General features: G+C 33.6%; 3 protein-coding genes across 3 annotated transcripts in view; all 3 read right to left on the reverse strand.

The window, feature by feature from the left end:
- Nucleotides 1–1,314, reverse strand: part of LOC135950641 (uncharacterized) — a 5,955-nt gene extending 4,641 nt beyond the window's left edge. The window contains exon 1 of the mRNA XM_065500172.1: nt 814–1,314. Coding sequence (XP_065356244.1) covers nt 814–1,314 — 501 coding nt within the window. The remainder of the gene's footprint in view (nt 1–813) is intronic.
- Nucleotides 1,315–11,700: 10,386 nt separating this feature from the next.
- On the reverse strand, nt 11,701–28,310 carry LOC135950642 (uncharacterized). The gene is made up of 2 exons (XM_065500173.1): nt 27,425–28,310; nt 11,701–11,858 (listed from the first exon to the last, which is right to left on the reverse strand). The coding sequence occupies exons 1-2, from the start codon at nt 28,308–28,310 to the stop codon at nt 11,701–11,703; spliced, it is 1,044 nt and encodes a 347-aa protein (XP_065356245.1).
- A 33,629-nt stretch (nt 28,311–61,939) lies between these two features.
- On the reverse strand, nt 61,940–62,860 carry LOC135950643 (uncharacterized). Its single transcript, XM_065500174.1, has one exon. The coding sequence runs from the start codon at nt 62,858–62,860 to the stop codon at nt 61,940–61,942; it is 921 nt and encodes a 306-aa protein (XP_065356246.1).
- Nucleotides 62,861–72,089: the final 9,229 nt, after the last annotated feature.

Here is a 72,089-nt window from a genome sequence, read left to right on the forward strand (position 1 = left end):
TTTACTAAATCTGTTCTGATGATAGACTGCGACGCTCCCGTGTCCATAGTGAGGACTACGCTGCCGACCGTTGATGTACTCACTAGCAGTAAGATTGTTATTTTCCTGCTGCAGTACGATATGGAGATGGTAGGGCCATCAGGTGTGGGTGTCAGATCCTGTCCCTCAGTGCTAGCTCGCTTTAAAGGTGGTTCCTGTAATGCTTGATGATTCGCCAGTTGGTTATTTCTTGATGCTGAGACATATCTGATTCGCTTTCTTGGTGCTCTGCAGTTTCGCTGAATGTGACCCATTTTTCCACAGTTATAACATTTGACATTGTATTTAGTTTGTCTGTTACTTAAAGCCTCCAAAACTGCCTCTTTTAATTCCCTTAATTCGTTGACCATACTTCTATCATTTTCAGCGACAACCTCGATTAACCGCACATTACACATCTCGGGCTTTGAAATTATCTTTGCTGTTTCTTTTACCAGCGCGAATGAGACGGTTTCAAAGAATGATGACTTTGGTGTGGCACATACCGCATATTTTTTCTCTGGATCACGAATACCATTCACAAATGCCTCTATCTTCAAATGCTATGGTTCTCCATAGCAAAATCGGATGGTTCTCCCCTGGATAAATAAGCTGTAGCAAACGTTCAATTTCCGTCGCAAAGTCTTGTAGCGTCTCATTGGGTTTCTGAACTCTACCACGCAATTCCATTCGGTACAATTCTTTTTTATGTTCGCCACCGTACTTACGTTGTAGCGACTCCATTATGTCATCATAACAATTTCTGTTGCTCGCTGGCACGCTTTCAAGAACTACCGCTGCATTTCCTTTTAAGGCCAAAATCAACTCGATAGTATTTTCTTCGTCTTTCCACATGTTTCTAATGGCAACCGTATCAAACGATGTTTCTAAAATAAATCGCACCGGTCCATCTTGGCATTGAAGATTATTAACCTTTGTTTCTAGGTCATGCAGTTTTTGATTAACACCATTTTCTAAATCTGACACCTTTTGGTCAATGATATACATTTCCTGAATTTTCTCATCTGTAGCTCGAGAGGATTCTTGAAGTTTCGCTTCCATTTCAGCTAAGTGTTTGATAGTTTCTTTGACTTCAGCTTTAACTTCAGCACGAAGTTTCTCGTTGTTGGCAAGAGGTTTGTCATTTTTGACTCGAGTAGTTTCTAAGATGGTTCTAGAATTTTCGTTCAATTTCGCTTCCAGGTTCTCGTTGTTTATTTTATTAGTTTCTTGAAGTTTCATTTGCATTCCTTCCATCTTTTCCATCATAACCGCAAACATTGTGCTTAAATCCATGCTGCTTGTTGCTGAACGTGTAGAAACTTCCTTATACTCGAATTCGTAAGCACCGATGTCAATATCGCGCAGCTGGAACTCGTCTATCAGCCTCTTCTGCAATTCTGCCTTGTTACCTGCTGTTGGTAGCTCCAACTTACTCAATTCTTTCTTGAGTTGTTTAACTTTTAGTTCCTCAACCTGCATGCTTATTATTTTGCAATCCCACTTCTGACACCAATTGTTACGTTTTAACCTTTTCAAAACGTTGTTTTATTTCCTTTAAATAAACCGGATACTTTTGATTGCAAATAAAAGCCGTTTAGTAGTTTGAAAATTGTAACAACTCTTTATTTATTTAAAATGTACACGAATTCACTTGAAAAACACAGCACTCAGTTGATGTTTATTCGAAAAGCGTCTCTGATAAACTCACTAACGACTGCAAACTCTGCCACTATTTATAACACTGCCATCTGTACTCTAGATTGCTCTTTAACTGTCTAGAGCTTTCTAATGCATACGCCATCTGTGGTGTACTTTCTACAATGTTCTTTAACTGAATATTCGAATTCGAATATACGGTGGCAGCAAACAGCGTTGCCATACTTACGATCAGTGGTCAACTGAAAGCTTTTATTCAATGTTAATAATGCCCACAGATATGTTAGAGGCACTGCTATTTGAAAGCATTATGCTACTTTTAAATCAGCCGTTAAAATCGTTATATTTGAATTCAAGTACAATTTCGTAACACTGCCTCCGCTTAAGCCTGTTCGTCCCGAATAGGCATAGATTCACTTCTCGCATAGGCAGCTAGTCGTTCCAGATGTACGAACTTCATTTTAGATCTCGGGTTTCTACATTTCCATATTCTATAAACCATGTCGTCCAATTTCTTAACTACCCTATGTGGGCCTTTGCAGTGATTCCTCAATTTGGATGACAAACCCTTATTAGTTGTGAGCTATAACTGGTTTTCATTTGGTCATTTGTCATTTTTATTCGTCTCCGAATGAGTTCATGCATTTCTTTTTCTGCTGAAGCACCTTCATCCATCTTGGAAATAATGTTTTTATCGGGAAATAAATATAAATTACACCTGTTTTTTATTAACGCGAAAGGACGCTTTTATTTTAATAATATTAAATAAAAAAAAAATCAAAACATAAACAAAAAGACAAATAAGTAAAGAAAGTTCTTTATTTCTATTTTGAAAATTTTTTGTGCATTATCTATTAAATAAAGATCAAGAGTGTTAACTAAATTATTTACAACTACTCTTAAATGAGTCTCTTCCATGAAAACAGTGAGCGAAGGTTGAGTGTAAACGGCAGGAGTGCATACGTAACAGTTAATGCAGATGAAAAAAATATAAACAAAACAAACAGACTGCCAAGCCAAGCCTTTTTACCGTGCTCGTTCCTGTTCCCCCGCATCGACAACAACAAATAATTGTCAAACGAAAGAAAATTCAACAGCTGTTCCAGAAAATAACAATCTTTTACTTATGCCTGAAAGTATGCTAGCTATATCAGCTTCAGAAACGAAATTCACCACACTGACTACAAATAAAATTAACCCATTAAGCGGCGCTTTACCCAAGATTGGTCAACCGTTAAATAAAGATAATAAATCCCAAATACAGGTTGGAATGGACCGGTATATTACAGTATTAAAACTGGCACGAAGTCCCAAGTCTTCGAAAGCGGCACCCTTGGCTAAATTATATAAGGATAGTGAACCTGCTAGACTAAACAATGAAAATCGTTTTTCTATTCTGGAATCTGAAACAGATGAACCAGTAAATAAAAATAAAAATAATTCAAATTCACTGGTTCAGAGCCTAATCACATTAATAGGAGAGAACTCTTTTTACGTTATCCCAATCAAGAAAGACACGATTCATGAAACTAAAATACAGGTCAATAGTGAAAACGATTATAGAAAGGTTGTAACATATTTTGAAACTCAAAAGAAAAGTTTTTACACTTATCAGCTGAAAGGAAGCAAGGGTCTACAAGTTGTAATAAAGGGTATTGACTATAATGTTGAACCACTCGAAATAAAGCAAAGCTTTAAGACAAAAAATGTGATAAATATTAGAAATCGCGAAAAAAAAATCCCAACCACTCTTCCGTGTTGAACTTGAACCCGGTGACATAAACCTGAAAAAAAATGAAACACATCCCATATATAACCTGAAGTACTTATTGCATCGTAAAATTATGGTAGAAGAACCACACAAACAATTTGGCCCCGTCCAATGTATGAATTGCCAATAATATGGACACACCAAGGCATATTGGAAATTGCTACCAGTATGTGTTATTTGCGGGGAGTTGCATAAGACATCCCAATGTAACAAATCCAAAAATGATCCTAAAATAAAAAATGCAGCAATTGCGGAGGTAACCACACAGCAAACTGCAGGGGTTGTCTGTCTACTCAATTGTTAAAAAATCACAAAGCCAGAAACCAAAGATTTTCAAACGCCAATTTACATGATGCAATAAATGCTTAAGATGCAATCAATGTTATTGCAGGCTGTGCTTAACAGACCATGAACTGCCTAAGAATATGTTTTTGGAATGCAAACGGCATACGCCAACACAAAACGAACTCGAATATTTTTTAAGAAACCAACAAATTGATGTAATGCTGGTTTCTGAAACTTATTTGACGTCCAGAAGTTCATTTCGAATAAATGGATATGTAATATATGACACCAAAGATCCCAGAGGTAGAGCATGCGGAGGCTCGGCAATTTTAATAAAAATTCGAATCAAACACTACTTAATGTGTGATTGTTGTGAAGATCTTCAAGCTACTACAATCTGTCTTGAAGATTTTCATAGAAACTTAGTGATTTCATCGATATACTCACCCCCTAGATTTACAATTACAGAAAGTCAATATAATAGATTTTTTAAATCACTAGGCCCCCGTTTCCTGGCTGCTGGCGATTATAATGCTAAAGACACATTCTGGGGATCACGACTGATTACCCCTAAAGGTCGTGTTTCGTTCGATACAATTTCTAAAATGGATTTGAATGTGCTTTCGAGAGGCCAACCTACTTACTGGCCTACTGACCCACGAAAAATACCGGATGTTATAGATTTTAGCGTGATGAAAAATATCCCTAGAGAAATGATTCAAATTGAATCCTCGCTGGAACTATCTTCAGATCACTCACCCACTATTGTTACTTTATTGAGCCCCTAGAAATTGTATCCCCGACTGGTAATTTAGCGATGGCAGGCACAAGAATAAATTGGCTCAAATATAAAAAATACCTCAGTACACATTGCTTGGAAAACATACCGCTAAGAACACCAGAAAACATCGATCACTCTCTTATCCATTTCGATAAAAATCTCAAACTGGCTGCTCAACATGCTACATAAACCCCCGACAAAAAAGATATACTAGAATTAATTCTGCAGATGTCGAACGGCTCTTAAATGAAAAAAGAAAAATCGAAGCTTAAAGATTGTATAAAATCGAAGCTTAAAGATTGTATAAAAAGACTTAAAAAGCTCTTGGAATTTCGAAAAATGGAATCATTGAATAAATATTTAGAAAGCCTGGACGCAACCCCGCAATCGGATTACTCATTATGGCGAGCAACAAAAAGTCTTAAAAGACCCGTTATATGTAAGTCCCCCTTGTGAAATTCAAGTGGTGTTTGGGCAAGAAATGATACTGAAAAGGGAATCTGTTTGTTAATCATTTAAAAAAAGTATTTACACCGAACACATCAAACGAAGCAATTGAGTTGCCACCTGTTGCACCTCATTTTGGAGCAGCCGTACCCCTAAGTTTTGAGATTCGAGAGATCGAAAATGCTATTGCCGATTTAAATCCCAAGAAAGCGCCTGGTATGGACAAGATCAGCAACGGATAGCAATAAAAATAATTCTTTTTATTTTTAATGCTATATTACGACTTGAATATTATCCTCCAGAATGGAAGGTTTCACTGGTTACCATGATACCCAAGCCGGGAAAAGATCACACAAAAGTAGAATCATACAGACCCATCAGCCAAACAAACCCATAGACTTGTAAACATGGTGAGAAAAGCGTTTGAAGAAAAGAAATACTGTTCCGCACTCTTCGTCGACATCTCTCAAGCGTTTGATAAGGTATGGCATGCTGGATTAATATACAAATTGAGTCAAAATTTACCCGCAAACACACATAAGCTGTTGGAAAGCTATTTAACTGGTCGAACTTTTAAGGTTAAAGAGGGAAACTGTTTAAGTACTGCACAACCCATTGAAGCTGGAGTTCCCCAAGGCAGTATCCTGGGACCTTTTTTTATATTTGATATATTCGTCTGATATGCCATCTAACAATCGCACTCATACATCAACATTTGCTGATGATACTGCTATTCTAAGCATTCATGAAAACCCTCCACAGGCGTCTCGTTACTTACAAAACCACATATTTGAATTAGAACAAGTAAGAGTGCTATATTCGGCTGTGCCGAATCTTATATACCCTTCACCAAATTATACTTCAAAATTTTAAATATTTTTAGGTAAACAAAATTTATTTTTTTTCCAGTTGTTTTTTGAATTTTTTGGAAAAAATTTTTTTTTTTTTTTTTTTAGTTTTTAAAATTTTTATTTTTTTAAATTTTAAAAATTTTTTTTTTGTTTTTTCAATTTTTTTTTTTTAAAAAAAAAAATTCGGGTTCAAAATTTTTTTCCCGATTTTGACCCATTGTAGGTCCAACTTACTATGGTCTTATATACGTCGTTGCAAATGTCTTTGAAATATCTATCATTAGATATCCATATTGTCTATATTAATGTCTTAGTAATCCAGATATAGGTAAAAAAATAGGTAAAAAATCGAGGTTGTCTTGGTTTTTTCCTCATATCTCAGCCATTTGTGGACCGATTTTGCTGATTTTAAATAGCAAAATTCTCGAAAGCATGTCTGACAGAATTATTGAAGATTTGGATCCCGAAGATATCTGGGGTCTTCAGAAAACTGATTTCAACAGACAGACAGACAGACGGACGGACAGGCAGACAGACAGACAGACAGACAGACAGACAGACAGACAGACAGACAGACAGACAGACAGACAGACAGACAGACAGACAGACAGACAGACAGACAGACAGACAGACAGACAGACAGACAGACAGACAGACAGACAGACAGACAGACAGACAGACAGACAGACAGACAGACAGACAGACAGACAGACAGACAGACATGGCTTAATCGACTCCGCTATCTATAAGGATCCAGAATATATATACTTTATAGGGTCGGAAATGAAAAATGTAGAAATCACAAACGGAATGACAAACTTATATATACCCTTCTCACGAAGGTGAAGGGTATAAAAATGGTTAAAACAATGGAAAATTAAAGTCAACGAGCAAAAATGTACATACATAACATTTACATTGCGTAGAGTATCATGCCCCCCTATTCATATCAATAACCAAACAATAATTCAACAATCGGAAGTGAAATACCTCGGAATACATCTCGATCGTCGCCTTACATGGAAAATTCATATAGATGCAAAGTTGATTCAAATGAAATTGAAATCATTTCAAATTAATTGGATTATTGGTAGAAACTCTACGCTTAGTTTAGATTGTAAACTTCTACTTTACAACATGAGCATAAAACCGATATGGTGTTATGGCATACAGCTATGGGGCACGGCCTCAGCGTCAAATGTAGAAAAGACGCCAAAACAAGTTTCTAAGAATGATTACAGTTGCCCCCTGGTATATCAAAAACGCGAATATACACAAAGATCTAAACGTGCCCATTGTAAAAACTGAAGTCTCGAAAAATGTAAAAAAATATTTAAAAAAACTTGAAGTTCACCCAAACCCGCTGGATCGCAACATATTAGATAACCGTGGCCACACTCGATTAAGAAGGAGGGACACAGCAGACCTAATCTAGAAGGAAGAATGCCAATTTAACTAAAACAACCATGAATACAAAATTTTTTCGTCCGGCACTGGCTGGACTAATTAAATAATAATTATTAGATATAAGATTTGAACCACTTATTGTTAGTTCATTAAATAATGAAGATACAATAAATAAATGAAAAAAAAAATCTTGGAACCCGGCCTGATGATCTTTTCTCTGAGGGACAGACCAAGCACTCCAGCAGGAAGCATTCCGTCGTTGCAGTGTTCAACGAGGGCCTCCATTGTTACATGGCCACTTTTCACATCTCATTGTTCCAACACCAACAAACCATTTTCTATACAATCTTCCACTTCCTCACGATCCCATAGCAAATCCTCTGACTGCAAAACTAGCTTTCTTACTTGAGACTTAATTTTCTTAATTTTAACATTTCGCCAATTCATGACTTTTTGTCCCACATCCAAAGTAATGCTGTGACTAATAATAAAATCTGCACCAATGATTACTTCGTCCGCAATATCGGCAACAACAAAGACATGATTTACGCTAATACCACCAATAGTTAGTTTCACATTAACTTTACCATGAACAGCGGTGCGTAGACTTACATTGCAAATTGGTTCCATCGATTTCTTTACTAAATCTGTTCTGATGATAGACTGCGAAGCTCCCGTGTCCATTTTCCTGCTGCAGTACTGATATTTAGATGGTAGGGCCATCAGGTGTGGGTGTCAGATCCTGTCCCTCAGTGCTAGCTCGCTTTAAAGGTGGCTCCTGTAATGCTTGATGATTCGCCAGCTGGTTATTTCTTGATGGTGAAACATATCTGATTCGCTTTCTTGGTGCTCTGCAGTTTCGCTGAATGTGACCCATTTTTCCACAGTTATAACATATAACTTTGTCTTTAGTTTATCTCTTAGTTAAAGCCTTTAAAACTGCCTCTTTTAATTCCTATAATTTATTGACCATACTTCTATCATTTTCAGCGACAACCTCGATTTTCCGCACATTACACATCTGGGGCTGTGAAATTATCTTTGCTGTTTCTTGTACCAGCGCGAATGAGATGGTTTCAAAGAATGATGACTTTGGTGTGGCACATACCTCATATTTTATATCTGGATCGCGAATACCATTCACAAATGCCTCTATATTCAAATGCTCCAAAATCGGATGGTTCTCCCCTGGATAAATAAGCTGTAGCAAACGCTCGATTTCCATCACAAAATCTTGCAATGTCTCATTAGCCTTCTGCACTCTGCCACGCAATTCCATTCGGTATAATTCTTTTTTATGTTCGCCACCGTACTTACGTTGTAGCGCCTCCATTATGTCATCATAACAATTTCTGTTGCATGCTGGCACGCTTTCAAGTACTACCGCTGCATTTCCTTTTAAGGCCAAAATCAACTCGATAGCTTTTTCTTCGTCTTTCCACATGTTTCTAATGGCAACCGTATCAAACTGGTACTTGAACACATTAAATGGTGTGGTGCCATCAAAACTAGGAGCCTTTATTCTACTCGATGTTTCTGAAATAACTCGAACCGGTCCATCTTGGCATTGAAGATTATTAACTTTTATTTGCAGATCGTGCAGTTTATTGTCGACTTCAATCTCTAAGTCGGTGAGTTTTATATTGACGTCTATGGCTTGTATTTCTAAACAGCTTTCAAAGTCGGATACCTTTTTCTCAATGCCACCCACTCTGCTGTTTATAACTTCCGATATTTGCTGAATTTTCTCATCTGTTGTTCTAGAAGATTCTTGAAGTTTCGCTTCCATTTCCGCTAAGTGTTTAATAATTTCTTTGACTTCAGTTTTAACCTCAGAACGAAGTTTCTCATTGTCGGCAAGAAGTTTCTCGTTGTTGACTCTAGAAGTTTCTTAAATTTCAGCTAACAGCTTCTCGTTATTAGCTCTAGAAGTTTCATTGGCTTATTTAAATTTCTCCATCATAGCAGCGAACATTGTGGATAAATCCATGCTGCTTGTTGTTGCACGTGCAGAAACTTAATTTTTTCTTTATACTCGAATTCATAAGCTCCAATGTCAATATCACGCCGCTTAAATTCATCTATGAGCCTTCTCTGCAATTCTGCCTTGTTACCTGTAGTTGGTAGCTCCAACTTACTCAGTTCTTTCTTGAGTTGTTCAACTTTTAGTTCTTCAAACTTCATGCTTATTATTTTGCAATCCCACTTCTGACACCAATTGTTACGTTTTAACCTTTTCAATACGTTTGCTTATTTCCTTTAAATAAACCGGATACTTTTGATTGCAAATAAAAGCCGTTTAGTAGTTTGAAAATTGTAACAACTCTTTTTTTATTTAAAATGTACAACAACAGAATTAAATAGTCACTCATTGTTTTTTATACACGTTTATAAATTCGCAGAAATACAGACACACTTTATAATGTACACGAATTCACTTGAAAAACACAGCACACTTTAAGGCACTCAGTGTTTATTCGAATAGCGTCTCTGATAAACTAACTAACGACTACAACCTCTGCCACTATTTATAACACTGCCATCTGCACTCTAGATTGCTCTTTAACTGTCAAAGTTCGTATATTCCAGAGCTTTCTAAAACATACGACATCTGTGGTGTACTTTCTACAATGTTCTTTAACTGAATATTCGAATATACGGTCGCAGCAAACAGCGTTGCCATACTTACAATCATTGGTCAACTGAAAGCTTTTATTCAATGTTAATAATGCCCACAGATATTACATCTATTACAGCACTGCTATTTGAAAGCATTATGCTACTTTTAAATCAGCCGTTAAAATCGTTATATTTGAATTCAAGTACAATTTCGTAACACTGCCTCCGCTTAAGCCTGTTCGTCCCGAATAGGCATAGATTCACTTCTCCCATAGGCAGCTAGTCGTTCCAGATGTACGACCTTCATTTTAGATCTCGGGCTTCCACATTTCCATATTCTATAAACCATGTCGTCCAATTTCTTAACTACCCTATGTGGGCCTTTGCAGTGATTCCTCAATTTGGATGACAAACCCTTATTAGTTGTGAGCTATATCTGGTTTTCATTTGGTAATATGTCATTTTTATTCGCCTCAGAATGAGTTCATGCATTTCTTTTTAATTTTCTTAATTTTAACATTTCGCCAATTCATGACTTTGTCCCATATCCAAAGTAATGCTGTGACTAATAATAAAATCTGCACCAATGATTACTTCGTCCGCAATATCGGCAACAACAAAGACATGATTTACGCTAATACCACCAATAGTTAGTTTCACATTAACTTAACCATGGACAGCGGTGCGTAGACTTACATTGCAAATTGGTTCCATCGATTTCTTTACTAAATCTGTTCTGATGATAGACTGCGAAGCTCCCGTGTCAATTTTCCTGCTGCAGTACTGATATGGAGATGGTAGGGCCATCAGGTGTGGGTGTCAGATCCTGTCCCTCAGTGCTAGCTCGCTTTAAAAGTGGCTCCTGTAATGCTTGATGATTCGCCAGCTGGTTATTTCTTGATGGTGAAACATATCTGATTCGCTTTCTTGGTGCTCTGCAGTTTCGCTGAATGTGACCCATTTTTCCACAGTTATAACATATAACTTTGTCTTTAGTTTGTCTCTTAGTTAAAGCCTTTAAAACTGCCTCTTTTAATTCCTATAATTCATTGACCATACTTCTATCATTTTCAGCGACAACATCGATTTTCCGCACATTACACATCTGGGGCTGTGAAATTATCTTTGCTGTTTCTTGTACCAGCGCGAATGAGATGGTTTCAAAGAATGATGACTTTGGTGTGGCACATACCGCATATTTTATATCTGGATCGCGAATACCATTCACAAATGCCTCTATCTTCAAATGCTCCAAAATCGGATGGTTCTCCCCAGGATAAATAAGCTGTAGCAAACGCTCGGTTTCCATCGCAAAATCTTGTAGTGTCTCATTAGCCTTCTGCACTCTGCCACGCAATTCCATTCGGTATAATTCTTTTTTATGTTTGCCATCGTACTTTCGTTGTAGCGCCTCCATTATGTCAAAATAACAATTTCTGTTGCTTGCTGGAACGCTTTCAAGTACTACCGCTGCATTTCCTTTTAAGGCCAAGATCAACTCGATAGCTTTTTCTTCGTCTTTCCACATGTTTCTAATGGCAACCGTATCAAACTGGTACTTGAACACATTAAATGGTGTGGTGCCATCAAAACTAGGAGCCTTTATTCTACTCGATGTTTCTGAAATAACTCGAACCGGTCCATCTTGGCATTGAAGAATATTAACTTTTATTTGCAGATCGTGCAGTTTATTGCCGACTCCAATCTCTAAGTCGGTGAGTTTTTTATTGACGTCTATGGCTTGTATTTCTAAACAGCTTTCAAAGTCGGACACCTTTTTCTCAATGCCACCCACTCTGCTGTTTATAACTTCCAAGATTTGCTGAATTTTCTCATATGTTGCTCTAGAAGATTCTAGATTCTTAGATTTCCGCTAAGTGTTTAATAATTTCTTTGACTTCAGCTTTAACCTCAGAACGAAGTTTCTCATTGTCGGCAAGAAGTTTCTCGTTGTTGACTCTAGAAGTTTCTTGAACTTCAGCTAACAGCTTCTCGTTATTAGCTCTAGAAGTTTCATTGGCTTATTTAAATTTCTCCATCATAGCAGCAAACATTGTGGATAAATTCATGCTGCTTGTTGTTGCACGTGCAGAAACTTCATTTCTTCTAGTTGGTAGCTCCAACTACTCAGTTCTTTCTTGAGTTGTTCAACTTTTAGTTCTTCAAACTTCATGCTTATTATTTTGCAATCCCACTTCTGACACCAATTGCTACGTTTTAACCTTTTCAATACGTTTGCTTATTTCCTTTAAATAAACCGGATACTTTTGATTGCAAATAAAAGCCGTTTAGTAGTTTGAAAATTGTAACAACTCTTTTTTTTATTTAAAATGTACAACAACAGAATTAAATAGTCACTCAATGTTTTTTATACACGTTTATAAATTCGCAGAAATACAGACACACTTTATAATGTACACGAATTCACTTGAAAAATACAGCACAGTTTAAGGCACTCAGTGTTTATTCGAATAGCGTCTCTGATAAACTAACTAACGACTGCAACCTCTGCCACTATTTAACACTGCCATCTGCACTCTAGATTGCTCTTTAACTGTCAAAGTTCGTATATTCTAGAGCTTTCTAATACATACGCCATCTGTGGTGTACTTTCTACAATGTTCTTTAACTGAATATTGGAATTCGAATATTCGGTCGCAGTAAACAGCGTTGCCATACTTACAATCATTGGTCAACTGAAAGCTTTTATTCAATGTTAATAATGCCCACAGATATTACAGCTATTACAGCACTGCTATTTGAAAGCATTATGCTACTTTTAAATCAGCCGTTAAAATCGTTATATTTGAATTCAAGTACAATTTCGTAACAATATGAAACTTATTTAAAAATAAACAAAATAAATCGTAATTTTAATATAGAAAGTGTATTATACTCGTTAGTTTAGTGAGTCTCAGAATTTAACTATTTAGTTAATTTAAACTATTTTCTGTGGTCACGTTTAAGGAACTGTACGCACGTACTGGCTAGCTAGCTAGATCGGGAGTTGTGGGCGGGGATCGTGTTCCATGGGACCAGTTACGTACAATAACAAAAAAACTATGTGTGATTTAATTGTCCTTTGATAATAAAAATAATTCCACAATTTTCTTAAAATCTATTAAAATTTAGCTTTGATGTTAAATCTTATCCTCTAAACCCACCCATCCGCGTTTCTTTCCGTGGCTCTAATTTGTGGTAGAAACCCTAACACACTGATCTCACTTCTATCCCTGAAGTTCTACATTAAAAGAGAATTACAGACCAATCATTTTAATAAAAGTTCATTATATTCATTATATTAGATATTAAACAAAACACTTAAGAATATTTATAAAAAAATACTTTACACTCAACATTACATCTCAGAAGTTTTTTTTTAAAGTGAACTTAAATAATAGTAATTAAGTAACAGTAACAGAGAAATCTTAAAGCTGCAAGTGAGCATAAACAATTAGCTCAAACCAAATACTCAAATATATGTTTAATACGGGGAAGCGCAAAAAGAGAAATTGTAGTTTGTGTGCATGTATGGGTTAAAAATATGGGTTGTTTGCAACTAAATGAGTTATTTGTATTTTTTACGCTCTTGCTGTGTGTTTTGTTTACTTTCGGGTTGTGTACGTGTAAATTCACGAAAATGTTCGTAATCTCAACAATATGAACGCCTACCAATGGTTTAATAAAATGAAGAAAAGAAATACAATTTTGACTTACAGTAGGGTCTCGATTACAACGACGCGGAAGGCCTTCTGCTGATGTAATTGGATTCGATTTACAGCGTAGTTTATTGTTGTATTATTAAGGTTTTAGTATATAAGTTTAAATTGTAATTATAATTCTAATTGTATTTATAAAAATAAAGTTAGTAAATGAAAAAAAAAATAAAGTAATTAGGTAGTTTATATTAGTTTTCTTGTAAATATTATACAATAAAAACAAGTAAGAGTGCTATATTCGGCTATGCCGAATCTTATATACCCTTTACCTTTGTTGTGGATGCATTATTATTTTTTATAATTAGTATATATGTATGTACATTGCCCACTTTCAGCGTACAGCATCCTAAATTTATCAAGAACACAAAAAACAACAACAACGCCAAACGAAACAAAACACCAAAAGAAAAAACAAAATACGCAAGCCAATGAAACCAACACACATCCAAACATACGTTTAATTGTATAAAAAACAACAACGCCAAAAGAAACAAAACACAAAAGAAAAACAAAATACGCAAAGCATGCACATCCAAGCATACGTTTTGTTGCTTTTTTGTCAAAAACCAACACACAACCAAACAAATGTTTTGTTGTATAAAAAACAACAACAACGCCAAAAGAAACAAAACACAAAAAAAAAACAAAATAAAGCATGCACATCCAAAAACATACGTTTTGTTGCTTTTTTGTCAAATACATTGTGTTTTTTGATGAAATTTTCAGAGGTTGTCTCGGATTTTTGCTCATATCTCCGTTATTTATGGACGGATTTTGCTGATTTTAAATAGCAAAATTCTCGAAAGTATGTCTGACAGAATTGTTGAAGATTTGGATCCCGGAGATATCTGGGGCCTTCAGAAAATTGATTTCAACAGACAGACAGACGGGCATGGCTTAATCGACTCCGCTATCTATAAGGATCCAGAATATATATACTTATAGGGTCGGAAATGAAAAATGTAGAAATTACAAATGGAATGACAAACTTATATATACCCTTCTCACGAAGGTGAAGTGTATAAAAATAAGTTGATTATGAAAATATTAACATTTTAGTTATAGGTTTTAAAGTTTCAATATCAATCGGTTAATTGTTGTTATAATTATTTTTGTATTTTTGATATTTAACAAATTTAGTTTAGTTAATTTGAGTGTGTAATTGAATAGATAAAGCTATATAGATATAGATACATATAAGTAGGTAGTTAGTTCAGATAATATTTTAGAAAATTTACGATCGAATATTAGAATATCGATTTGAGATCAGACATTAGTTTTGCTATTAGATTTTAGTTAATATAGATAGCTGTTAGATTGCTGGTTGCGTGTTTGCTGGTTTTAGGCAATAATAATGCTATATGTGGCTTAGATTCTGGAAATCTCTATTGTCTCTTTAGGATATTTCTCAGCCGGGAATTAAAAGGATCTGCTCTCGAGTAAATGCCTTGACCATGCCACGTGTAACCCAAATCTTGGCTTAAGGCCGTAGAGTCACTCAAGAGGGCGTGGTTAAATTTTCTATAAAATTTAACAAAATATTAGAATAAAATCTAATAATTCTATTAATTATAATAGTTACCTTCATAAATTGTTGTCTTAGATAATGGTAAAAATGTGGATTTGGAATACTTTTGTCTTATTCCAAATAATTTTAAAGCGATGTGAAATAAACTGTTTATTTTTGTTTTCACTTATATGTAAATTTCTAAAATGTTTTAAATTCAAAATACCATGTTCTTATTTCAATTAATGTATTTTTTTTAATCTTCCGATAAATATACTTTAATATTTCACTGCCAGAATTGAAAAGATCTTATAGTGGTTTTCTAACTTCACATCAGACCTCTTATTGCGTTTTCAGAAATAAGTATATCGGTCATTGGTATAAAAGAGACAAAAATATGCTTATATTTCTTATCTTTATCATTATGTATAATTTTTGTAAGAAGATATACATGATAGAAGATGCTGAATAAAGCGAAGAATAAAACATAATAAAGTAGTGTAACATGAATTTATAAATAGAGGTAACACTGTTGTATTTTTTTGTACTAATATGGAAATTAGTACAAATATTTTGATTTAGTTGTTTTAGGTAAACTATTGTTTACTAAATATTATGACTATTTAAAAAAAATTCTCGCTTTTTCGAATTTATTTGCTAGTTTACTATTATAATGCTCTATTGCCTTGGATTGAGAAAAGTTTCTCCTATATACAATTTGGCCTATAATAAAATTTACTGGGCGAGATCTAAGGTTGTAATATTTTACATTTTTGTCGTATGATTTGCGTATATTTTCTCTAGCCTTTTCCTTTAATAGCTATAATTTCTCATCGTTTCTTAAATAAGACGGAGTTTGTTGAGAATACGATTTGCCATTTGTCAACATATTTTGACCAAATAAAAGAAAATAGGGTGAAAATCCTGTACTAGTATGTATCGAGCTTCGTAAGGCGCAACTGATTGCGGACAGTTTCTCATCCCAATCTTTTTGTGAGGGTTTTACGTATGACCTTATTGCAGCTAGCACTGACCTGTTTACCCGCTCACTGGCGTTTGCCTGTGGTGAGTAAATGGCAGTAAAATTATGAAAAACCCCATAGGATTCCAAAAACTCTTTAAAAATATTGGATTTGAATTGTACCCCATTATCAGTCGTTATTGACTCTGGTACACCAAATATGTGGAAAATTAGCTTTTCGAAAAATTCAATGATGACATTTGAAGTATATTTTTTTATAGGTTCTAGGAAATGAAATTTGGATAAATGATCCAAGACAATAATTATACCTATATGCCCTGAAGAAGATCTAGGGTAAGGCCCTAACAAATCTAAATACAATTTTTGAAAAATCCGAACAGAACTAGATGGCTGTCCCATAGGTGGTCGGAGACGTTTGTTCGAAGCCTTAGTTTGCTTACAAATAACGAAAGAGGAAACATAACTGGCTGTCTGTTTTGCCATTTTGGGCCAAAAATAAAAAGTTTTAAGTCGACGTATGGTTTTTCCAACGCCGACATGAACACACAACGGGTGGGCATGAGCTCTTTTAATAAGATCATAAGATCAAAGTTTCCATGAAAATTCTTCCTGTAAATCATCACCAGTGGCATATTCACACCGTTTATAAATAAATACGTCTTCGATTTTAAAATCAGGCAGGCAATTAAGTTTTTCAATATGTGAAATATATTCATTAGATTTAAATCTTCAGATTCCATATCAATGTCTACTGAATTTTCAATTGCTGCTATAAATGTATCTTGTTAGTTGTTTCGAATTTTGATCTCGTCATTGTTTTCAGAATGTATGCGTGACAACGTATCTGGCACTATGTTTTGACTACATTTTCTATGGCAAATGGTGAAATTAAAGCCTTGCAATTTTAGGGCCCATCGTGCTAAACGTCCATGTAAGTCTGTTTGATTCATGAGCCATTTTAATGATGCATGGTCTGTTATGATTTCAAATTCGTGACCTTCTACGTAGGCACGAAACTTTTTGATAGCCATGACAGCTGCAAGACAATCTTGTTCAGAAACAGTATAATTTTTCTGTGCAGGATTAAATTTATGGCTCATGAATGCAATAGGTACTTCGTCCGAGTCTTCATTTCTCTGAGCGAGAACAGCCCCTATCCCATATTGACTCGCATCACACTGGATGGAAAACGGACGTGAGAAGTCTGGGTTATGCAGCACAGGTGCAGAGCAAAGGGAATTTTTAAGCTCTTCGAATGAAGATTTTGCTTCGTCGGACCAGTTAAACTTTCTGTTCTTTCGTAACATGTCCGTTAGGGGTGTCGTCAGTGTTGCAAAATTTCGGAAAAAACGTCGGTACCACCCACAAAAACCTAAAAATATTCTAAGCTGTCGAACGGATGTTGGTAAAGGGAACTCTCGGATGGACTGAACCTTGTCCGGGTCAGTTTTAATCATGCCATGGCCGATAATATGTCCTAAATACTTAACTTGCTTAAGAAGAAATTTACTTTTTTCTATGTTAATTGTTAAATTTGCTTTTCGGATATAAAGCGCCACTTCCTGCAATAATAATACATTATCGTCGAATGTTTCCGTTATGAGAAGCAAGTCGTCTAAATAAACAAAGACTTTAGTACGCAAGTGGACGGGGATAACTTTGTCCATAAGCCGGGACATCGTCTGTGGCGCATTGCATAAACCGAAAGGAATTGTAATGAACTGATACAAAGGGTGACCAGAGATGTTCTGCCAGTTTTTGTTACGCTGCGTAGTACGAAAAACAAAACTCGAAACTGACAATGCGTAAGCAGCACACACAGAAATGTTTTTGCTGCTGAAGTCGTGTAATCAGTTCGGTAGAGTTGGAAACTGAAACATGGCGGCTGCTGATTTGTTTGGCTGCTGGAAAAAAACAAAATCGATTGCTGCTTGCTGTTGTAATGTGTGTGCACAGTCAACTGTTTTCAGTAACCATGTGATCAAAAACTGAAACTAGTTACTTTCTTTTAAGCATGAGACTGTAAAAAGTTAACTATTCAGTAAAATGCGACTGCTTTTAGTAGTTCTTCGAAACCCTGATGAAAATTGTCATCAACATCTACTTCATCCATGTAAGAATTTGAAGAATTATTTATATGTCCTATAAATAAGTCTTTAGCTAGACCAAATGATTTAACGAAATCAACGCCTAAATATAAATTTTGTGTTAAATGTGGAATTATTAAAAATGTTATTGGTTTAGTCTCTTCTCGAAACGTTACTAATGTTGTCACACTACCTACAGCAGAGTGATTTATCCCATTAGCAGTTTTCAAATTAATTTTAAATTTTGTATAAGTGTTATTCTTGTTTTCTAAAAATGCTTTTTCATAATCGGCTGCAAAACAAGAAACTGTAGCCCCAGTATCTATCAGACCAACTACATTTTCATTAAAATTTCGCACAGTGGTAAATGGTCGTATATCAAACTGGTTCACATTAGATACTATAGCTGAGCAAAAGTTTTTGCGGTTTCTAATAATTTGTTTAAAATATTCTCTTAATCTTCAGGTATTTCTTTTAACTTTTTTGATAACTCCTAATTCATTAATTTCTTCACTAAAAATTTTAAATTTGGCTTCTTTATATTCCTTCAGTCTCACATGATATGGTTTTAAATATTTTGGAATAAACTTTAATTCTGAAGATTTTGTAACTCAAGACATACAATTTTTTACTTTTTTTTGAAAAATCAAAAACCTTTTTGACTTTTTTTTTCCAAAATGGACTCTTTTTTATTAATTTTTCTCAAAAGAAAGCTTAGGTCTTTTCCTTTAAAACCTTTTTGGTCGCTTAGTGGGATGCGAGTGGGATATCTATCAAAATAAATGTTTTGTAACTCAAGACAAATGTTTTTAAATTGATTTTTTTCATATTTGTGTGTAAGTGTTTCTAAAACCTTAAAAATAAAAACCACAACAACTGACCGATAATAGCCACTGGAGGGGTGCAATATGAGGCCGACCGCTATTAATTTTCCACCCCCAAAATTTGTCTGAGTTTTGTATCTTGCGGCTTTTTTAGTCAATCCTAGAGGTAGTTTTCAGCGCACGTGATTTTCATTGTTAAAATATCAGGTGCCCCAGAAACAAATTTTTGGAATCAAGTGGAAATATTTTATGGCCCTTCTCCGAAGTACCAGTTTATTTATTATTTTATGACATTTGACTTTAAGAAGTGGGTGGAGAGGTAGAAGTTGACAGGTAGGTTATTTATATGGTGGTTTATTTTTATTATTATTTGTAACATTTGGTTAAACTAGGTACTTTAGTATGTAAGCCCTTCTTGACCCTAATAAAAGATTTTAGACTCATTCATTAAACGTACTACCTATATGATCTTAAAAAACTATTTATTGTCATTCTGAAGACATACGGAAATCAGTTTTTTTTTAGAAACAGCGTTAAAGTTAAGACGTGTGTTATTTACATAAATACTTACAAAATTCAAAATGTCTACGACTTCTAAAAAGGCTAAGGTTGAAAATGAAATTTATTCGTCTTTTTGTTTTAATCCCTTTAACAAAATGAAGCACAGATCATTAGATATGCGAAATATTTCCGACGGCTTATTAAAAAATTCCCTACGCTGTCAAACGATTGAAAATTTGTGGATCATGCAGGAAAGAGCTCGGAAAGTTGAACGAATTACCGAATTTGAATAGTAATGAGCCTTGCGTTGAAGTTATTCCAGATGAAGACAAAAGTAATTCCGAGAATGAAGACAGAACTGTTGATGATGATGGTTATTCTAACTTTTCAAATTCAACGAATGAGTGTCGAAACCAATACCATAAGGATGCAGTAGAAGTTCTTGAACAAATAAAAGAGAAATACAAAACGTCACAGAGTGAAGCTGAAAGAATTCAACTTCTCACGCTTGCTCCAAGAACATGGAGTTCTGCAAAAACAATGACTGAGTTTGGAACGTCTCAACGAAAAGCAAGAATTGCTAAACAATTAGTTGCTGAGCATGGGATTCTCACACTCCCAAACAAAAAGAAGGGAAAAACTTTGGAGTGCGATACTAAATCTCTAATAATTCAGTTTTATCAGCGAGATGATATGAGTCGCCTGATGCCAGGGACGAAAAACTGGATGTCTGTACGAATCGATGGCAAGAAAGTTCAAATGGAGAAGAGAATGGTTCTCTGTAACCTGAATGAATTATTCGCAACATTTCAATCTGAATACGAGGATGTCAAAATTGGATTCACAAAATTTACACAACTGAGGCCAAAACATTGCGTTTTGGCAGGAAGCAGCGGAACTCACACAGTATGTGTTTGTATTTACCATGAAAATGTTAAATTGATGTTGAAGGAAATCAACTTAAATTACTTAAAAGATGATTCATCAGAAGATTTACACCATTACCGCGATTGCCTTAAATTGACTATGTGCCCTAATGCTACAACTTCTGGCCACTTAGGTGAATGTTCGAATTGCCCGGAAACCACATCCATCAAAGAAAATTTAATCAACTCTTTTGATCGAGAATGTATTGAGGAGTTAAAATTTGAATCTTGGCTTCAGACTGAAAGATGCACACTGAAAACCATAATTTTAAATGTGGATGATTTTGTGGAAGAACTGTGTAGAGGATTGCTAAATTTGAGAACCCATGACTTTTTAGTCAAAGAGCAGTGGTCATTCTTCAAGGACTTGAAAACACATTTGAAGTCTGGTGAATTCATTATTTCATTTGATTTCGCAGAGAACTATAAATATGTTCTTCAGGATTCCATACAAGCATTCCACTTCAATAACGACCAAGCAACTATATTCACAGTAGTTATTTACTACATGAAAGAAGAAAACCTGGAACACAAAAGTATGGCAATCATATCCGACGATTTAAAACATGACACCGTTGCAGTTTATGAGTACCAGAAGATAATACTAAATTATCTAAAATCAAAATTTACAGTAGAAAAGGTATACTACGTTTCGGACGGAGCTCGTCAACATTTTAAAAACAAAAGTAGCTTCGCAAATCTTACAGCTCATGAAAAAGATTATGGAATGCCAGCTGAGTGGCATTTTCATCCTACTGCTAATGGTAAAGGAGCATGTGATAGTATTGGAGCAAACCTCAAAAGAAATGCAGCGAAGTATAGCCTCCAGTGCTCTCATCAAGATCGCATCTTAGATGCGACTGCTTTATTCCATTGGGCAAAGAATTATTGTAAAGAAACTAAAATAGTTTTTAGTAGCAAAGAGGATCATGAGGAAACATTGAAAACACTAAAGAGCAGATTCGATGCTGCGGTAACAATCGATGGCACTGCTCAATACCATGCTTTCATACCGCTTGTCGATGGAAGACTCAAATTAAAAAAGTTTTCTGCATCTACTCAATGCGATTTCTTTCCAAAGCCAAAAAAGAAGCCAACAGCGAAATCAGTAGCTGAATCTAATAACGCCAAGAAAGGATTGACAAAAAAAAGCAGCTAATAAAGGTGACAAATAAGGAGGATAAAAGTATGGATATTTGAAAATTTAAAAACTTCATAAATTAAGTGTAAAAATAGTTATTATATAAATTGATCTATTGTGATTAAGATTAAATTTTACTAAATTATTCATCTTTTTATTATTATTATTATTATATATTAAATTAATTATTATTACAAATAAATAACAAAATTAAATTATTCAACATTTTCATAGAAAAAAAGTGATTTTTATTCCTGAGGTTAACATATTATGGGTATTACAGTATCGAGGCTATGAAATTTTAGTTGGGTATGTTACAGGCTAATGTGTCTAGTTTCTCTGCGTAAGTTTAATTTTTAAGGTTTACACACAAATATGAAAAAAATTAAAATAGTGCAAATTTAAAAACCTTTGTCTTGAGTTACAAAACATTTATTTTGATAGATATCCCACTCGCATCCCACTAAGCGACCAAAAAGGTTTTAAAGGAAAAGACCTAAGCTTTCTTTTGAGAAAAAAAAAATTAATAAAAAAAGAGTCCATTTTGGAAAAAAAAAGTCAAAAAGGTTTTTGATTTTTCAAAAAAAAGTAAAAAATTGTATGTCTTGAGTTACAAAACATTTTTTTTTATAGATATCCCACTCGCATCCCACTAAGCGACATAAAGGGTGTTAAAGGAAAACACATAAGCTTTCTTCTGAGCAAACAAAAAAAATTAAAAAATGGGTCCATTTTTTTAAAAAAAGTCAACAAAGTTTTTGATTTTGCAAAAAAATTCAAAAATTTTAAATCTTGAGTTACAAAATATTTTGTTTGATAGATATCCCACTCGCATCCCACTAAGCGACCATATAGGTCGCTAAGCTTTCTTAAAAAAAATAAATAAAAATGGCCCATTTTGAAAAAAAAAGTCAAAAATATTTTTGATTTAAAAAAAAAATCAAAAATATTTTATTAAATTTTTTTAATTTTTTTTTTCGAAAGATTGCATAAATAGCTATCTAAACTATTTGGGACACATTTTGCTAAGAACAATAGGTAATAAGTTATATGGATAAAAAAAACACCTGTTTGGCCAAAATGTCAAATTTTGACCTCCTATAACTCAGAGAGTTCTTGACCGATCTTGTTGAAAAATGGTGTCCGAATTACTATCCAATAAAACTAACATTGGTGCAAATTTCATCGCGATCGGAAGACATCGATTTCAAAAGTTGGTTCACTTGTTCACTTGACGTGAAATGCCCCATATATGTATCTGTTTGGCATCCAAAAGACTTTACATTTGGGTAGCTTTGTTCTTTTAGATCAAAATCAGTTCTGCGGTCACGAAACTGGTTTTTAAGTTCAAAACATAAAGTATCCCAGTCTAACCTATTTGATGTACGGTGGATGCGCCAGAACCAATCCACTGCTTTTCCACTAAAAAATAAATGGATATGTCTACATAGTATATCGAAATCACCACGTAAGCTCTGAATTGTAAGTGCGAGAACTCTATATATAAAATTATCCACTGACAAGCCATCTTCCTCTTGTCCGCTAAACTTTAAATGCCAACCTGACATTATATTTGAAATTTTGTCTATCGTAAGATCTATATTTTGATTAAATTGTGGCCTCCCAATATTTTGTCTGTTTGCTACATTTTTGGAAAATAAATGCGTGTTATATTTTCTTGAATTTTATAAAAAAAAACTAAATTAATTTTATTTATTTTCAAATTTTAAAAATAAAATAAAAAACAACTTCGATTAAATAAAATAATGTAAAACAAAGTGTCTCCACATATACTCCCCTTCCAGACAAGCAAGGATAATCTCGCAGCTAGTCGGTAGTGATCGGTAAAAAAGCTGGTTTTAAACGGTCGATTGTTATGTTCCGAGTTTTGCCATTGATGTGTACTTGAAAATTTTTATCACCACGTTTCAAAACCAAATAAGGGCCGTTGTATGGTGGAGTAAGAGATGGTTTAATTCCATCATTTCTGACAAAAACATGAGTAGATTCATTTAGTTTAGGATGAATAAAAGGTTTTTTAATTGTATGATGTGAAGTATCTACAGGACGAATAGAATTCATGTTACTGGAAAGAATTTTGACGAAATGATTTTGTGGGATGAAGTCGGAATCCATGAAAAATTCTCCTGGTAATTTTAAAGTAGTGCCGTACACTATTTCCGCAGGTGACGAACTTATATCAGGTTTAAATGTTGTTCGTAAACCCAGTAGAACTAATGGTAGTGCTGTGGTCCAATTTTCTCTATTATAACACATAAGAGAACTTTTTAGAGTTCTATGCCATCGTTCTATAATACCATTTGCCTGAGGATGGTAAGCAGTTGTTTTTAAGTGATCAATGCCAAGAAGTCTTGATAATTCACTATAGCGTTGATTTAAATTGGGAGCCTTGATCGGTGGAAATTCTATTTGGTATACCAAATCGAGATATCCATTCATTAATTAGAGCCCGTGCAATTGTTTCTGAGTTAATATCTTTTAAAGGAATAGCTTCGGGCCATCTGGTATAACGATCTATTATGGTTAAACAATAACGATATCCTTCAGATGATGGAAGAGGCCCTATAATATCAATGTTGATATGTTCGAAACGTTGCGAAGTCAAAGAATATTTGTTCAGCGGTGATGATATATGTTTGCTTATTTTAGAACGTTGGCATAAAATACAACTTTTCACAAATTTTGCAACATCCTTTCGCATATGAGGCCATACAAAGTTTTCTCGAATAGAATTTAAAGTTGCTCTTATACCTGTATGAGCTATATTGTGAATTTTGCTAATTACATTTTCTCTGCAAGATTTCGGAATAAAAGGTCGAGCAGATGTGCTTGAAAAATCACAAAAGAGGATTTTATTAGAATTTGTTAATGGAATTGGTCTAAGTTTTAAAGATGTATTTGGTGATTCAAGAAACTCCTTAAGTTGAGGGCAATCTTTTTGTTCATTTGCTATAATTTGATAATCAATACTTTGCTCATTTGTTTGTAGAGCATTTATATTTATACGCGAAAGGGTATCTGCAGTAACATTGGTTTCACCTGGAACATGCAATATTCGAGAAGTAAACTGACCAATGAAGTCCAACTGGCGAATTTGACGTGGTGAAGATGAATCATGCTTTTTCGTAAAAGCAAAGGTAATTGGTTTATGATCTATCACACTTCGAAATCGCGTCCCTCCAATGCATATCTAAAGTGTTTAATTGCTAGATATATTGCTAACAATTCTCTATCATATGCACTATATTTTGATTGGGCATCGGACAATTTTTTTGAAAAAAAGCCAAGAGGTTGAGGTTTATGGTCAATAATTTGATTAAGAACTGCACCTACTGCAATATCGCTTGCATCCGTGCATAGAACTATGTTAGCGTTTGGGTTTGGATGAGCCAATAAACTTGATTTAATAAGTGCTTCTTTGCATGTTTCAAAATGTTGAATTGTCTCCGATGTCCATTGAATTAAAGTTCTATCCTTTTTCTTATTTCCATTAATAAGTTTGTTTAGGGGAACTTGGTGTTTAATTGGATTTCGGATAAATCTGCGGTAGAAATTTATCATGTTCAAGAAACGTTTTAATTCAAAAGCATGTTTTGGAAGAGGGTAATTTTGTATAGCTTCGACTTTTTTTGGATTAGGACTAATGACATTTTCACAAACAACATGACCCAAAAATGTAATTTGTTGCTTTCCAAATTCACACTTTGAAGGATTGATAGTTAACTGATATTTCCGAAGTCGCTCAAATACAATGCGCAGATGCTCAAGATGAGACTCAGGTGTTGAGGATGCAATGCAAATATCATCTAAATAACAAAAAGTGAAATCTAGATCTTTTAAAACCTCATTCATGTATCTTTGAAAAGTTTGTGCCGCATTACATACCAAAGGTCATATGTGTAAATTCAAATAATCCGAAGGGTGTGATAATAGCCGTCTTAGGAATATCGCACTGCCTTATAGTGCATTTACACCGAAGCGAAATCTAGTACATATGAGATTTCGAGCCAAATCTAGTTATTTTGACGAGATTTCCCATACAAAATGAAATCTACTTCGTGACTAGATTTTGGGGATATCTCCTCAAATCTACTCAGTACCAAGTGATGCAACCGTGAATTTCTTCATAACGGACTAAAAAATACAGCACTGTACAAGTAAAATTTGACAGATACAAATAAAAAAAATAATATAAAAAGTGCGGAACAATTTTAGCGTTTGATAAATATTTTCAATGGATGCAAATATGAATAAAAGTTAAATTTATAAATTATAATACTAAAAATTTACTTATTTACTGCGGGTTTTGTTAGTCAGCTGTTTTTGTTATTAAATGAAATCTTGCTAAATGTCAGAAAACAGCGGTGTAAACGGTATAGATTTTGAACAAGATTTCAATTAAAATCCACTAGATTTCGCCTCGGTGTAAATGCACTATTATAGGAATTTGATTATAAGCCCTGTTAAGATCAATTTTGCTGAAAACTCGTTTATCGTGCATAATACTTGAGAGATCTTGAATGTGTGGGAGCGGGTACTTATCGGAAATAGTTTGGGCATTTAAGGACCTGTAATCTCCACATGGGCGCCATGTGCCATTAGCTTTACGTACCATGTGGAGAGGTGAAGCGTATGGGCTGTTTGAAGGTCTGCAAATTCCCAGTTTCATTAAAAAAGAAAATTCATCTTTAGCTGCCTTAAGTTTTTCATTGCATAGGCGTCGTGATCTGGCTGTGACAGGTGGACCATTTGTTTCAATAACATGCTCAACACAAGTGGACGACAACGTTGAAGCAATTTTATTTATTTGTGTGATATCTACAAATTCAGATAACAATTCTGAGTACTGGCAAGATGAATCAAAGGTTTTTATTGAAGGAAAGTTACATAATTTTATAGAGGAACAATGTGAATATTGGTTAGTTTGTGAATCAATAATTTATCTATTCTTAACATCAACTATTAAGTCATAGCGTTTCAGAAAATCCGCTCCAATTATATTATGCTTAGTTTTTGCGACAATAAAATTCCAATCCGTTTTTTTTCGAATACCAAAATCAAGTGTAAATTGAGTTGTGCCATACATTGCAATTGTCGAATTATTAGCAGCATAAAGAGTTGGGGATGATTTCTTGAATTTAAGTTTTTTGAAAGAATCAGAACTTACCAGAGAAACATCAGCTTCAGTGTCGACGAGAAATTGTTTACCACTTATGCATTAAACACATTCAAGACAGCAGGCTACCAACTTCAATCTGTCAAAAATAAAATGCACACGTTTATATGGAGACGATTATTTTAACGACAGCACAGCTACACGGCCACACGACTACTCATGACGATGTAGCCGAATTAGGCTAATTTCTATTTTTATCAACTACAAAACAGAAATAGTGTTGCTAATATAATAAAAAAATGTAAATCAAATTAGTGCTTAAAAAAATATATATTTTTTACTTAATTAAGAGAAGTTTCTGATAACCATATTGAAATAAATTAATAACAGGTACATAATTAATTATAACCATATATATATTTTTACTCAAAATAATTGTTTCAGTCTTAAATACTTTGGAATGTTGTACGGTTATTTTTTATTAAAGTGGCACCACTGAATTATTAATCAGCTGTTTACTTTGTAGCTGTCGTCTTTAAAATAATTCAGTAGCTGCCACACGACTACAACTGTAACCAGCAGAATTTGTGTTCGTGTAGTCGTGTAGCCTGTTGTCTTGAATGTGTTTAATGCATTAAACGGTCAGTAATAAAAAGGCATGAAAATCAGTCGAAATTGTTGTTGTTTTTTGGAACATCGGCGACTTTAGTATTAGTCGCCGAACTGATTAGTTTTTTGAGTTAAAGGTACAAGGTTCTTTACATTGTTTGGCATTATTGCCAAACTTGAAATGATACCAGCATAAAATATTTGTGTTAGCGTTTTGTTGAGAATTAGACTGGCGGCTCTGTTGATTTGGTAAAGATAAAGTTCTCAATGATTTTTCAATGCGCGAGATAGAATTTTCCAAATTTGACAGACGTTTATTTACTGATCCTGTGTTGCCAACTGCACATATATCAGAATTCAACGATTCCTCAGAAATTTCGGCTATCCCGTTGTTGCTATTTCTTAACGAATCAACGATTTCATCAGCAACCAGTGACAATTCTGTAAATGATATATTTGGCTGACTTCTTATCATACCTGCTAAAACCGCACGAGCTGTTGGAGGTAAACGTTGTAACCAAAAATCACGAATTATGTTCTTGTCTTGGGTTACATTGGTACGTTGTAGTTTAGTTAACAAATGACTTGGTTTGGTATCGCCCAACTGTATACGGGAAGCTAATTGCTCTAAACGTGATATTGATGAGGTAGAAAATTTATTTGAAATCACTTCTTTTAGAGTGATAAATTTATTAATCGATAGTGGATTGGTTATAATATCGAAAGCTTCATCATACAGACGCTCATCCAAATGAATAATAGTAATGCTGAATTGTTCGCTATCGTTAGTGATATTGTGCAACTTAAAAAACGCATCCAAACGAATAAACCATGACTCAATGTTGTTTAAAGAATATCCTTGAAGTTTTGGTAGTTGCACTTTCGATGAGTATGAATAAATTCCAGGAGAAGGATTTTCGAAATTGACGTATTGAGGTCCTTCCACAAATTCTTCATTGTCGTCAACATTATTCTCATTTTCTGCACGAGATGCTTGAGCTCTTGCAACACTTCGAGTTACTGGTCTATCGTTTTGCATGTTCAGCTATTGTCGGGGTCACCAGTTTTGGAAAATAAATGCGTGTTATATTTTCTTGAATTTTATAAAAAAACTAAATTAATTTTATTTATTTTCAAATTTTAAAAATAAAATAAAAAACAACTTCGATTAAATAAAATAATGTAAAACAAAGTGTCTCCACACATTCCTATTCAAATTATTGTTGAAATTGCGATTACCGAAACTTTGTCTAGCATTACTATTACTATTATGAGACACGTTATCATTATTTCGTTTTTTTGAACTCTGGTGTGTGTTAATTTGATTACCATAACTAGGTCTGAATGTAGTATTTTGATTTAAATTTAACGTGGACAATTGATTTCTAACAGCTTCATTGAAAAGGAATTGAAGTGTATTATCGCTTATATTCTGGTTAGGTGGTACATTTTGACCAATTGAATTTCGTTGAGAAATATTAAGTAAACTATCTACTGAACCTGTGTGGTGTAGCATCAGTCTGCTTTTCAGCATTTGCTAATAAGTTATACGATTTTAGTTTAGTTTGCCTACAGGCTTTGCCACATGTAGGACAACCTTGCGTTTCTTTGAGTACGTTAACTATGCATTCCTTGTGAAAAATGTGACTACAAGGAGTAGACACTATGACATCATTAATTTCATAGTCCTTTCTACAAATGAAACATTGACGCAAGTTATTGTCGTCGGCTAGCGACGGAATATTTTCGTTACTGTGAACTAGTGACATTTTATATTAATTATATTAAAATTAATTGCCCAATTCACAATTGGTGTCGTAGCGTTGTAGCATTGTATGTCGTAAATATTTTTCAAACAAATTTTTCGAAACAAAAACAAAACATTAATAAAAAAAATTACGATATACAATGATACAACGCTACGACACAAATTGTGAATTGGGCAATTATATCTGCAGAACTTCGTTTGGATATACAGTAAGGTTGTGTGATTAAGTATATAAAATTTTAAGATTTGATACGGAAAATTGAGGCTTTCGTATTTCAGTAATTAGTTAATTGAAATATAACAAGAATCAAAAAAGAAAAGTGGACGACTTAGCAAATATCTTGCAAATATTAAAAAAATAATAATTTACAAGAAACATCTAAAAATCCATTTAAGCATCTAAAGGTGAGAGAAAAAACATTAAAAATAGTTTATAATTCTAAATCAGTGATGTTCAAAAATAAAAATGAAGATGTATTGGTGAGAGAGCTACCCAGCAAACATAATGTCAAACACTTAAAATAAGAACAAAATATAGAATGTTTAGATTTAGAATTTTTGCCAGATATAAACAATTTATTAAATTAATTTAATTTAAATTTTAAGGATATAAAAGAATATACATTATACGGCCGAAATTCTCTGAATTTTTTATTTATTTCTGAGTTTGTTGTGTTGTGTTCAATTGTAATTGAAACGCGTGTGTTTGCTATGCTTCGTCCAAAAACCAACCAACAACAATGCTTAATGAATTTCTTAAAAAAATTAGACATTTGTTATGCTCTTTAAAGAGAATAAGAATATGTGTGTTGTTACTCAGCGCGAAAGCACAATGAAATGAACATCATTGTTCTAAATACTACTTAATATGTAGTCAGCGTTGCCGTTTTGGGCTTTTCCTACCAAATTTGGTAGGATTTTTTTCGTTTGGTAGGAAGGTAGTTTAAATTGATTTTTGGTAGGTTGGATCAAATAGTATTTATTTACAAGATAGATTTATCGCATTATTAGAGATCACTAAGGCAGATGCAGTTTCAATTTTCCAACTTATAACAGATTTCTTTTCGGCACATAACTAGGGTTTTTAATTTCCCGACCTTTTTTGATTCCCGGGAATCGGGAAATTTTTTTCTACATTCCCGGGTACCCGAAATATATAATGATACTGTAAATTGGGAATATTATAGCCAAATTTCATATAAAAACTTAGCGTTATAATTATTAAATATCAGAGCTTCGAATTAATTAATAAAATTTGAGCTTAATTCACTAAAATCTTAATCCGTAATTGAAAAATGTCAGCCTTTTATTCCATAAATCCATTCCTAATATTTAATTTTTTAGATTCATTCCAAAGCCTTTGTTTAAACTGAATTAAATTTAAAGTTAATTAATAACAGAATTTATTCAAACTTAGAATGATTAAATTTTTGTTAAATCAAATCATTTACAAAATTAATTGAAAAAAATTTTCTTAAGCCTTTTTGTACTAGATTTGAATTGAAGAAAAATTTAGTCAATTAATAAATTTGAGAAGCTATTTTGTTATGGATTTGAAGAAGAAATTTAAAGTAATTAGAATGATTCAATAAGAAATAAATTCTATAAATAATGAATTCACTTTTTAAATTTTCATACGAAAAACCACAAATAAATAATAATAGTAAGCGATCTATTATGCCGAGATATAAGCAAAAAACTGTAAAAAAAACTTTTCACTGTTTGTTGGCGAAAAAAATGGAGTTCTTAGTTGTTTTCAATGTATTTTCGTCAGTTTTTAATTCCCGGGATTCCCGACTAAAAATCCCGGGAATCGGGTAGTGAAAAATTGGCAAAATTCCCGGGAAATTTGTACTGGGATAAAAACCCTACACATAACGTTCCTTTAAAAAACTTGATCGGATTGGTAACAGACACGGTGCTAACGTTATGGCTGGTGACGTTACTTACTAATGAAACTGACTTGTTGTATTGTATTTTGTTTTTATATCACGTTTTTATGACGTAAATGGTATAAGAGCAGCAGAACTAAATCAAAACTTATTTTTTATTCTTGACATACATACATATGTATATGATTTTAAAAAAATGGTAGGTTTAAAACGATTTTGGTAGTTTTTTGACAAAAATTTGGTAGGAATAAGATTTGTTCAGTGGCAACGCTGTATGTAGTGTAGATGCTAAAAAAGTGTACAACAATAACATGAATTATCCACCTCTGCATTAACATTTATTCATAAACAAAAGCAAGAAACGAGCGACAACACAACCTTCTTCAATGACAACTCATAAAGGACTGAATTGTGTTTTCTATGCGTGTGAGTAGTCTGTGTAAATTTAGTAACGCCCACAATGCACTGTGCATAGGAGTTGCCGATCTCGGGTCTAAACCAACAAAAAGACAAACAATATGTGAAAGTATAACTAAAAATATATACATTTATATTTTTAAATAATAATAATATGATGATGATGTTGAGATCCCAAAACAAATTATATTAAAAGATGTGAAAAGAAAAAAAAAATATTTTGAATTCCTAATGTTTCGGGGCCCCACGTTGGGCGCCATTTTGTATTATACTCGTTATTTTAGTGAGTTTCAGAATTTAACATTTTAGTTAATTTAAACTATTTTCTTGTGGGCGGGGATCGTGTTCCATGGGACCAGTTATGTACAATAACAAAAAAACTACGTACGATTTAATTGCCCTTGGATAATAAAAATAATTCCACAATTTTCTTAAAATCTATTAAAATTTATCTTTGATGATAAAGCTTAGCCTCTAAACCCACCCATCCGTGTTTCTTTCCGTGGCTCTAATTTGTGGTAGAAACCCTAACACACTAATCTCACTTCTATCACTGAAGTTCTACATTAAAAGAGAATTACAGACCAATCATTTTAATAAAAGTTCATTATATTAGATATTAAACAAAACTCTTAAGAATATTTATAAAAAAAATACTTTACACTCAACATTACATCTCAGAAGTTTTTTTTTTAAAGTGAACTTAAATAAGAGTAATTAAGTAACAACAGAGAAATCTTAAAGCTGCAAGTGAGCATAAACAATTAGCTCAAACCAAATTTGACCCATTGTAGGTCCAACTTACTATGGTCTTATATACGTCGTTGCAAATGCCTTTGAAATATTTATCATTAGATATCCATATTGTCTATATTAATGTCTTAGTAATCCAGATATAGGTCTAAAATAGGTCAAAAATCGAGGGTGTCTTGGTTTTTTCCTCATATCTCAGCCATTTTGCTGATTTTAAATAGGAAAATTCTCGAAATTTGTATTTTGAAGTATAATTTGGTGAAGGGTATATAAGATTCGGCACAGCCGAATATAGCTCTCTTACTTGTTTCATTTTAATTTTATTGGAAATCTTTATTAGTTAGTGATGGGCTTAATTTTAATCCCTATCGTGCCTATAAAAAGGCCTATGTATTTTCAGGAGTGTCGAAAACAGTTTATTATACCCACAATCAACAAAGATATACTGATTTTGTCATTCCGTTTGTAACATATCAAAATATTTCTGACAGACACACATTAGTGTATATATTCATATCGATCGGAAACACTCCTGTCAAAAACCTAACTCAGTTGTCAAAAATATAAGTGGTGCGAATGTATTAGTAAAAACAACTATGTGAAAATAACACTCGTATGTGTAATTATTTTTAGTAATCATTTTTTTTTTTGTTTAAGTTTATTTCTTCTTTCCGCTCTATGTATATTTCTCTATGGATCTAGCTATGTCTATCTGCTGTCTGTTGAAAATCTGTTGATAAGGTTAGTTTGGTATTGAAAATAAGCAATATCGGTCCATGATTTTTCCTAGCCGCCATCCTGATAAAATTGTGCACAAATTAGTTCTATGTACTCTGAAATTATACTGTAAAGTATTGCGAAAATTGGGCAACATTTTGACCCTAATTCCCATACAAGGCCCCCTCAGAAAATGACTTGAACATTCATAATTGTCTTGAAATAAGTAATATCGTGATGAAATTGAACTTAAACAAGTTTTATATGAAGATTCGGCACATCCGAATATAACACTCTTAATCGTTTTTTTATACAGTAGAATTTGATTCTTTGTGATAACATCGGTATCGGTAGAGATATTTGGGAATACTTATATTGGTAATTGAATCTGAAATATCCAGTTTTCCATAACTCTGGCGCATAAATCAGGCTGAAAATGACCGATGCACAGTGGTTTAGAAACTTTTTTTTTTGGAAATAATTCGGTATCTTGGGAACTATTGGAGATATTGTTACGAAATTTCACATGGTTTGAGCTGAGGTGATTTCGAGTTGATTTACGTTTGTTCAGCTTCCCAGCTCTAATGGGGTCCAGTACGTAGCCCCTCAAAGTTGGTCACCTCGGGTCTCAAAATTTTTAAAAAAATCTGCAAAAATCCATTTATGATCCGAATGAGCTGAAATTTTTAATATAAATAGTTCTTGAGATATAAATAGTATTTTCCAGTTGATTTACGTTTGTTCAGCTTCCTAGCGATAATGGGGTAAGTGCGTAGCCCCTCAAAGTTGGTCAACTCGGGTCTCAAATTTTTTAAAAAATCGCCAAAAATCCATTTATGATCCGAATGAGCTGAAAATTTGAATATAAATAGTACTTGAGAAGATCTACAAAAAATACGATTACAAGTGTAGGTTATCCCTATGAGTTGAAGAGATATTCAGGTTTATTGCTTTATTTTTTTTAAATTTGCTCGATCTTTTTATGCTTTTTTAGATATGGCGGGGCTACGGAAGGTCCAAATTTATTTTTAAAATATCAGCAATCAACTATCAGCTAAATAAAATAAAAAAACTTGCTAACAGTTATCTCTTCCCTATAAAAAGTTATACGCACCCAAAGTTGGAACTTGTAATAAGGGTCTTATTTTTTAAGTTTTTTCCCAAAAAAGCCCATATATTTTTTATTTTGTAGAAAAAAAAAGTTCTTCGAGACTATATAGAATTTGTATATGATTCGGAAAGATAACTTAATGCAAAAGCGTGTAAAGAAAAGTTTGGCTCACTTAAGCGGACATACCACCCCCCAGTACTATGCAAACTTGGCCAATTTAAAAAAAAATTTGGTTTGAGTACAAAATTCTAAAAAGGAAAAATATTTGTATAACCCCATGTGTTTTTTAAATACCTTCTAAGTATTTTTACTATCACACGGTAAATAACGTCACAGTAGGCACTTTTCTAAAACAACTCAGTTTTTGGAACACTTTTCCCCGTTTTAGGAATTTCAGTATTTGAAAATAAAAAAATGTCAAAAATTCTAATGCCATTGATTTAAGGACAATTGAGTCTAAATTGGTTCCAAATTTTTTTATGATATCTTTAATTGTTAAAATTTTACATTAATTCAAATTTTATATTTTTATTCGTGGAAAATCACCATATGATAATTTTTTTTAGTTTTTAAGGTAAATGAAGTTCCAAAATTTTATAAAATTATTTAATTTTCCTCAATTCATATTGTTTTCAACAATATCAAATACTTATATAAAAAGCTTTTATTTACTCCTCAGAAGTTCCACAAACCTTGCCCCATTTGACAAGTTTGTACCATGTGAAATTTCGTAACAATATCGAGCCCTTAGCGCCAAATTATCGTAAGCGTTTTGTCGCAAATTTTACAGGAGAAGGTTTTTTCGATTATTTTGAAATTTATACATAGAATTAAAAATTTTATGATGCGATATATTATGATTTCGTTCAAGCTATTTGTTTATTTTTCAAAAATATTTATAACTTTTGACAATTAAAAAAAATTCATGGAATACTTTATTGAAAAATATGACAAAAAATATATTTTATTGAATTTTTGCATAGATACAAATTTTTCGAATTGAAATAAAATATTTATTTATGAATAGTTTTTAATGAAATTTCAGAGTTATGTAAAATTTTCTACTTAAAATGGAAAAATAAAAACGAATTTTGAAATTTATTACCAGCAATCCCGCAATTCCCGAAAAAGTGTTGAAAAATCCCAAAAATGGAAATTTCTAGTATTTTGGCTATAATATCCATACCAGGGTCGAAGTTATCGGAATCCTTTACAAAATAATTAAAACCATATTGGGCCATCTAAAATCGGTTATTATATTTTGATATCGAATATGCGATTTGAGAATTTTTGGCCTAAAGTTTAATTTTACATAAAACAAGAAGAGTGCTATATTCGGCTATGCCGAATCTTATATACCCTTCACCTTTGTTGTGGATGCATTATTATTTTTTATAATTAGTATATATGTATGTACATTGCCCACTTTCAGCGTACAGCATCCTAAATTTATCAAGAACACAAAAAACAACAACAACGCCAAACGAAACAAAACACCAAAAGAAAAAACAAAATACGCAAGGCAATGAAACACACATCCAAACATACGTTTAATTGTATAAAAAACAACAACAACGCCAAAAGAAACAAAATACGCAAAGCATGCACATCCAAACATACGATTTGTTGCTTTTTTGTCAAAAAAACCAACACACAACCAAACAGAAGTTTAGTTGTATAAAAAACAACAACGCCAAAAGAAACAAAACACAAAAAAAAACAAAATACGCAAAGCTTGCACATCCAAACATACGTTTTGTTGCTTTTTTGTCAAAGCATGCAATACATTGTGTTTTTTGATGAAATTTTCAGAGGATGTCTCGGATTTTTGCTCATATCTCCGTTCTCGAAAGTATGTCTGACAGAATTGTTGAAGATTTGGATCCCGGAGATATCTGGGGCCTTCAGAAAATTGATTTCAACAGACAGACACACAGACAGACAGACAGACGGACAGACAGACGGACATGGCTTAATCGACTCCGCTGTCTATAAGGATCCATAATATATATACTTTATAGGGTCGGAAATGAAAAATGTAGAAATTACAAACGGAATGACAAACTTATATATACCCTTCTCACGAAGCTGAAGGGTATAAAAACAAGTAAGAGTGCTATATTCGGCTATGCCGAATCTTATATACCCTTCACCTTTGTTGTGGATGCATTATTATTTTTTATAATTAGTATATATGTATGTACATTGCCCACTTTCAGCGTACAGCATCCTAAATTTATCAAGAACACAAAAAACAACAACAACGTCAAACGAAACAAAACACCGAAAGAAAAAACAAAATACGCAAGGCGATAAAACCAACACACATCCAAACATACGTTTAATTGTATAAAAAACAAAAACAACGCCAAAAGAAACAAAACACAAAAGAAAAACAAAATACGCAAAGCATGCACATCCAAACATACGTTTTGTTGCTTTTTTGTCAAAACAAAACCACATACGCAAAGCAAAAAAACCAACACACAAACAAACATACGTTTAGTTGTATAAAAAACAACAACAACGCCAAAAGAAACAAAACACAAAAAAAAACAAAATACACAAAGCATGTATTTGTCAAAGCATGCAATACATTGTGTTTTTTGATGAATTTTTCAGAGGTTGTCTCGGATTTTTGCTCATATCTCCGTTATTTATGGACGGATTTTGCTGATTTTAAATAGCAAAATTCTCGAAAGTATGTCTGACAGAATTGTTGAAGTTTTGGATCCGGGAGATATCTGGGGCCTTCAGAAAATTGATTTCAACAGACAGACGGACATGGCATAATCGATCTATAAGGATCCAGAATATATATACTTTATAGGGTCGGAAAATTATATTGTGGAAATTACAAACGGAATGACAAACTTATATATACCCTTCTCACGACGGTGAAGGGTATAATAAAGTAATTAGGTAGTTTTCTTGTAAATATTATACAATAAAAAAATAAGTTGATTATGAAAATATTGTTACGTTTTAACCTTTTCAAAACGCTGGTTTATTTCCTTTAAATAAACCGGATACTTTTGATTGCAAATAAAAGCCGTTTAGTAGTTTAAAAATTGTAACAACTCTTTATTTCTTTAAAATGTACAACAACAACAGAATTAAATAACGTTTATAAATTCTCAGAATTACAGACACAATTTATAATGTACACGAATTTACTTGAAACAAACACAACACACTTTAAGGCACTTAGATGATGTTTCTTCGAAAAGCGTCTCTGATCAACTCACTCACGACTGCAACCTCTGCCACTATTTATAACACTGCATTATCATCTAGAAAGCTCTTTAACTGTCAAAGTTCGAATATTCTAGATCATACGCCATCTGTGGTGTACTTTCTACAATGTTCTTTAACTGATTATTCGAACTCGAATACAGCGTTGCCAACTTACAATCAAATCAGATATCCCACAGATATGTTACAGTTTTACAGCACTGTTACTTGAAAGCATTATGCTACTTTTAAATCAGCCGTTAAAATCGTTATATTTGAATTCAAGTACAATTTCGTAACACTGCCCCCCGCTTAAGCCTGTTCGTCCCGAAGAGGCATAGATTCACTTCTCCCATATGCAGCTAGTCGTTTTAGATGTACGACCTTAATTCCCGATATCAGTCTTCCACATTTCCGTATTCTATAAACCATGTCGTCCAATTTCTTAACTGCCCTATGTGGTCCTTTGCAGTGATTCCTTAATTTGGATGACAAACCCTTATTACTTTGTGAGCTATATCTGATTTTCATTTGGTCATTTATCATTTTAATTCGGCTCCGAACGAGTTCATGCATTTCTTTTTCTGCTGAAGCACCTTCACCCATCTTGGAACCCGGCCTGATGATCTTTTCTCTGCGGGACAGACCTATCTCTCCAACAGGAACCATTCTGACGTTGCACTGTTCAACGAGGGCCTCCATTGTTACATGGTCACTTCTCACATCCGCTGGTTCCAACACCAACAAACCATTGTCTATACAATCTTCCACTTCCTCACGGGCCCACACCAAATCCTCTGACTGCGGTGGCAACCTTTTGTGCTCAACGAAAACTAACTTTCTTACTTGAGACTTGCTCGCATATCCGACGTCAAGGGGTATTTTAACATTTCGCCAATTCATGACTTTTTGTCCCATATCCAAAGTAATGCTGTGATTAATCATGAAGTCTGCACCAATGATTACTTCGTCCACAATATCGGCAACAACAAAGACATGATTTACGCTAATACCACCAATAGTTAGTTTCACATTAACTTTACCATGGACAGTGGCAGGCTCTCCAGTAGCGGTGCGTAGACTTACATTGCAAATTGGTTCCATCGATTTCTTTACTAAATCTGTTCTGATGATAGACTGCGACGCTCCCGTGTCCATAGTAAGGATGTGCTTCCGACCGTTGATGTACCCACTAGCAGTAAGATTGTTATTTTCCTGCTGCAGTACTGATATGGAGATGGTAGGGCCATCAGGTGTGGGTGTCAGATCCTGTCCCTCAGTGCAAGCTCGCTTTAAAGGTGGCTCCTGTAATGCTTGATGATTCGCCAGCTGGTTATTTCTTGATGCTGAAACATATCTGATTCGCTTTATTGGTGCTCTGCAGTTTCGCTGAATGTGACCCATTTTGCCACAGTTATAACATTTAACTTTGGCTTTAGTTTGTCTCTTACTTAATGCCTCTAAAACTGCCTCTATTAATTCCTTTAATTCGTTGACCATACTTCTATCATTTTCAGCGACAACCTCGATTTTCCGTACATTACACACCTGGGGTTTTGAAATTATCTTTGCTGTTTCTTGTACCAGCGCGAATGAAACGGTTTCCGCAAATGTTGACTTCCGTGTGGCATAAACCGCATGTTTTACATCAGGGTCACGAAGCACATTCACAAATGCCTCAATCTTGAAATGGTCCAATAACGGATGGTTTTCGTCTGGATATGTAAGCTGCATCAAACGTTCGATTTCTGCCGCAAAGTCTTGTAACGTCTCATTAGGTTTTTGTACTCTACCACGCAATTCCATTCTGTATAATTCTTTTTTATGTTCGCCACCGTAATAATCATAACAATTTCTGTTGCTTGCTGGCACGCTTTCAAGAACTACTGCTGCATTCCCTTTTAAGGCCAATATCAATTCTATAGCTTTTTCTTCATTGTTCCACATGTTTCTAATGGCAACTGTATCAAACTGGAACTTGAAAACATTAAACGGTGTGCTGCCATAAAAAATCGAGGTTGTCTTGGTTTTTTCCTCATATCTCAGCCATTTGTGGACCGATTTTGCTGATTTTAAATAGCAAAATTCTCGAAAGCATGTCTGACAGAATTATTGAAGATTTGGATCCCGAAGATATCTGGGGTCTTCAGAAAACTGATTTCAACAGACAGACAGACGGACAGGCAGGCAGACAGACAGACAGACAGACAGACAGACAGACAGACAGACAGACAGACAGACAGACAGACAGACAGACAGACAGACAGACAGACAGACAGACAGACAGACAGACAGACAGACAGACAGACAGACAGACAGACAGACAGACAGACAGACAGACAGACAGACAGACAGACAGACAGACAGACAGACAGACAGACAGACAGACAGACAGACAGACAGACAGACAGACAGACAGACAGACAGACAGACAGACAGACAGACAGACAGACAGACAGACAGACAGACAGACAGACAGACAGACAGACAGACAGACAGACAGACAGACAGACAGACAGACAGACAGACAGACAGACAGACACGAAGGTGAAGGGTATAAAAATGGTTAAAACAATGGAAAATTAAAGTCAACGAGCAAAAATGTACATACATAACATTTACATTGCGTAGAGTATCATGCCCCCCTATTCATATCAATAACCAAACAATAATTCAACAATCGGAAGTGAAATACCTCGGAATACATCTCGATCGTCGCCTTACATGGAAAATTCATATAGATGCAAAGTTGATTCAAATGAAATTGAAATCATTTCAAATTAATTGGATTATTGGTAGAAACTCTACGCTTAGTTTAGATTGTAAACTTCTACTTTACAACATGAGCATAAAACCGATATGGTGTTATGGCATACAGCTATGGGGCACGGCCTCAACGTCAAATGTAGAAAAGACGCCAAAACAAGTTTCTAAGAATGATTACAGTTGCCCCCTGGTATATCAAAAACGCGAATATACACAAAGATCTAAACGTGCCCATTGTAAAAACTGAAGTCTCGAAAAATGTAAAAAAATATTTAAAAAAACTTGAAGTTCACCCAAACCCGCTGGATCGCAACATATTAGATAACCGTGGCCACACTCGATTAAGAAGGAGGGACACAGCAGACCTAATCTAGAAGGAAGAATGCCAATTTAACTAAAACAACCATGAATACAAAATTTTTTCGTCCGGCACTGGCTGGACTAATTAAATAATAATTATTAGATATAAGATTTGAACCACTTATTGTTAGTTCATTAAATAATGAAGATACAATAAATAAATGAAAAAAAAAATCTTGGAACCCGGCCTGATGATCTTTTCTCTGAGGGACAGACCAAGCACTCCAGCAGGAAGCATTCCGTCGTTGCAGTGTTCAACGAGGGCCTCCATTGTTACATGGCCACTTTTCACATCTCATTGTTCCAACACCAACAAACCATTTTCTATACAATCTTCCACTTCCTCACGATCCCATAGCAAATCCTCTGACTGCAAAACTAGCTTTCTTACTTGAGACTTAATTTTCTTAATTTTAACATTTCGCCAATTCATGACTTTTTGTCCCACATCCAAAGTAATGCTGTGACTAATAATAAAATCTGCACCAATGATTACTTCGTCCGCAATATCGGCAACAACAAAGACATGATTTACGCTAATACCACCAATAGTTAGTTTCACATTAACTTTACCATGAACAGCGGTGCGTAGACTTACATTGCAAATTGGTTCCATCGATTTCTTTACTAAATCTGTTCTGATGATAGACTGCGAAGCTCCCATTTTCCTGCTGCAGTACTGATATTTAGATGGTAGGGCCATCAGGTGTGGGTGTCAGATCCTGTCCCTCAGTGCTAGCTCGCTTTAAAGGTGGCTCCTGTAATGCTTGATGATTCGCCAGCTGGTTATTTCTTGATGGTGAAACATATCTGATTCGCTTTCTTGGTGCTCTGCAGTTTCGCTGAATGTGACCCATTTTTCCACAGTTATAACATATAACTTTGTCTTTAGTTTATCTCTTAGTTAAAGCCTTTAAAACTGCCTCTTTTAATTCCTATAATTTATTGACCATACTTCTATCATTTTCAGCGACAACCTCGATTTTCCGCACATTACACATCTGGGGCTGTGAAATTATCTTTGCTGTTTCTTGTACCAGCGCGAATGAGATGGTTTCAAAGAATGATGACTTTGGTGTGGCACATACCTCATATTTTATATCTGGATCGCGAATACCATTCACAAATGCCTCTATATTCAAATGCTCCAAAATCGGATGGTTCTCCCCTGGATAAATAAGCTGTAGCAAACGCTCGATTTCCATCGCAAAATCTTGCAATGTCTCATTAGCCTTCTGCACTCTGCCACGCAATTCCATTCGGTATAATTCTTTTTTATGTTCGCCACCGTACTTACGTTGTAGCGCCTCCATTATGTCATCATAACAATTTCTGTTGCATGCTGGCACGCTTTCAAGTACTACCGCTGCATTTCCTTTTAAGGCCAAAATCAACTCGATAGCTTTTTCTTCGTCTTTCCACATGTTTCTAATGGCAACCGTATCAAACTGGTACTTGAACACATTAAATGGTGTGGTGCCATCAAAACTAGGAGCCTTTATTCTACTCGATGTTTCTGAAATAACTCGAACCGGTCCATCTTGGCATTGAAGATTATTAACTTTTATTTGCAGATCGTGCAGTTTATTGTCGACTCCAATCTCTAAGTCGGTGAGTTTTATATTGACGTCTATGGCTTGTATTTCTAAACAGCTTTCAAAGTCGGACACCTTTTTCTCAATGCCACCCACTCTGCTGTTTATAACTTCCGATATTTGCTGAATTTTCTCATCTGTTGTTCTAGAAGATTCTTGAAGTTTCGCTTCCATTTCCGCTAAGTGTTTAATAATTTCTTTGACTTCAGTTTTAACCTCAGAACGAAGTTTCTCATTGTCGGCAAGAAGTTTCTCGTTGTTGACTCTAGAAGTTTCTTAAATTTCAGCTAACAGCTTCTCGTTATTAGCTCTAGAAGTTTCATTGGCTTATTTAAATTTCTCCATCATAGCAGCGAACATTGTGGATAAATCCATGCTGCTTGTTGTTGCACGTGCAGAAACTTAATTTTTTCTTTATACTCGAATTCATAAGCTCCAATGTCAATATCACGCCGCTTAAATTCATCTATGAGCCTTCTCTGCAATTCTGCCTTGTTACCTGTAGTTGGTAGCTCCAACTTACTCAGTTCTTTCTTGAGTTGTTCAACTTTTAGTTCTTCAAACTTCATGCTTATTATTTTGCAATCCCACTTCTGACACCAATTGTTACGTTTTAACCTTTTCAATACGTTTGCTTATTTCCTTTAAATAAACCGGATACTTTTGATTGCAAATAAAAGCCGTTTAGTAGTTTGAAAATTGTAACAACTCTTTTTTTATTTAAAATGTACAACAACAGAATTAAATAGTCACTCATTGTTTTTTATACACGTTTATAAATTCGCAGAAATACAGACACACTTTATAATGTACACGAATTCACTTGAAAAACACAGCACACTTTAAGGCACTCAGTGTTTATTCGAATAGCGTCTCTGATAAACTAACTAACGACTACAACCTCTGCCACTATTTATAACACTGCCATCTGCACTCTAGATTGCTCTTTAACTGTCAAAGTTCGTATATTCCAGAGCTTTCTAAAACATACGACATCTGTGGTGTACTTTCTACAATGTTCTTTAACTGAATATTCGAATATACGGTCGCAGCAAACAGCGTTGCCATACTTACAATCATTGGTCAACTGAAAGCTTTTATTCAATGTTAATAATGCCCACAGATATTACATCTATTACAGCACTGCTATTTGAAAGCATTATGCTACTTTTAAATCAGCCGTTAAAATCGTTATATTTGAATTCAAGTACAATTTCGTAACACTGCCTCCGCTTAAGCCTGTTCGTCCCGAATAGGCATAGATTCACTTCTCCCATAGGCAGCTAGTCGTTCCAGATGTACGACCTTCATTTTAGATCTCGGGCTTCCACATTTCCATATTCTATAAACCATGTCGTCCAATTTCTTAACTACCCTATGTGGGCCTTTGCAGTGATTCCTCAATTTGGATGACAAACCCTTATTAGTTGTGAGCTATATCTGGTTTTCATTTGGTAATATGTCATTTTTATTCGCCTCAGAATGAGTTCATGCATTTCTTTTTAATTTTCTTAATTTTAACATTTCGCCAATTCATGACTTTTTGTCCCATATCCAAAGTAATGCTGTGACTAATAATAAAATCTGCACCAATGATTACTTCGTCCGCAATATCGGCAACAACAAAGACATGATTTACGCTAATACCACCAATAGTTAGTTTCACATTAACTTTACCATGGACAGCGGTGCGTAGACTTACATTGCAAATTGGTTCCATCGATTTCTTTACTAAATCTGTTCTGATGATAGACTGCGAAGCTCCCGTGTCAATTTTCCTGCTGCAGTACTGATATGGAGATGGTAGGGCCATCAGGTGTGGGTGTCAGATCCTGTCCCTCAGTGCTAGCTCGCTTTAAAGGTGGCTCCTGTAATGCTTGATGATTCGCCAGCTGGTTATTTCTTGATGGTGAAACATATCTGATTCGCTTTCTTGGTGCTCTGCAGTTTCGCTGAATGTGACCCATTTTTCCACAGTTATAACATATAACTTTGTCTTTAGTTTGTCTCTTAGTTAAAGCCTTTAAAACTGCCTCTTTTAATTCCTATAATTCATTGACCATACTTCTATCATTTTCAGCGACAACATCGATTTTCCGCACATTACACATCTGGGGCTGTGAAATTATCTTTGCTGTTTCTTGTACCAGCGCGAATGAGATGGTTTCAAAGAATGATGACTTTGGTGTGGCACATACCGCATATTTTATATCTGGATCGCGAATACCATTCACAAATGCCTCTATCTTCAAATGCTCCAAAATCGGATGGTTCTCCCCAGGATAAATAAGCTGTAGCAAACGCTCGGTTTCCATCGCAAAATCTTGTAGTGTCTCATTAGCCTTCTGCACTCTGCCACGCAATTCCATTCGGTATAATTCTTTTTTATGTTTGCCATCGTACTTTCGTTGTAGCGCCTCCATTATGTCATCATAACAATTTCTGTTGCTTGCTGGAACGCTTTCAAGTACTACCGCTGCATTTCCTTTTAAGGCCAAGATCAACTCGATAGCTTTTTCTTCGTCTTTCCACATGTTTCTAATGGCAACCGTATCAAACTGGTACTTGAACACATTAAATGGTGTGGTGCCATCAAAACTAGGAGCCTTTATTCTACTCGATGTTTCTGAAATAACTCGAACCGGTCCATCTTGGCATTGAAGAATATTAACTTTTATTTGCAGATCGTGCAGTTTATTGCCGACTCCAATCTCTAAGTCGGTGAGTTTTTTATTGACGTCTATGGCTTGTATTTCTAAACAGCTTTCAAAGTCGGACACCTTTTTCTCAATGCCACCCACTCTGCTGTTTATAACTTCCAAGATTTGCTGAATTTTCTCATATGTTGCTCTAGAAGATTCTAGATTCTTAGATTTCCGCTAAGTGTTTAATAATTTCTTTGACTTCAGCTTTAACCTCAGAACGAAGTTTCTCATTGTCGGCAAGAAGTTTCTCGTTGTTGACTCTAGAAGTTTCTTGAACTTCAGCTAACAGCTTCTCGTTATTAGCTCTAGAAGTTTCATTGGCTTATTTAAATTTCTCCATCATAGCAGCAAACATTGTGGATAAATTCATGCTGCTTGTTGTTGCACGTGCAGAAACTTCATTTCTTCTAGTTGGTAGCTCCAACTTACTCAGTTCTTTCTTGAGTTGTTCAACTTTTAGTTCTTCAAACTTCATGCTTATTATTTTGCAATCCCACTTCTGACACCAATTGCTACGTTTTAACCTTTTCAATACGTTTGCTTATTTCCTTTAAATAAACCGGATACTTTTGATTGCAAATAAAAGCCGTTTAGTAGTTTGAAAATTGTAACAACTCTTTTTTTTATTTAAAATGTACAACAACAGAATTAAATAGTCACTCAATGTTTTTTATACACGTTTATAAATTCGCAGAAATACAGACACACTTTATAATGTACACGAATTCACTTGAAAAATACAGCACAGTTTAAGGCACTCAGTGTTTATTCGAATAGCGTCTCTGATAAACTAACTAACGACTGCAACCTCTGCCACTATTTAACACTGCCATCTGCACTCTAGATTGCTCTTTAACTGTCAAAGTTCGTATATTCTAGAGCTTTCTAATACATACGCCATCTGTGGTGTACTTTCTACAATGTTCTTTAACTGAATATTGGAATTCGAATATTCGGTCGCAGTAAACAGCGTTGCCATACTTACAATCATTGGTCAACTGAAAGCTTTTATTCAATGTTAATAATGCCCACAGATATTACAGCTATTACAGCACTGCTATTTGAAAGCATTATGCTACTTTTAAATCAGCCGTTAAAATCGTTATATTTGAATTCAAGTACAATTTCGTAACAATATGAAACTTATTTAAAAATAAACAAAATAAATCGTAATTTTAATATAGAAAGTGTATTATACTCGTTATTTTAGTGAGTTTCAGAATTTAACTATTTAGTTAATTTAAACTATTTTCTGTGGTCACGTTTAAGGAACTGTACGCACGTACTGGCTAGCTAGCTAGATCGGGAGTTGTGGGCGGGGATCGTGTTCCATGGGACCAGTTACGTACAATAACAAAAAAACTATGTGTGATTTAATTGTCCTTTGATAATAAAAATAATTCCACAATTTTCTTAAAATCTATTAAAATTTAGCTTTGATGTTAAAGCTTATCCTCTAAACCCACCCATCCGCGTTTCTTTCCGTGGCTCTAATTTGTGGTAGAAACCCTAACACACTGATCTCACTTCTATCCCTGAAGTTCTACATTAAAAGAGAATTACAGACCAATCATTTTAATAAAAGTTCATTATATTCATTATATTAGATATTAAACAAAACACTTAAGAATATTTATAAAAAAATACTTTACACTCAACATTACATCTCAGAAGTTTTTTTTTAAAGTGAACTTAAATAATAGTAATTAAGTAACAGTAACAGAGAAATCTTAAAGCTGCAAGTGAGCATAAACAATTAGCTCAAACCAAATACTCAAATATATGTTTAATACGGGGAAGCGCAAAAAGAGAAATTGTAGTTTGTGTGCATGTATGGGTTAAAAATATGGGTTGTTTGCAACTAAATGAGTTATTTGTATTTTTTACGCTCTTGCTGTGTGTTTTGTTTACTTTCGGGTTGTGTACGTGTAAATTCACGAAAATGTTCGTAATCTCAACAATATGAACGCCTACCAATGGTTTAATAAAATGAAGAAAAGAAATACAATTTTGACTTACAGTAGGGTCTCGATTACAACGATGCGGAAGGCCTTCTGCTGATGTAATTGGATTCGATTTACAGCGTAGTTTATTGTTGTATTATTAAGGTTTTAGTATATAAGTTTAAATTGTAATTATAATTCTAATTGTATTTATAAAAATAAAGTTAGTAAATGAAAAAAAAATAAAGTAATTAGGTAGTTTATATTAGTTTTCTTGTAAATATTATACATTTATTATATACGGCTATGCCGAATCTTATATACCCTTCACCTTTGTTGTGGATGCATTATTATTTTTTATAATTAGTATATATGTATGTACATTGCCCACTTTCAGCGTACAGCATCCTAAATTTATCAAGAACACAAAAAACAACAACAACGCCAAACGAAACAAAACACCAAAAGAAAAAACAAAATACGCAAGCCAATGAAACCAACACACATCCAAACATACGTTTAATTGTATAAAAAACAACAACGCCAAAAGAAACAAAACACAAAAGAAAAACAAAATACGCAAAGCATGCACATCCAAGCATACGTTTTGTTGCTTTTTTGTCAAAAACCAACACACAACCAAACAAATGTTTTGTTGTATAAAAAACAACAACAACGCCAAAAGAAACAAAACACAAAAAAAAAACAAAATAAAGCATGCACATCCAAAAACATACGTTTTGTTGCTTTTTTGTCAAATACATTGTGTTTTTTGATGAAATTTTCAGAGGTTGTCTCGGATTTTTGCTCATATCTCCGTTATTTATGGACGGATTTTGCTGATTTTAAATAGCAAAATTCTCGAAAGTATGTCTGACAGAATTGTTGAAGATTTGGATCCCGGAGATATCTGGGGCCTTCAGAAAATTGATTTCAACAGACAGACAGACGGGCATGGCTTAATCGACTCCGCTATCTATAAGGATCCAGAATATATATACTTATAGGGTCGGAAATGAAAAATGTAGAAATTACAAACGGAATGACAAACTTATATATACCCTTCTCACGAAGGTGAAGTGTATAAAAATAAGTTGATTATGAAAATATTAACATTTTAGTTATAGGTTTTAAAGTTTCAATATCAATCGGTTAATTGTTGTTATAATTATTTTTGTATTTTTGATATTTAACAAATTTAGTTTAGTTAATTTGAGTGTGTAATTGAATAGATAAAGCTATATAGATATAGATACATATAAGTAGGTAGTTAGTTCAGATAATATTTTAGAAAATTTACGATCGAATATTAGAATATCGATTTGAGATCAGACATTAGTTTTGCTATTAGATTTTAGTTAATATAGATAGCTGTTAGATTTTAGTTAGTAAGTTATTTTAAAATTGAATAGTGGTTTGCATGAATATTTGAGTATTTATAAAAAGAAATTATTGAGTTCTGTGTTTGGGGAGATCGGTCTGAATCTATGAATATATGCGGTGTCCAATTAACTGAAGATAGATGGGTACAATAACACCTGGTTGCGTGTTTGCTGGTTTTAGGCAATAATAATGCTATATGTGGCTTAGATTCTGGAAATCTCTATTGTCTCTTTAGGATATTTCTCAGCCGGGAATTAAAAGGATCTGCTCTCGAGTAAATGCCTTGACCATGCCACGTGTAACCCAAATCTTGGCTTAAGGCCGTAGAGTCACTCGAGAGGGCGTGGTTAAATTTTCTATAAAATTTAACAAAATATTAGAATAAAATCTAATAATTCTATTAATTATAATAGTTACCTTCATAAATTGTTGTCTTAGATAATGGTAAAAATGTGGATTTGGAATACTTTTGTCTTATTCCAAATAATTTTAAAGCGATGTGAAATAAACTGTTTATTTTTGTTTTCACTTATATGTAAATACCATGTTCTTATTTCAATTAATGTATTTTTTTTAATCTTCCGATAAATATACTTTAATATTTCACTGCCAGAATTGAAAAGATCTTATAGTGGTTTTCTAACTTCACATCAGACCTCTTATTGCGTTTTCAGAAATAAGTATATCGGTCATTGGTATAAAAGAGACAAAAATATGCTTATATTTCTTATCTTTATCATTATGTATAATTTTTGTAAGAAGATATACATGATAGAAGATGCTGAATAAAGCGAAGAATAAAACATAATAAAGTAGTGTAACATGAATTTATAAATAGAGGTAACACTGTTGTATTTTTTTGTACTAATATGGAAATTAGTACAAATATTTTGATTTAGTTGTTTTAGGTAAACTATTGTTTACTAAATATTATGACTATTTAAAAAAAATTCTCGCTTTTTCGAATTTATTTGCTAGTTTACTATTATAATGCTCTATTGCCTTGGATTGAGAAAAGTTTCTCCTATATACAATTTGGCCTATAATAAAATTTACTGGGCGAGATCTAAGGTTGTGATATTTTACATTTTTGTCGTATGATTTGCGTATATTTTCTCTAGCCTTTTCCTTTAATAGCTATAATTTCTCATCGTTTCTTAAATAAGATGGAGTTTGCAACATATTAAGGTTTCGCAACAGAGAATACGATTTGCCATTTGTCAACATATTTTGACCAAATAAAAGAAAATAGGGTGAAAATCCTGTACTAGTATGTATCGAGCTTCGTAAGGCGCAACTGATTCCGGACAGTTTCTCATCCCAATCTTTTTGTGAGGGTTTTACGTATGACCTTATTGCAGCTAGCACTGACCTGTTTACCCGCTCACTGGCGTTTGCCTGTGGTGAGTAAATGGCAGTAAAATTATGAAAAACCCCATAGGATTCCAAAAACTCTTTAAAAATATTGGATTTGAATTGTACCCCATTATCAGTCGTTATTGACTCTGGTACACCAAATATGTGGAAAATTAGCAAGACAATCTTGTTCAGAAACAGTATAATTTTTCTGTGCAGGATTAAATTTATGGCTCATGAATGCAATAGGTACTTCGTCCGAGTCTTCATTTCTCTGAGCGAGAACAGCCCCTATCCCATATTGACTCGCATCACACTGGATGGAAAACGGACGTGAGAAGTCTGGGTTATGCAGCACAGGTGCAGAGCAAAGGGAATTTTTAAGCTCTTCGAATGAAGATTTTGCTTCGTCGGACCAGTTAAACTTTCTGTTCTTTCGTAACATGTCCGTTAGGGGTGTCGTCAGTGTTGCAAAATTTCGGAAAAAACGTCGGTACCACCCACAAAAACCTAAAAATATTCTAAGCTGTCGAACGGATGTTGGTAAAGGGAACTCTCGGATGGACTGAACCTTGTCCGGGTCAGTTTTAATCATGCCATGGCCGATAATATGTCCTAAATACTTAACTTGCTTAAGAAGAAATTTACTTTTTTCTATGTTAATTGTTAAATTTGCTTTTCGGATATATGAGAAGCAAGTCGTCTAAATAAACAAAGACTTTAGTACGCAAGTGGACTGGGATAACTTTGTCCATAAGCCGGGACATCGTCTGTGGCGCATTGCATAAACCGAAAGGAATTGTAATGAACTGATACAAAGGGTGACCAGAGATGTTCTGCCAGTTTTTGTTACGCTGCGTAGTACGAAAAACAAAACTCGAAACTGACAATGCGTAAGCAGCACACACAGAAATGTTTTTGCTGCTGAAGTCGTGTAATCAGTTCGGTAGAGTTGGAAACTGAAACATGGCGGCTGCTGATTTGTTTGGCTGCTGGAAAAAAACAAAATCGATTGCTGCTTGCTGTTGTAATGTGTGTGCACAGTCAACTGTTTTCAGTAACCATGTGATCAAAAACTGAAACTAGTTACTTCCTTTTAAGCATGAGACTGTAAAAAGTTAACTATTCAGTAAAATGCGACTGCTTTTAGTAGTTCTTCGAAACCCTGATGAAAATTGTCATCAACATCTACTTCATCCATGTAAGAATTTGAAGAATTATTTATATGTCCTATAAATAAGTCTTTAGCTAGACCAAATGATTTAACGAAATCAACGCCTAAATATAAATTTTGTGTTAAATGTGGAATTATTAAAAATGTTATTGGTTTAGTCTCTTCTCGAAACGTTACTAATGTTGTCACACTACCTACAGCAGAGTGATTTATCCCATTAGCAGTTTTCAAATTAATTTTATATTTTGTATAAGTGTTATTCTTGTTTTCTAAAAATGCTTTTTCATAATCGGCTGCAAAACAAGAAACTGTAGCCCCAGTATCTATCAGACCAACTACATTTTCATTAAAATTTCGCACAGTGGTAAATGGTCGTATATCAAACTGGTTCACATTAGATACTATAGCTGAGCAAAAGTTTTTGCGGTTTCTAATAATTTGTTTAAAATATTCTCTTAATCTTCAGGTATTTCTTTTAACTTTTTTGATAACTCCTAATTCATTAATTTCTTCGCTAAAAATTTTAAATTTGGCTTCTTTATATTCCTTCAGTCTCACATGATATGGTTTTAAATATTTTGGAATAAACTTTAATTCTGAAGATTTTGTAACTCAAGACATACAATTTTTTACTTTTTTTTGAAAAATCAAAAACCTTTTTGACTTTTTTTTTCCAAAATGGACTCTTTTTTATTAATTTTTCTCAAAAGAAAGCTTAGGTCTTTTCCTTTAAAACCTTTTTGGTCGCTTAGTGGGATGCGAGTGGGATATCTATCAAAATAAATGTTTTGTAACTCAAGACAAATGTTTTTAAATTGATTTTTTTCATATTTGTGTGTAAGTGTTTCTAAAACCTTAAAAATAAAAACCACAACAACTGACCGATAATAGCCACTGGAGGGGTGCAATATGAGGCCGACCGCTATTAATTTTCCACCCCCAAAATTTGTCTGAGTTTTGTATCTTGCGGCTTTTTTAGTCAATCCTAGAGGTAGTTTTCAGCGCACGTGATTTTCATTGTTAAAATATCAGGTGCCCCAGAAACAAATTTTTGGAATCAAGTGGAAATATTTTATGGCCCTTCTCCGAAGTACCAGTTTATTTATTATTTTATGACATTTGACTTTAAGAAGTGGGTGGAGAGGTAGAAGTTGACAGGTAGGTTATTTATATGGTGGTTTATTTTTATTATTATTTGTAACATTTGGTTAAACTAGGTACTTTAGTATGTAAGCCCTTCTTGACCCTAATAAAAGATTTTAGACTCATTCATTAAAACGTACTACCTATATGATCTTAAAAAACTATTTATTGTCATTCTGAAGACATACGGAAATCAGTTTTTTTTAGAAACAGCGTTAAAGTTAAGACGTGTGTTATTTACATAAATACTTACAAAATTCAAAATGTCTACGACTTCTAAAAAGGCTAAGGTTGAAAATGAAATTTATTCGTCTTTTTGTTTTAATCCCTTTAACAAAATGAAGCACAGATCATTAGATATGCGAAATATTTCCGACGGCTTATTAAAAAATTCCCTACGCTGTCAAACGATTGAAAATTTGTGGATCATGCAGGAAAGAGCTCGGAAAGTTGAACGAATTACCGAATTTGAATAGTAATGAGCCTTGCGTTGAAGTTATTCCAGATGAAGACAAAAGTAATTCCGAGAATGAAGACAGAACTGTTGATGATGATGGTTATTCTAACTTTTCAAATTCAACGAATGAGTGTCGAAACCAATACCATAAGGATGCAGTAGAAGTTCTTGAACAAATAAAAGAGAAATACAAAACGTCACAGAGTGAAGCTGAAAGAATTCAACTTCTCACGCTTGCTCCAAGAACATGGAGTTCTGCAAAACCAATGACTGAGTTTGGAACGTCTCAACGAAAAGCAAGAATTGCTAAACAATTAGTTGCTGAGCATGGGATTCTCACACTCCCAAACAAAAAGAAGGGAAAAACTTTGGAGTGCGATACTAAATCTCTAATAATTCAGTTTTATCAGCGAGATGATATGAGTCGCCTGATGCCAGGGACGAAAAACTGGATGTCTGTACGAATCGATGGCAAGAAAGTTCAAATGGAGAAGAGAATGGTTCTCTGTAACCTGAATGAATTATTCGCAACATTTCAATCTGAATACGAGGATGTCAAAATTGGATTCACAAAATTTACACAACTGAGGCCAAAACATTGCGTTTTGGCAGGAAGCAGCGGAACTCACACAGTATGTGTTTGTATTTACCATGAAAATGTTAAATTGATGTTGAAGGAAATCAACTTAAATTACTTAAAAGATGATTCATCAGAAGATTTACACCATTACCGCGATTGCCTTAAATTGACTATGTGCCCTAATGCTACAACTTCTGGCCACTTAGGTGAATGTTCGAATTGCCCGGAAACCACATCCATCAAAGAAAATTTAATCAACTCTTTTGATCGAGAATGTATTGAGGAGTTAAAATTTTAATCTTGGCTTCAGACTGAAAGATGCACACTGAAAACCATAATTTTAAATGTGGATGATTTTGTGGAAGAACTGTGTAGAGGATTGCTAAATTTGAGAACCCATGACTTTTTAGTCAAAGAGCAGTGGTCATTCTTCAAGGACTTGAAAACACATTTGAAGTCTGGTGAATTCATTATTTCATTTGATTTCGCAGAGAACTATAAATATGTTCTTCAGGATTCCATACAAGCATTCCACTTCAATAACGACCAAGCAACTATATTCACAGTAGTTATTTACTACATGAAAGAAGAAAACCTGGAACACAAAAGTATGGCAATCATATCCGACGATTTAAAACATGACACCGTTGCAGTTTATGAGTACCAGAAGATAATACTAAATTATCTAAAATCAAAATTTACAGTAGAAAAGGTATACTACGTTTCGGACGGAGCTCGTCAACATTTTAAAAACAAAAGTAGCTTCGCAAATCTTACAGCTCATGAAAAAGATTATGGAATGCCAGCTGAGTGGCATTTTCATCCTACTGCTAATGGTAAAGGAGCATGTGATGGTATTGGAGCAAACCTCAAAAGAAATGCAGCGAAGTATAGCCTCCAGTGCACAGTGGTTCCGCCCATAGGCCAAAAATAAATAAAACGGTCACAAAATATTTAGACAAAATCCAAAAAAATTTTCTCTTAAATATCCAATCCTTTTAATGGCAAACCGGTTTTTACTGTAAATCTAACGGGACTTTTTAAAAATAAAATTGAAAGCATTAGCAAATATTCATTTGCAAAGCGCAGCTGAACGATGGAAGAATAATTCAAAGCAAAAGTGCACTTCAAAACGGTCTTGCAATTGCTGTAGTCTACAAAATTAAATTATTTTCAAAGGATTTTGAAGCTAAAGGTATTTATTTTATCTTTAGAAAATAATAAAAACTAACTTGTGTTGTAATTCTTGTGAAATAAATGTTTTAGTTAACCTATATGTTTGTTACTTTTTTTTAAAACTTCATGATGTTTACTTAAAGTTTTAGTTGTGTTCCCCCAAGATTCCCCCATAGGTTTCTTTTTCATTGTATTAATCTGATTCTTAAGATAATAAAATTGCTGAAGTTCGTTGCGGAAATTTGCGGATGGGCGTGTAATCTGTAATATACTAACCCGCCACACAGAGGGATGGCTTCATACATTTTTTTGCAAAAAATAAAAGGAGTGGCTGTAGAGCGCTGAAATTTGGCACAGATAATTATATGGACCAAACTAAGAAACAAATAAAATTTTATCAAAATCGACCACGCCCACTGTCCATACAATCCAAATAGATTTGTTCGCATAAAATATTTCCTATTCAAGTAAAAGTCTAGAAATTTGGTACATATATTTTCTGAAACAAAAGAAGAACGTATGCTAAGTTTTATTAATATCGGCCATGCCCACCGCATACCGCCCATGCAATCCAAGCAAAAATTATAAGGTGTGGTCGTAGAGCATTGAAATTTGGCACCGAGAATTATATGGACTAAATTAAAAAAAAAATTTAATTTTATCAAAAAAGTCCACTCCCACTGCCCATATAATCCAAATTGATTTTTTCGCTTAAAATTGTTTATATCCAAGCAAAAGTCTAGAAATTTGGTACATAAGAATTTTTTGGATATTTCGTTTATTATTCGACAAAAAATGTTAAGTTTTCATCCTGTACCGAAAACTATTCTTTTTTTTAATCGAAACAAGACACTCCCATCTTTCATTTTATTAAAAAGAGCTTGGGGAAAGTGGGGCTACATTTTTTTTCTCCATGGAAAATCAAAAATACAATAATAATTAGAGTCTTATAGATTTGGGCATATCTTCTTAACGGTTTATGGTTTCCCCATAATTTTTTTTTATTGATGTTGAAATGTTATATTTTTCAAATATGTTAAAGGTAAATGGTATTATTAGGAAAATTATACCACTGAATTGCGTGAAAATTTAAGTAAATTTTTGCTTAACACCCTTGCATGGACTTTAGTTCAATTTTCTAAAAATAAAATAAATTTTTTCTTAAAACTATAAGTGTACATTTCATCTATAAACATTTCTCTACATAATTGAATCATTTGATTGTTGAAATTAAGTATTTGAAAAATTGACTTTTTGACACCAAAATCCCTCTGTGCACCGTCTTATTTTTGCATCGGTACATAAAAATCTGATCCATGGAGCTGAGGTAAGCAAGCATGTAGTAGTGTGAATTATCGGAGGAAGCAGCTGAAGCGAAAAATAAGCATATAAAACAGTTTAGATTGAAACATACCCTAAAAATTTCGTGCAATGCTATAAATACAGAACTTTTAAATAGCCTGTTTTAAGTTCAGATCCATTTATTTCTGGAGGACAAACTTACCAACAAAGAAAACAAGTAGTTTAAGTCAAGGAGTTTTAAATTTGATTAATATTTGATATATGTATATTAATGTCTTATTTTACCTTACTACCTTATATTACTTAGTAATACCTCATATTGCATTATATAACTTTGTATAACTTTTTAATTTAGTTTTTTTTTCAGTGTATAATTCAAATGAATTAAAATGGAATAAAAATTTACTTAAATTGTTTAAAACAAACGAATTTTCATACTGAAATATTTTATTTCAAAAATTCATAAAACAAATCTAAAAGCCAATTAACCCTTGAAAGATCAAAGGGCTACTGTGGTTACAGTTGTTAATATTTTTTCTTAAAAATTTGCAAACTTTAAGTACTTCGGCCATGCTATGAGGTGACAAATTTTGAAGATCCTAACTTTTTTAGTTTTGGATATATTGATTATTGACCGCTTGTTCATATAAGGGAAACCACTGTGCAGTGCTCTCATCAAGATCGCATCTTAGATGCGACTGCTTTATTCCATTGGGCAAAGAATTATTGTAAAGAAACTAAAATAGTTTTTAGTAGCAAAGAGGATCATGAGGAAACATTGAAAACACTAAAGAGCAGATTCGATGCTGCGGTAACAATCGATGGCACTGCTCAATACCATGCTTTCATACCGCTTGTCGATGGAAGACTCAAATTAAAAAAGTTTTCTGCATCTACTCAATGCGATTTCTTTCCAAAGCCAAAAAAGAAGCCAACAGCGAAATCAGTAGCTTAAACTAATAACGCCAAGAAAGGATTGACAAAAAAAAGCAGCTAATAAAGGTGACAAATAAGGAGGATAAAAGTATGGATATTTGAAAATTTAAAAACTTCATAAATTAAGTGTAAAAATAGTTATTATATAAATTGATCTATTGTGATTAAGATTAAATTTTACTAAATTATTCATCTTTTTATTATTATTATTATTATATATTAAATTAATTATTATTACAAATAAATAACAAAATTAAATTATTCAACATTTTCATAGAAAAAAAGTGATTTTTATTCCTGAGGTTAACATATTATGGGTATTACAGTATCAAGGCTATGAAATTTTAGTTGGGTATGTTACAGGCTAATGTGTCTAGTTTCTCTGCGTAAGTTTAATTTTTAAGGTTTACACACAAATATGAAAAAAATTAAAATAGTGCAAATTTAAAAACCTTTGTCTTGAGTTACAAAACATTTATTTTGATAGATATCCCACTCGCATCCCACTAAGCGACCAAAAAGGTTTTAAAGGAAAAGACCTAAGCTTTCTTTTGAGAAAAAAAAATTAATAAAAAAAGAGTCCATTTTGGAAAAAAAAAGTCAAAAAGGTTTTTGATTTTTCAAAAAAAAGTAAAAAATTGTATGTCTTGAGTTACAAAACATTTTTTTTATAGATATCCCACTCGCATCCCACTAAGCGACATAAAGGGTGTTAAAGGAAAACACATAAGCTTTCTTCTGAGCAAACAAAAAAAATTAAAAAATGGGTCCATTTTTTTAAAAAAAGTCAACAAAGTTTTTGATTTTGCAAAAAAATTCAAAAATTTTAAATCTTGAGTTACAAAATATTTTGTTTGATAGATATCCCACTCGCATCCCACTAAGCGACCATATAGGTCGCTAAGCTTTCTTAAAAAAATAAAAAAATAAATAAAAATGGCCCATTTTGAAAAAAAAAGTCAAAAATATTTTTAATTTAAAAAAAAAAATCAAAAATATTTTATTAAATTTTTTGAATTTTTTTTTTCGAAAGATTGCATAAATAGCTATCTAAACTATTTGGGACACATTTTGCTAAGAACAATAGGTAATAAGTTATATGGATAAAAAAAAACACCTGTTTGGCCAAAATGTCAAATTTTGACCTCCTATAACTCAGAGAGTTCTTGACCGATCTTGTTGAAAAATGGTGTCCGAATTACTATCCAATAAAACTAACATTGGTGCAAATTTCATCGCGATCGGAAGACATCGATTTCAAAAGTTGGTTCACTTGACGTGAAATGCCCCATATATGTATCTGTTTGGCATCCAAAAGACTTTACATTTGGGTAGCTTTGTTCTTTTAGATCAAAATCAGTTCTGCGGTCACGAAACTGGTTTTTAAGTTCAAAACATAAAGTATCCCAGTCTAACCTATTTGATGTACGGTGGATGCGCCAGAACCAATCCACTGCTTTTCCACTAAAAAATAAATGGATATGTCTACATAGTATATCGAAATCACCACGTAAGCTCTGAATTGTAAGTGCGAGAACTCTATATATAAAATTATCCACTGACAAGCCATCTTCCTCTTGTTCGCTAAACTTTAAATGCCAACCTGACATTATATTTGAAATTTTGTCTATCGTAAGATCTATATTTTGATTAAATTGTGGTCTCCCAATATTTTGTCTGTTTGCTACATTTTTGGAAAATAAATGCGTGTTATATTTTCTTGAATTTTATAAAAAAAAACTAAATTAATTTTATTTATTTTCAAATTTTAAAAATAAAATAAAAAACAACTTCGATTAAATAAAATAATGTAAAACAAAGTGTCTCCACATATACTCCCCTTCCAGACAAGCAAGGATAATCTCGCAGCTAGTCGGTAGTGATCGGTAAAAAAGCTGGTTTTAAACGGTCGATTGTTATGTTCCGAGTTTTGCCATTGATGTGTACTTGAAAATTTTTATCACCACGTTTCAAAACCAAATAAGGGCCGTTGTATGGTGGAGTAAGAGATGGTTTAATTCCATCATTTCTGACAAAAACATGAGTAGATTCATTTAGTTTAGGATGAATAAAAGGTTTTTTAATTGTATGATGTGAAGTATCTACAGGACGAATAGAATTCATGTTACTGGAAAGAATTTTGACGAAATGATTTTGTGGGATGAAGTCGGAATCCATGAAAAATTCTCCTGGTAATTTTAAAGTAGTGCCGTACACTATTTCCGCAGGTGACGAACTTATATCAGGTTTAAATGTTGTTCGTAAACCCAGTAGAACTAATGGTAGTGCTGTGGTCCAATTTTCTCTATTATAACACATAAGAGAACTTTTTAGAGTTCTATGCCATCGTTCTATAATACCATTTGCCTGAGGATGGTAAGCAGTTGTTTTTAAGTGATCAATGCCAAGAAGTCTTGATAATTCACTATAGCGTTGATTTAAATTGGGAGCCTTGATCGGTGGAAATTCTATTTGGTATACCAAATCGAGATATCCATTCATTAATTAGAGCCCGTGCAATTGTTTCTGAGTTAATATCTTTTAAAGGAATAGCTTCGGGCCATCTGGTATAACGATCTATTATGGTTAAACAATAACGATATCCTTCAGATGATGGAAGAGGCCCTATAATATCAATGTTGATATGTTCGAAACGTTGCGAAGTCAAAGAATATTTGTTCAGCGGTGATGATATATGTTTGCTTATTTTAGAACGTTGGCATAAAATACAACTTTTCACAAATTTTGCAACATCCTTTTGCATATGAGGCCATACAAAGCTTTCTCGAATAGAATTTAAAGTTGCTCTTATACCTGTATGAGCTATATTGTGAATTTTGCTAATTACATTTTCTCTGCAAGATTTCGGAATAAAAGGTCGAGCAGATGTGCTTGAAAAATCACAAAAGAGGATTTTATTAGAATTTGTTAATGGAATTGGTCTAAGTTTTAAAGATGTATTTGGTGATTCAAGAAACTCCTTAAGTTGAGGGCAATCTTTTTGTTCATTTGCTATAATTTGATAATCAATACTTTGCTCATTTGTTTGTAGAGCATTTATATTTATACGCGAAAGGGTATCTGCAGTAACATTGGTTTCACCTGGAACATGCAATATTCGAGAAGTAAACTGACCAATGAAGTCCAACTGGCGAATTTGACGTGGTGAAGATGAATCATGCTTTTTCGTAAAAGCAAAGGTAATTGGTTTATGATCTATCACACTTCGAAATCGCGTCCCTCCAATGCATATCTAAAGTGTTTAATTGCTAGATATATTGCTAACAATTCTCTATCATATGCACTATATTTTGATTGGGCATCGGACAATTTTTTTGAAAAAAAGCCAAGAGGTTTATGGTCAATAATTTGATTAAGAACTGCACCTACTGCAATATCGCTTGCATCCGTGCATAGAACTATGTTAGCGTTTGGGTTTGGATGAGCCAATAAACTTGATTTAATAAGTGCTTCTTTGCATGTTTCAAAATGTTGAATTGTCTCCGATGTCCATTGAATTAAAGTTCTATCCTTTTTCTTATTTCCATTAATAAGTTTGTTTAGGGGAACTTGGTGTTTAATTGGATTTCGGATAAATCTGCGGTAGAAATTTATCATGTTCAAGAAACGTTTTAATTCAAAAGCATGTTTTGGAAGAGGGTAATTTTGAATAGCTTCGACTTTTTTTGGATTAGGACTAATGACATTTTCACAAACAACATGACCCAAAAATGTAATTTGTTGCTTTCCAAATTCACACTTTGAAGGATTGATAGTTAACTGATATTTCCGAAGTCGCTCAAATACAATGCGCAGATGCTCAAGATGAGACTCAGGTGTTGAGGATGCAATGCAAATATCATCTAAATAACAAAAAGTGAAATCTAGATCTTTTAAAACCTCATTCATGTATCTTTGAAAAGTTTGTGCCGCATTACATACCAAAGGTCATATGTGTAAATTCAAATAATCCGAAGGGTGTGATAATAGCCGTCTTAGGAATATCGCACTGCCTTATAGTGCATTTACACCGAAGCGAAATCTAGTACATATGAGATTTCGAGCCAAATCTAGTTATTTTGACGAGATTTCCCATACAAAATGAAATCTACTTCGTGACTAGATTTTGGGGATATCTCCTCAAATCTACTCAGTACCAAGTGATGCAACCGTGAATTTCTTCATAACGGACTAAAAAATACAGCACTGTACAAGTAAAATTTGACAGATACAAATAAAAAAAATAATATAAAAAGTGCGGAACAATTTTAGCGTTTGATAAATATTTTCAATGGATGCAAATATGAATAAAAGTTAAATTTATAAATTATAATACTAAAAATTTACTTATTTACTGCGGGTTTTGTTAGTCAGCTGTTTTTGTTATTAAATGAAATCTTGCTAAATGTCAGAAAACAGCGGTGTAAACGGTATAGATTTTGAACAAGATTTCAATTAAAATCCACTAGATTTCGCCTCGGTGTAAATGCACTATTATAGGAATTTGATTATAAGCCCTGTTAAGATCAATTTTGCTGAAAACTCGTTTATCGTGCATAATACTTGAGAGATCTTGAATGTGTGGGAGCGGGTACTTATCGGAAATAGTTTGGGCATTTAAGGACCTGTAATCTCCACATGGGCGCCATGTGCCATTAGCTTTACGTACCATGTGGAGAGGTGAAGCGTATGGGCTGTTTGAAGGTCTGCAAATTCCCAGTTTCATTAAAAAAGAAAATTCATCTTTAGCTGCCTTAAGTTTTTCATTGCATAGGCGTCGTGATCTGGCTGTGACAGGTGGACCATTTGTTTCAATAACATGCTCAACACAAGTGGACGACAACGTTGAAGCAATTTTATTTATTTGTGTGATATCTACAAATTCAGATAACAATTCTGAGTACTGGCAAGATGAATCAAAGGTTTTTATTGAAGGAAAGTTACATAATTTTATAGAGGAACAATGTGAATATTGGTTAGTTTGTGAATCAATAATTTGTCTATTCTTAACATCAACTATTAAGTCATAGCGTTTCAGAAAATCCGCTCCAATTATATTATGCTTAGTTTTTGCGACAATAAAATTCCAATCCGTTTTTTTTCGAATACCAAAATCAAGTGTAAATTGAGTTGTGCCATACATTGCAATTGTCGAATTATTAGCAGCATAAAGAGTTGGGGATGATTTCTTGAATTTAAGTTTTTTGAAAGAATCAGAACTTACCAGAGAAACATCAGCTTCAGTGTCGACGAGAAATTGTTTACCACTTATGCATTAAACACATTCAAGACAGCAGGCTACCAACTTCAATCTGTCAAAAATAAAATGCACACGTTTATATGGAGACGATTATTTTAACGACAGCACAGCTACACGGCCACACGACTACTCATGACGATGTAGCCGAATTAGGCTAATTTCTATTTTTATCAACTACAAAACAGAAATAGTGTTGCTAATATAATAAAAAAATGTAAATCAAATTAGTGCTTAAAAAAATATATATTTTTTACTTAATTAAGAGAAGTTTCTGATAACCATATTGAAATAAATTAATAACAGGTACATAATTAATTATAACCATATATATATTTTTACTCAAAATAATTGTTTCAGTCTTAAATACTTTGGAATGTTGTACGGTTATTTTTTATTAAAGTGGCACCACTGAATTATTAATCAGCTGTTTACTTTGTAGCTGTCGTCTTTAAAATAATTCAGTAGCTGCCACACGACTACAACTGTAACCAGCAGAATTTGTGTTCGTGTAGTCGTGTAGCCTGTTGTCTTGAATGTGTTTAATGCATTAAACGGTCAGTAATAAAAAGGCATGAAAATCAGTCGAAATTGTTGTTGTTTTTTGGAACATCGGCGACTTTAGTATTAGTCGCCGAACTGATTAGTTTTTTGAGTTAAAGGTACAAGGTTCTTTACATTGTTTGGCATTATTGCCAAACTTGAAATGATACCAGCATAAAATATTTGTGTTAGCGTTTTGTTGAGAATTAGACTGGCGGCTCTGTTGATTTGGTAAAGATAAAGTTCTCAATGATTTTTCAATGCGCGAGATAGAATTTTCCAAATTTGACAGACGTTTATTTACTGATCCTGTGTTGCCAACTGCACATATATCAGAATTCAACGATTCCTCAGAAATTTCGGCTATCCCGTTGTTGCTATTTCTTAACGAATCAACGATTTCATCAGCAACCAGTGACAATTCTGTAAATGATATATTTGGCTGACTTCTTATCATACCTGCTAAAACCGCACGAGCTGTTGGAGGTAAACGTTGTAACCAAAAATCACGAATTATGTTCTTGTCTTGGGTTACATTGGTACGTTGTAGTTTAGTTAACAAATGACTTGGTTTGGTATCGCCCAACTGTATACGGGAAGCTAATTGCTCTAAACGTGATATTGATGAGGTAGAAAATTTATTTGAAATCACTTCTTTTAGAGTGATAAATTTATTAATCGATAGTGGATTGGTTATAATATCGAAAGCTTCATCATACAGACGCTCATCCAAATGAATAATAGTAATGCTGAATTGTTCGCTATCGTTAGTGATATTGTGCAACTTAAAAAACGCATCCAAACGAATAAACCATGACTCAATGTTGTTTAAAGAATATCCTTGAAGTTTTGGTAGTTGCACTTTCGATGAGTATGAATAAATTCCAGGAGAAGGATTTTCGAAATTGACGTATTGAGGTCCTTCCACAAATTCTTCATTGTCGTCAACATTATTCTCATTTTCTGCACGAGATGCTTGAGCTCTTGCAACACTTCGAGTTACTGGTCTATCGTTTTGCATGTTCAGCTATTGTCGGGGTCACCAGTTTTGGAAAATAAATGCGTGTTATATTTTCTTGAATTTTATAAAAAAACTAAATTAATTTTATTTATTTTCAAATTTTAAAAATAAAATAAAAAACAACTTCGATTAAATAAAATAATGTAAAACAAAGTGTCTCCACACATTCCTATTCAAATTATTGTTGAAATTGCGATTACCGAAACTTTGTCTAGCATTACTATTACTATTATGAGACACGTTATCATTATTTCGTTTTTTTGAACTCTGGTGTGTGTTAATTTGATTACCATAACTAGGTCTGAATGTAGTATTTTGATTTAAATTTAACATGGACAATTGATTTCTAACAGCTTCATTGAAAAGGAATTGAAGTGTATTATCGCTTATATTCTGGTTAGGTGGTACATTTTGACCAATTGAATTTCGTTGAGAAATATTAAGTAAACTATCTACTGAACCTGTGTGGTGTAGCATCAGTCTGCTTTTCAGCATTTGCTAATAAGTTATACGATTTTAGTTTAGTTTGCCTACAGGCTTTGCCACATGTAGGACAACCTTGCGTTTCTTTGAGTACGTTAACTATGCATTCCTTGTGAAAAATGTGACTACAAGGAGTAGACACTATGACATCATTAATTTCATAGTCCTTTCTACAAATGAAACATTGACGCAAGTTATTGTCGTCGGCTAGCGACGGAATATTTTCGTTACTGTGAACTAGTGACATTTTATATTAATTATATTAAAATTAATTGCCCAATTCACAATTGGTGTCGTAGCGTTGTAGCATTGTATGTCGTAAATATTTTTCAAACAAATTTTTCGAAACAAAAACAAAACATTAATAAAAAAAATTACGATATACAATGATACAACGCTACGACACAAATTGTGAATTGGGCAATTATATCTGCAGAACTTCGTTTGGATATACAGTAAGGTTGTGTGATTAAGTATATAAAATTTTAAGATTTGATACGGAAAATTGAGGCTTTCGTATTTCAGTAATTAGTTAATTGAAATATAACAAGAATCAAAAAAGAAAAGTGGACGACTTAGCAAATATCTTGCAAATATTAAAAAAATAATAATTTACAAGAAACATCTAAAAATCCATTTAAGCATCTAAAGGTGAGAGAAAAAACATTAAAAATAGTTTATAATTCTAAATACTACTTAATATGTAGTCAGCGTTGCCGTTTTGGGCTTTTCCTACCAAATTTGGTAGGATTTTTTTCGTTTGGTAGGAAGGTAGTTTAAATTGATTTTTGGTAGGTTGGATCAAATAGTATTTATTTACAAGATAGATTTATCGCATTATTAGAGATCACTAAGGCAGATGCAGTTTCAATTTTCCAACTTATAACAGATTTCTTTTCGGAACATAACTAGGGTTTTTAATTTCCCGACCTTTTTTGATTCCCGGGAATCGGGAAATTTTTTTCTACATTCCCGGGTACCCGAAATATATAATGATACTGTAAATTGGGAATATTATAGCCAAATTTCATATAAAAACTTTTTTTTTTTTCATCATTTATTTATTGTATCTTCATTATTTAATGAACTAACAATAAGTGGTTCAAATCTTATATCTAATATTATTATTTAATTAGTCCAGCCAGTGCCGGACGAAAAAATTTTGTGTTCATGGTTGTTTTGGTTAAATTGGCATTCTTCCTTCTAGATTAGGTCTGCTGTGTCCCTCCTTCTTAATCGAGTGTGGCCACGGTTATCTAATATGTTGCGGGCCAGCGGGTTTGGGTGAACTTCAAGTTTTTTTAAATATTTTTGTACGTTTTTCGAGATTTCAGTTTTTACAATGGGCACGTTTAGATCTTTGTGTATATTCGCGTTTTTGATATACCAGGGGGCAACTGTGATCATTCTTAGAAACTTGTTTTGGCGTCTTTGGATCTTTTCTACATTTGACGCTGAGGCCGTGCCCCATAACTGTATGCCATAACACCATATCGGTTTTATGATCATGTTATAAAGTAGAAGTTTACAATCTAAACTAAGCGTGGAGTTTCTGCCAATAAGCCAATTAATTTGAATTGATTTCAATTTCATTTGAGTCAACTTTGCATCTATATGACTTTTCCATGTAAGGCGACGATCGAGATGTATTCCGAGGTATTTCACTTCCGATTGTTGAATTATTGTTTGGTTATTGATATGAATAGGGGGGCATGATTCTCTACGCAATGTAAATGTAATGTGTGTACATTTTTGCTCGTTGACTTTAATTTTCCATTGTTTTAACCATTTTTCTAATTCAAATATGTGGTTTTGTAAGTGACGAGACGCTTCTTGAGGGTTTTCATGAATGCTTAGAATAGCAGTATCATCAGCAAATGTTGATGTATGAGTGCGATTGTTAGTTGGCATATCAGACGAATACATCAAATATAAAAAAGGTCCCAGGATACTGCCTTGGGGGACTCCAGCTTCAATGGGTTGTGCAGTACTTAAAAAGTTTCCCTCTTTAACCTTAAATGTTCGACCAGTTAAATAGCTTTCCAACAGCTTATGTGTGTTTGCCGGTAAATTTTGACTCAATTTGTATATTAATCCAGCATGCCATACCTTATCAAACGCTTGAGAGATGTCGATGAAGAGTGCAGAACAGTATTTCTTTTCTTCAAACGCTTTTCTCACCATATTTACAAGTCTATGGGTTTGTTCGATAGTACTGTGTTTTCTTCTAAATCCAAATTGATGATTCGGAATACAATTGTTTTCAGTTAACATCGGGTACAACTTGTTCATAAGTATCTTCTCAAATAGCTTTGATATATTAGACAATAGGCTGATGGGTCTGTATGATTCTACTTTTGTGTGATCTTTTCCCGGCTTGGGTATCATGGTAACCAGTGAAACCTTCCATTCTGGAGGATAATATTCAAGTCGTAATATAGCATTAAAAATAAAAAGAATTATTTTTATTGCTATCCGGGGTAGCTCCATAAGCATCTTGTTGCTGATCTTATCCATACCAGGCGCTTTCTTGGGATTTAAATCAGCAATAGCATTTTCGATCTCTCGAATCTCAAAACGTAGGGGTACGGCTGCTGCAAAATAGGGTGCAACAGGTGGCAACTCAATTGCTTCGTTTGTTGTGTTCGGTGTAAATACTTTTTTTAAATGATTGACAAACAGATTCCCTTTTTCAGTATCATTTCTTGCCCAACCACCACTTGAATTTCGCAAGGGGGACTTACATATAACGGGTCTTTTAAGATTTTTTGTTGCTCGCCATAATGAGTAATCCGATTGTGGGGTTGCGTCCAGGCTTTCTAAATATTTATTCAATGATTCCATTTTTCGAAATTCCAAGAGCTTTTTAAGTCTTTTTATACAATCTTTAAGCTTCGATTTTAGTTGGGGGGATCTGTGTAATTGCCACTCTCTTCGAAATCTTCTTTTTTCATTTAAGAGCCGTTCGACATCTGCAGAATTAATTCTATTATATCTGAATTCTCGGGGTGTTTGGGTAGCATGTTGAGCAGCCATTCTGAGATTTTTATCGAAATTGATAAGAGAGTGATCGATGTTTTCTGGTGTTCTTAGCGGTATGTTTTCCGAGCAATGTGTACTGAGGTATTTTTTATATTTGAGCCAATTTATTCTTGTGCCTGCCATCGCTAAATTACCAGTCGGGGATACAATTTCTAGGGGGCTCAATAAAGTAATAATAGTGGGTGAGTGATCTGAAGATAGTTCCAGCGAGGATTCAATTTGAATCATTTCTCTAGGGATATTTTTCATCACGCTAAAATCAATAACATCCGGTATTTTTCGTGGGTCAGTAGGCCAGTAAGTAGGTTGGCCGCTCGAAAGCACATGCAAACCCATTTTAGAAATTGAGTCGAACAAAACACGACCTTTAGGGGTAATCAGTCGTGATCCCCAGAATGTGTGCTTAGCATTATAATCGCCAGCAGCCAGGAAACGGGGGCCTAGTGATTTAAAAAATCTATTATATTGACTTTCTGTAATTGAGAATCTTGGGGGTGAGTATATCGATGAGATCACTAAGTTTCGATGAAAATCTTCAAGACAGATTGTAGTAGCTTGAAGATAATCTTCGCAAAAATCACACATTAAGTAGTGTTTTATTCGAGCTTTTATTAAAATTGCCGAGCCTCCGCATGCTCTACCTCTGGGATCTTTGGTGTCATATATTACATATCCATTTATTCGAAAGGAACTTCTGGACGTCAAATGAGTTTCAGAAACCAGCATTACATCAATTTGTTGGTTTCTTAAAAAATATTCGAGTTCGTTTTTGTGTTGGCGTATGCCGTTTGCATTCCAAAAACATATTCTTAGGCAGTTCATGGTCTGTTAAGCACAGCCTGCAATAACATTGATTGCATCTTAAGCATTTCTTGCATCATGTTACTCATTGAGTTTGTAAAGTTATTTACCGATTGCACAAGAGTTTCTATTGTAGATTCTAGTCGGGTAAAATTGAAAATTGGCGTTTGCTCTCTTACCTCTGGGTTCATATTTTCGTTTTGGGGTTGACGGACTTGCGGCTGAGTTTGGTTGTTTCTAAGTACATTTGCATATGTTACTTTGTTGTCATATGTCTGTTGCAACGGGGGGTAGTTCAAATTGATGTTATTTAATGGCTGAGCGGGGAAAATCTTTGGTTTCTGGCTTTGTGATTTTTTAACAATTGAGTAGACAGGACAACCCCTGTAGTTTGCTGTGTGGTTACCTCCGCAATTGCTGCATTTTTTTATTTTAGGATCATCTTTAGATTTGTAACATTGGGATGTGTTATGCAACTCCCCGCAAATGACACATACTGGTGGCAATTTGCAATATGCCTTGGTGTGTCCATATTCTTGGCAATTCATACATTGAACGGGGCCAAATCGTTTGTGTGGTTCTTCTACCGTAATTTTACGATGCAATAAGTACTTCAAGTTATATATGGGATGTGTTTCATTTTTTTTCAGGTTTATGTCACCGGGTTCAAGTTCAACACGGAAGAGTGGTTGGGGTATTTTTTCGCGATTTCTAATATTTATCACATTTTTTGTCTTATAGCCTTTATCTTCTAAGCTTTGCTTTATTTCGAGTGGTTCAACATTACAGTCAATACCCTTTATTACAACTTGTAGACCCTTGCTTCCTTTCAGCTGATAAGTGTAAAAACTTTTCTTTTGAGTTTCAAAATATGTTACAACCTTTCTATAATCGTTTTCGCTATTGACCTGTATTTTAGTTTCATGAATCTTGATTGGGATTACGTAAAAAGAGTTCTCTCCTATTAATGAGATCAGGCTCTGAACCAGTGGATTCGAATTATTTTCTCTCAAGTAAATGGGGGGTGGTTTTGTAGAATGGATTTTATTTACTGGTTCATTAGTTTCACATTCCAGAATAGAAAAACGATTTTCATTGTTTAGTCTATGAGGTTCACTATCCTTATATAATTTGGCCAAGGGTGCCGCTTTCGAAGACTTGGGACTTCGTGCCCGTTTTAAAACTGTAATATACCGGTCCATTCCAACCTGTATTTGGGATTTATTTTCTTTATTTAATGGTTGACTAATCTTGGGTACAGCGCCGCTTAATGGGTTAATTTTATTTGTAGTTAGTGTGGTGGAATTCGTATCTGAAGCTGATATAGCCAGCGTTATAATTATTAAATATCAGAGCTTCGAATTAATTAATAAAATTTGAGCTTAATTCACTAAAATCTTAATCCGTAATTGAAAAATGTCAGCCTTTTATTCCATAAATCCATTCCTAATATTTAATTTTTTAGATTCATTCCAAAGCCTTTGTTTAAACTGAATTAAATTTAAAGTTAATTAATAACAGAATTTATTCAAACTTAGAATGATTAAATTTTTGTTAAATCAAATCATTTACAAAATTAATTGAAAAAAATTTTCTTAAGCCTTTTTGTACTAGATTTGAATTGAAGAAAAATTTAGTCAATTAATAAATTTGAGAAGCTATTTTGTTATGGATTTGAAGAAGAAATTTAAAGTAATTAGAATGATTCAATAAGAAATAAATTCTATAAATAATGAATTCACTTTTTAAATTTTCATACGAAAAACCACAAAAAAATATTAGTAGTAAGCGATTTATTATGCCGAGATATAAGCAAAAAACTGTAAAAAAAACTTTTCACTGTTTGTTGGCGAAAAAAATGGAGTTCTTAGTTGTTTTCAATGTATTTTCGTCAGTTTTTAATTCCCGGGATTCCCGACTAAAAATCCCGGGAATCGGGTAGTGAAAAATTGGCAAAATTCCCGGGAAATTTGTACTGGGATAAAAACCCTACACATAACGTTCCTTTAAAAAACTTGATCGGATTGGTAACAGACACGGTGCTAACGTTATGGCTGGTGACGTTACTTACTAATGAAACTGACTTGTTGTATTGTATTTTGTTTTTATATCACGTTTTTATGACGTAAATGGTATAAGAGCAGCAGAACTAAATCAAAACTTATTTTTTATTCTTGACATACATACATATGTATATGATTTTAAAAAAATGGTAGGTTTAAAACGATTTTGGTAGTTTTTTGACAAAAATTTGGTAGGAAATAGATTTGTTCAGTGGCAATGCTGTATGTAGTGTAGATGCTAAAAAAGTGTACAACAATAACATGAATTATCCACCTCTGCATTAACATTTATTCATAAACAAAAGCAAGAAACGAGCGACAACACAACCTTCTTCAATGACAACTCATAAAAGACTGAATTGTGTTTTCTATGCGTGTGAGTAGTCTGTGTAAATTTAGTAACGCCCACAATGCACTGTGCATAGGAGTTGCCGATCTCGGGTCTAAACCAACAAAAAGACAAACAATATGTGAAAGTATAACTAAAAATATATACATTTATATTTTTAAATAATAATAATATGATGATGATGTTGAGATCCCAAAACAAATTATATTAAAAGATGTGAAAAGAAAAAAAAAATATTTTGAATTCCTAATGTTTCGGGGCCCCACGTTGGGCGCCATTTTGTATTATACTCGTTATTTTAGTGAGTTTCAGAATTTAACATTTTAGTTAATTTAAACTATTTTCTTGTGGGCGGGGATCGTGTTCCATGGGACCAGTTATGTACAATAACAAAAAAACTACGTACGATTTAATTGCCCTTGGATAATAAAAATAATTCCACAATTTTCTTAAAATCTATTAAAATTTATCTTTGATGATAAAGCTTAGCCTCTAAACCCACCCATCCGTGTTTCTTTCCGTGGCTCTAATTTGTGGTAGAAACCCTAACACACTAATCTCACTTCTATCACTGAAGTTCTACATTAAAAGAGAATTACAGACCAATCATTTTAATAAAAGTTCATTATATTAGATATTAAACAAAACTCTTAAGAATATTTATAAAAAAAATACTTTACACTCAACATTACATCTCAGAAGTTTTTTTTTTAAAGTGAACTTAAATAAGAGTAATTAAGTAACAACAGAGAAATCTTAAAGCTGCAAGTGAGCATAAACAATTAGCTCAAACCAAATTTGACCCATTGTAGGTCCAACTTACTATGGTCTTATATACGTCGTTGCAAATGCCTTTGAAATATTTATCATTAGATATCCATATTGTCTATATTAATGTCTTAGTAATCCAGATATAGGTCTAAAATAGGTCAAAAATCGAGGGTGTCTTGGTTTTTTCCTCATATCTCAGCCATTTTGCTGATTTTAAATAGGAAAATTCTCGAAATTTGTATTTTGAAGTATAATTTGGTGAAGGGTATATAAGATTCGGCACAGCCGAATATAGCTCTCTTACTTGTTTCATTTTAATTTTATTGGAAATCTTTATTAGTTAGTGATGGGCTTAATTTTAATCCCTATCGTGCCTATAAAAAGGCCTATGTATTTTCAGGAGTGTCGAAAACAGTTTATTATACCCACAATCAACAAAGATATACTGATTTTGTCATTCCGTTTGTAACATATCAAAATATTTCTGACAGACACACATTAGTGTATATATTCATATCGATCGGAAACACTCCTGTCAAAAACCTAACTCAGTTGTCAAAAATATAAGTGGTGCGAATGTATTAGTAAAAACAACTATGTGAAAATAACACTCGTATGTGTAATTATTTTTAGTAATCATTTTTTTTTGTTTAAGTTTATTTCTTCTTTCCGCTCTATGTATATTTCTCTATGGATCTAGCTATGTCTATCTGCTGTCTGTTGAAAATCTGTTGATAAGGTTAGTTTGGTATTGAAAATAAGCAATATCGGTCCATGATTTTTCCTAGCCGCCATCCTGATAAAATTGTGCACAAATTAGTTCTATGTACTCTGAAATTATACTGTAAAGTATTGCGAAAATTGGGCAACATTTTGACCCTAATTCCCATACAAGGCCCCCCTCAGAAAATGACTTGAACATTCATAATTGTCTTGAAATAAGTAATATCGTGATGAAATTGAACTTAAACAAGTTTTATATGAAGATTCGGCACATCCGAATATAACACTCTTAATCGTTTTTTTATACAGTAGAATTTGATTCTTTGTGATAACATCGGTATCGGTATTTGGGAATACTTATATTGGTAATTGAATCTGAAATATCCAGTTTTCCATAACTCTGGCGCATAAATCAGGCTGAAAATGAACGATGCACAGTGGTTTAGAAACTTTTTTTTTTGGAAATAATTCGGTATCTTGGGAACTATTGGAGATATTGTTACGAAATTTCACATGGTTTGAGCTGAGGTGATTTCGAGTTGATTTACGTTTGTTCAGCTTCCCAGCTCTAATGGGGTCCAGTACGTAGCCCCTCAAAGTTGGTCACCTCGGGTCTCAAAATTTTTAAAAAAATCTGCAAAAATCCATTTATGATCCGAATGAGCTGAAATTTTTAATATAAATAGTTCTTGAGATATAAATAGTATTTTCCAGTTGATTTACGTTTGTTCAGCTTCCTAGCGATAATGGGGTAAGTGCGTAGCCCCTCAAAGTTGGTCAACTCGGGTCTCAAATTTTTTAAAAAATCGCCAAAAATCCATTTATGATCCGAATGAGCTGAAAATTTGAATATAAATAGTACTTGAGAAGATCTACAAAAAATACGATTACAAGTGTAGGTTATCCCTATGAGTTGAAGAGATATTCAGGTTTATTGCTTTATTTTTTTTAAATTTGCTCGATCTTTTTATGCTTTTTTAGATATGGCGGGGCTACG

Source organism: Calliphora vicina, chromosome 2 (assembly GCF_958450345.1).
Source record: "Calliphora vicina chromosome 2, idCalVici1.1, whole genome shotgun sequence".
NCBI lineage: Eukaryota > Metazoa > Arthropoda > Insecta > Diptera > Calliphoridae > Calliphora > Calliphora vicina.

Coding starts and splice junctions, on each gene's coding strand:
- LOC135950642 (XM_065500173.1), bottom strand. CDS start 28,310: ATGCAAAACGATAGACCAGTAACTCGAAGTGTTGCAAGAGCTCAAGCA. Junction 11,859..27,424: donor TGGCAATAATGCCAAACAAT/GTAAAGAACCTT, acceptor AATTTAAATAAG/CCAATGAAACTTCTAGAGCT.
- LOC135950643 (XM_065500174.1), bottom strand. CDS start 62,860: ATGCAAAACGATAGACCAGTAACTCGAAGTGTTGCAAGAGCTCAAGCA.